The following is a 71,431-nucleotide window of genomic DNA, read 5'->3' as shown; positions in this document are numbered from 1 at the left end:
TGTTCACTATTCTACCTAATAACCCTACAGCTAGGATTCAAGGGGCTTGCTTATTTATCCTGTTTCATTAGATTTATTATGACTTTTTGCACAGTGCCTCCAGCTCCACAGAGGGAGTAAGCTGTGTTATAAATAAAAACTGCCCTGTGCAGCAATTTCAGCCTGGTTTCTTTGCAAAAAAAGACTTCCTCATGAAAACATGGCAGAGCAGCAGCAACCCATGTCAGGGAGAAACAAGGAGTCATTTCTTCTTCCCTCCTGCCCTATCAGCATCAGTTGGAAAATTTCTTAGGAAAACAGATTTGACTCTGACATGGAGGAAGAGACCCAAGTGCCTAAACAGAAGCATCCAATGCCATTTTTAAAGCTGAACCTATCTGCAGATTGTCGGTTAGAAGATAACATGTAGGAGACTGATGTCCTTTGGGAGCTGCAGGTAAAAGCTGAGGGAGATATCCCAACATATACTAGGGCATGGGGCACCCATGTGTATTTGAGTCCCACCTCAGAGTCTGCCTCTCACTTATGTGGCTGAAGTTTCCTTTGGATCAGACAAAATCAGGAAATCCTTTTGCATTTATGAGGCTTCCATCTCCTGAACATGCATGAAATGATACAAATAAGACTTCAAGGGCCTTTTTGCACATGGTACAGTAAAAATATTGCCATTTGTTTTTTCACTATGCTCCTGAGGCAGGCTTATAAAGATGTAGGGTAATTATATCAGAGTACATTTTTCAATTAGAATGTCATAATTATCTCACAGAAAATGACTAAATGATATCATTTTGTTACACAAGTCTGCAAATGCTCTTTCGGTTGCCATCAAAATAATTTTCTGCAGACAGTTCTAAGAGTGCAGAACTAATGGCTAATGAGTCTGATGCTGGTTTAGATCTGTTCCCTGACTAGAGAGAGGCCTTATGTGAATAGATGTATATGAATTTGAAAAAAAAAAAGTGTCTTTACTTGTAAAGACTATTGTTATTCTTTTCTTTTACCATCTCTTACCATCAAAAGAAATATAGCCCCAAAGAATTGTGCCATGCTGCTGGAAAACAGCATTTTTAAAACTCTAGAACAGAGACATGCAACTCTCAGAGCAGTGCAGTCCTAATGGCAGCTGAATCTCTGATACTCATTGATGACTGTGATCCATTGTTCACCTACAGAGACAGAATTCACAAAGTTTGGAGCCTTTGGTTTAAAGTCCAGTGATGCTGGGTGGAGCTGGAAGGAGTCACTGGGCTCCTGGCAGGCTATGAGCCAAAAGGAGTACTTTGCTCCAATTTCATGCTGGTTGCTTCTGATGCATAATGAAACCCATCTGTGGCTTTTATTACCCTCACTAGCTTCCCTACTTAGGAAAACTGTCTGGAAGACACAAACAGCAGACACACTGGATGTTAGACACATTCTCAGATTGTGTTGTTATAGTTGTATGACTAAATTTGGCAGCCAGGGGAAGTGCTACTGTATCCTGTGTTATTTGAACTAAAACAAGTGATGGAGCTAAAGCTGAGCATGGATACAGCCAAGATGGTTTTCAAAAGAAAACCTGTGATCCTAAAGCTACCTGAAAGCTTGCTTTAGGAGAGTAGCCTGACTTTTAAATGGGTTGGTTCCACTAAGTCATTGGGAAGGAGTCATGGATGAGTGGATTAGAAAATCAGGTCTGCCTTTAAAGTAGGTATTTTAACCTGGGTTTATGCTTCCAGTTTTTGAAATTTTGGTCATTTGAACACCTTCTCTGTGTAAATGTGCAATATTTGAATTGTGTGCATTTTAAATACATTTAGTGCAATTCAGCCCCTGATCCTGCAGGACACAAAATAAGCACATTGCTGACAGAATCAGTTGTCTCTAATTTTCTATTGAAGTTGTCTTAAAATTTAGACAAGAGTGTTTAGTTTCTGTTTGGCTGTAGAATGTTTCACTGAGTCACAGTGACCTCTTTCTGAGGTGTTGAGCCAAATTCACCACAGTAACCTGGATTCTTTGATGATAAAAATCAACCATCCAGCCAGCAAGTGAGGACAGGCAGGAAGAATGAGATGTTTCAAGACGATTGTAGGAGAAACCAAGATTAAAAGCCATCATGATTGCTAGGAGATAACCCTTGGAAACTGGTTCCAGCTTTTTCTGTTCCAGCTTTTTTCAAATGACCCAGTACTTCTGCTAGAAGCAGCTTCTACCAAAATACTTCCTTATCAGAACTTCAGAAAACAGTTTTTTACATGGGAATAGTTCAGATGGACACAATTCTGTTCTTTAAGAAAGTCTTGCTCTCTGGGACAGCCTCTTAGTCTTCTTCCCAGGTGAGATATTTTCTTCTTTGTAAATGGCTGTGGAAAGATTTTTCCTTCTTCTCTCAGTTTGCATCATCCTTTCCTCCAGAAGCTGTTCCTTCTTTCCAGAACATGTTCATGTTCCTGCTACAGCTCCCTGTTTGACGCTATAGCTGGGAAAGACTGATGATGGAAAGAATACTATTTAGTCAAACACTTTCTGAATTTTTAGCAAAACACTGTTTTTCTAGACAAGAGGTATTGGTGGTGCAAATGCAGCAAATGGTGCACCAAACCACTGTGTGCAGTGGTGACATGGTGAAACCTTTGGATATAAATTTTTGACATTTGAGCACCTGCCATTAATTTGTGGGGTTGCAGCAGCAGGATATTTTATTTATTTCTCTTCTGGTTTTCTTCTTGCCTCCCCACAAAGTAAATTCTGTTACCAAAGAGGACAAAGAGGGTCTTTCAGCTTTCAACTGCTCATCCTTTGCTATTTCAACTCACACTTCCTGGTTATATGTGGAGATGAATTTCACTCTGAAGTTCTTTCAACATCACTGCTATCAATAACATGCTTCCTGGGAACGACTAGATAGATAAAATTTTGCTCTCTGTCACATCAGAAAAAAACCCCTATGCTTTTCCTTTCAAGGATGAGGAGTGGGAAGTTCTCAACACCTTTTCTTGTGAGGAAAGAATAACTGGAACTTGGATACTTGGATGGATTCTCTGTATGGAGCATTTCTAGAACCCTTTTCCCCTCTTGAACCCTGCCACAGACCCCTCTGGCTGTACAGAGCAGCTCTCCACTGGCCTTGATGACAGCTGGGACATCCCAGCAGCAACATTCCAGCTTCTGCAATTCCTGATTCCCAGACAGAAGCCCAGTAGCTTCAGAGGACATGAGCACATGTCATACATAGACCATTAGATGCCACCCATTAGATGGCAACAGTTCCATTTGTCTCTGTTTGTTGCTGTCCCAGGAGGGCTCTGTGCATGGAGGAGCTCTTTGGTGACACTGCCACTTCCACAGTGGACCAGTGGGCAGGGACCTCAGTGTGGGTGGCTGGCTGCTCTGCCTCAGTGGTCCTTCATCCATCACTAAAATAGCAGCAGTCACTTTCTGATCAATGTATGTAGTTGTCTGGAAAGATTTTCTCTCCTGTCCAAAGGCTTTAATTCCTGCCCATGTGGAGGGAGCATCTGTGTTCCTGGAAAAGTTGCTGTGCACAGGAGGGACCATCTGTTGTTGCTGCAAGTGCTCAGGTAATTTTGGATTTGGGAAGTAGGTATTATTAGAGAGAAAATGAGATGGCAGGAGTTACAGAATCCCAAAGTATCTTCACTGACTTTAGGCAAAGCTCTGTATGTACCATTTATGCTGTCTGTTTTGTGGGAGGAACTTCAGGCACCTTCCAGTGGTGCATCAAGCCAAGTTTTGGTTACAATTCCATTCTTAAAGACTCAGCATTAGCAAAAAAAGACCTCTTGAGTTCTCAGGTTCAGGGTCCTTCTTTTACAGTTGCTCCATCACATAATCACCTCACAAGAGCAGTAATATGATGCAGAGAGGCCTTTCCATGGCAGCCTTCTGACCCCTGCACACAACTCTCTGCACACCATGTGGCCTCACAGCTCCAGAAGCAAGGAGAAATCATCTAAACAAGCTGACCCCAAACACATCAATGCCAGAAAAAAACCCCAAAAATCCAACCCACAACCAAACAACAAAAACAAACAAAAAACCAAGCTCCCAAGCAAGACCTTCAGTTAGTTAACTTAATGAATTAAAACTTAGAACAACTGCAGATGATCTGAAGTTTCAGACCAGTTTGTTTCTGATCAAATAAAGAGCTTGTGCATCTGGTAGTCCACTCAGCCTAGTAAAAGACATTTGCTATAGGCAATGAGAAGTTGTTTCCTACCCTTGCTGCTCTGATGGTTTAGAACTCAGATTCTATTTAACGGCCCATTTATACTCACTTGATCTAAATGGTTTTTTTTTAATTATTCTTTTGCATAAGTAATTCTTTATCCTTGGTATATTTACATAGTTTAAGTCTATTACCTTAGCCTTTTTTTAGTAGGCTGAACTAGATGAACACTGCAGATTTAGCTGAAAAAACAGATTCCCCATACCTCTCTTTGTTTAATGACTTTTCTTTCTCTCTCTCTTTTTCTTTCGCTTTTCCTTCCTTCCTTCCTTCCTTCCTTCCTTCCTTCCTTCCTTCCTTCCTTCCTTCCTTCCTTCCTTCCTTCCTTCCTTCCTTCCTTCCTTCCTTCCTTCCTTCCTTCCTTCATTCCTTCCTTCCTTCCTTCCTTCCTTCCTTCCTTCCTTCCTTCCTTCCTTCCTTCCTTCCTTCCTTCCTTCCTTCCTTCCTCTCTACTGTTGCTATAATTTTTAGCAAAATACAATAACATTTCTAATGAATATAAATATTGGCATTTTCCTAATGATCATTACATTAAAGTCAGCAGTGTCAATTAAAATGACTCACCATATTTTTTTTTAATTATTATTATTCATTACATTAATCCACAGGGGTCCCACCAGCCTTGGCACTCAGGCTTCATGTTGCCTGTACAAAACAGGACAGTGATTATGCTGGAGAATTTAGTCAAAACAGAAATTCAATAGAGGGAAAAAAGTGCATTATCACCTCTATTTCACAGCTCAAAACCAAAGATCAGACATCAAGCTCCTTCACAGCTACCAAATGACCAATATGAGCTCATGCAAGACTGAGCAGCAAAACCTTAGGTGCATTAAGGAAAAGCTCAATATATATTATAATTCATGTTGATCTGAGGTTCTTGAACAGTAGATTTGCCAGGTCAGGTAAAGCATGGGCAAGCTTTCCTGGAAATTAAGTATTAAATCTTGGGCTGTAAGTAACCTGAAGTAATCAGTGAACTAAGGGAAGTGATCACTAAAATTGCCAGAAGGAGCTGTCCTTGTGGAAGATCTTCCAAAGCAGTGATTTGGCTCTTAACACCTCAAAGGGGAACACACAAAATTATAAGATTGAAAAAAATAGAACCAAAACACCTAAAAAACTAACTTTTTTTTCCCCCAGTGTTTAGGCTGAGGTCACACAGAGGCAGGGTTTGAGCCAAGCAGACTCTGAGGAGGGAGCTTGCTTGTGTATCTACACAGCTTATGAACACCTCCATGGCTCCTGCTTGGACACCTTGTCCTCCCTGGTTGTGCCCTGAGCCTGTGAGCACAGTGCCATCTGGTGAAACGTCTGCAGCCCAAATAGCCTCACCTCTCACTCACAAACCCCCTTGGATGGGGAAACCTAAAACTGAACCTAAATGCCAGCACAATTCTGAGACATCATTTCATCAGAAGCAGGAATGACAGGCCTGGAATTTCACCGAATACGCACAAGTAGGTCTGCTTGCTCAGGTATCAGCCAAAGGCTGGATTTACCACAGCCCCAAAGTGAGCTGGCTCCTAACCCAGCCTTCATCCACTACAACTAGGTCTAAAATTGCATCCTTTGGAACCTGAAACCGAGGATATGAAGAGTCAAACAGACCCAAACGACCGCCAAAATATTGGCTTTGTAATGCTATGATAATACTTTATCAGCTGCCTGAAGAGCTGCTCCCACACAGCTCCCCTTTGCAGAGGAAGATCTTGGAGTCCCCAGGGAGTCTCCTTTGGCTCTTGCTCAAATAGAAACTAGCCTGTTGAATAAGGTGATGATTTATTTACAAAGTGCTTAAGGCCTGCTCTAGATGCTTTCTTGTCCAGCCATGATATGTTGTGTGGATTGGAAGATGTGGCTGTGAGAAGCCATGGGCTTGGCTGCCACTGGAAGATCCTTCTCACAGGAGCACAAACTCCCACCTTGGACCTCTCAGCTGCAGCCTGAGCCCAGGCCTTGTGGGCAGGCAGTGACAATTAGGAATCAGTGGGGTGTTTTCTAGTTTATGTGACTTGGAGGGGCTGCATAAGGCAAGATTTTATCTTTCAAGTAGAGATTTTAATGCATTACCTAAATAAGCACCTGTCCAGATGCACAGAGGGAGGGTTACTTCCCCCTTGCACAGGCACAGCACACCTCACCTCCCACCCCAATGCAGCTCTACAGAAGAAAGAAACACAAACTTAACCAACTCTTCCCGCCACATGCCAATAGTGCACTGAACTCCATCCTAGCTCATTTGTGGTCATTCATCTGTTCTGTGGTATTCCTGTTTTTCCTCATCATCATTCACCATAATTACAGTAAACACATGGTTCTGTTTCCAGTGAGTTAAGGCTACAAGTAGGGATTGTGGTCCTCCCTTTTGGAGGGTTAGAATTTTCAGTTCTGTTGAACAAATACTGTGTTAAATATTATTTACTATCCTCCAGCTGAGGAGGACAAATGCACTGAAAGGTGGCAAAAAGCATATTTCATGAGTGAGAAAATGAAATAAAAAAAAAATGAAAACTCACAATGTTATCTTGCGTTGTCAGTGGAACAGCACTTTTTATTATGTCTGTATGCAAAGGGAATATTAACTCTGATATGCAGAGGTGCAAATTAAACTGCTGATTTAGATTATCATATTTCAGGAATAGTAACTTCACAGTCTTTTCTTTTTTTTTTTCATTCCACGTAAAACCTCTGTGAGTTATAAGCCTTTTTTGTCAACTATATCTTATAAGTGAGAGGTTTATTCCTGCTGTTATATTAAAGGAGGCATTTTGCTGCTAGGAGAGTTTAGCATTTTATTCAGCTGTGGTAACTTTCCCTTATAGTCTAGCACGAAGCACAATTAAGACAGAAATGTTCAGTAGCTTTATTATGCCCTTGTGTAAGGAGCTAATCTTTTTTTCCTCCACTTCATTTTTCAGAGATTCCCAAAGGGTTTTACAAACTCTACACATTTGTCTGGCACACTCTGTAGTGGCATAAACAAAGAATACGTGGACCTCAATGGGGGCTTTGGCTTTTATATTTTTAGTATTTCCACTTTCTCTTATTACAAGTTTCAAGAGCACTGGAATTTCCCAGTTAATATTCTGGGCTTATGGGTAATTTTTGCTCACATTAATTTGGGCAATTTGTTACTTTGGTGGGTAAGCAGGGGAACAGAGGACTGGAATTTTTAAAGAAATGTATTCATTATTTAAAGGACAATATTCTTTACACAGAACAACACACAAGTTCACCTCCTGAACTACCAGTGGGAGACAATCTTTGATGAATCCCATTTAATAAAAATGAAATGAGCTTTTTGTTTGTTTCCTATAGGAAACCAGCAAATATTCCTAAGGAAGTAGTTTCATTAGTAACTTTTCAAGCACTGGAGTTTTAGTTTAGCCTGGTTTTCTATGGAGATATACCATATGCATTTGTTGCCCTGGGTTCTGCTGTCTGGTTGTTCCCTCTAATAACTTGCAAATCTGTTTGTCAATTTTGATTGAATTTGATAGAGTAATTGAAGACTCAGTGATACAAGCAAATGGGGTGAGGGCATCTGGCCTATGCCTTGGATGGACAATGGCTGTGGACCTGAGGAACATCACTTGTTTCTTCCCTGGGATTATCCCCTGGCATCTGGGGCTGGGGGTTTGCAGGTATCCCAAGCCACAGCTGCTACCTTTGTGTCTTGTAATCTTTCCTACAAAAACGAGGCAAATCTCATCCTATCCTGCTTGTGTGCTGCATATTTAAAGTAGAAAAAGAGACCCTCTGAATAAATTGAGTGAAAGCCGCAACATGAACAGTTATCCCTTACCAGACTTTATTAAAGTTACTCTCCCTGGAGGTTATCCAGCACACTTTGTCTTTTGTCTCTCTATTCCTTAGGCCTCGACTACATTGTGATAAATTACCCTGAGTAAGAGAAAGTGTGAAGCAGAAAGTCTGATACTTTCTCATTTTCTGCCTTACCTCTTGGGCATTGCCAAGTAAACTGCCACAGAGAGCAGCAGATAAACATCCCTTCCCCAAGACAGTCTTGTGGGAAGGAGCCAAGGAACTGGAACACCCACCACAGCAGGCTTCACCTGGCTCTGTAATTTATAGTGACAGCCACACGAAACATTTTCTCAGTGATGCACATGAGAAGAAAATGCCTGGTCTGATCTTGTGTGTGTCAGCAGGCTAAAGCATTTCACAGCTTCTGCCCTGCACCAAGCTCTGCAGCTTCCAGACCATCCCAGGGGATGGAGATGGTCACCTCCTGGCTCTCAGAGCCCAGGGAACTTGGGGCTGTGCACACAGTGACTCACTGCATCAATAGCACTTCTAGTCCCAGTATCTTCCTAAGGCTGCCTCCAGTTTTCCTTCAAAAACACCAGAATCAAGCAATTTAATGGTACTACAAAGTGTTGCTGTCAACACTGGCTGCACTTGCCACAGGAATTCTTGGTCCCTGTTATTTTTTTCTATGATCTTCTTGTGATGATTGAATGTTATAATTGCCAGGATTCCTACGGGCAATCATTAAAATGCTGGTAAGTTGGTATTGATGATTGGTTTCCACTGCACGAGCAGAGTATTTCTCAGCAGATAAGTACATATTTTTTGCCTTGAAGAGTGAAAGAAATGTACACTGAATTTCTTTCCCACTGGCTGTTTATATTTCAATACACAAGGATAATTTATACAAGAAAATATAACATTCCTGATTATATCCAGCATTTAAGAAAACAGTCAGACTCCTCCAATTTGAAAAGAAAAAATTATGTAGGAGATGGGGGACTATTTCTATGTTGATTTTGACTTCTGAGTCATCAAGTTACAAAAAGGCCCTGAGGGTGAAAATAAACTGAACATGAACACAAACTGGAAAGGAGACAGCATCTCTGCATGGCCCTTTCCCTCTCCATGCTAACCATTAATTACCCAGGAAAATTCATGGTGAGGTGCAACCAGTTACAGAAAGGCACCTGGTGGAAAAATCCCAAATGTGTGTTATGGAGGGATGTAAAAGTCCCTCCTGGTCTGAGAGGGTTTGAGGAGAGCATGCTCTGGCTTACAGAGTCCCTTTGCTCAGCTCAGCCCAGGACCTCAGCAGGCATAAGGAGAGCATCACACAAGCTGGAAGGCCCTGGGTTAGGATGTGTGACCCTGTGGCATCACCTCAGCAGGCACAAGCAACCCACACTCACCTCAGAGCTCCACGGAGAGTGAGAAAAAGCACCCCAAAAGAGGGCAGTGATATTGGACATAACTGAAATCCTTGTTGATGTCTCATGCCAGGCACTGGCCTGGGAATAACCACTGGAAGAGCAGCTTTCTGTGCTGGAAGAAGAAGCTTTATTACAACATAGGAAAGAAGAATTAGGAGCACAGAAAGCCAAGCTGTCCAGTTTGGCCACTTGGACGGTGTGTCTCAGTCTCTTCCTGCCGTGCTCCTTGCAGCACCAGCGCAGAGCACCAGAGTCTTCCAGGAATGTCTCCTTGCTCCCTCCATTGACTCTGCAGAGTGTCTGGGTTCCTTGTCTGAGTGCTCAAACTAAACCCTGCTTCAGAGCTGTGGATAAAGGCCACAATCTCACCTTCTGCTTCACTGCCAAACTTCCTCCACCAAAATTTTCACTCTGCAAGGCTATGGCAATCAGGCTGTCACACCACCATGAGGTCAGGGCTTTTTCCAGCATGTTGGACCTTGCTGCAGGGAAAAGCACAGAGAGTATTAGAGCCAGGTTGTGGCTGTGTTTGTGCATGTGCTGACCCAGCAGCATGCAAAGTTACCCATCAAACACCATCATTTTCCTCACCTTAGCTGACCCAGTGTGCATGCCCTTTTCTTAATGCAAAACCTGTAGCAGTGGGAGTTATATTGGTGATGAACTGTGCAAACCTGGCAGCTGAAGGCACAATTGTTCCTTCTGAGCTGGAGCAGCACTTTGTCGGCTCCCTGCTGATGACTAATGCAGCAGGTAACCTTTTCTTTCTTGTGGGGCCTTTCTGAATGGACTCAAAATACACATCAATCTTTATTAATGTTGTCACTTCTCCCACAGAGGTGCTCTCCCTCAAACCCATTTTTTCTTGTACAGAAACAAGGGCTTTCCAGAAGATTATCCATACCTATAATTGCACCAGAGATGCCAGATTGTCACCTGCTGATGGGAAGGAGACCTAGCAAGTAACCACCTAATAAACAGACCTCAGCAAGGGTGACAAAAGACATATAAACGAGCCAACAGTTCAGGTGATATATGTGGCAGTTTGCAGAGAGCTCTATCAGCTGCATTGATGGGGAGGGGGGGAATTGCACGAAGAATGAACCAAGTACTTACGATTCTCTACTGATTTCTGAATGAATAATTTCTTTTTCTCTAATATAAAAGACTTAGCAAAATTAATTTGTTGGGTTTTTTTCCCCCCTCCTGTACAGTCACAGCTGTGTGGGGTCCTTTGCTTCCCCCTGCTGTCACCCTGGAACAGCACAGGGTGGGCTGTGGCTCCAGCCAGCCGTGGGAGTGGGGAAACTAATGAGGGTGGGCTCCACCGGCAAGCGCTCCGGCATCCAACAGTGCTGCCGTCGAGAGCTGAGAGAGAGGGAGGCCAGCAGGAATAAAAGCCACTGAGCCCCCCTAAAAGCCCTGCCTCCGTGCCTCACCGCCCACGGGCAGAGTCCCAGGGAGCCGAGCTGAACTCTGGGGTCCCAGCAGAGGACTCTCCCAGCTGCCTCTCACTGATTGCTGGATTTTGCAGCTCCTCTGCCCCATCTCCCACACGTGCAGGTGAACGGATTTGGCACCCACAGCACTCGCAGGTAAGAGGGGTTTTCTGGGAAGCGGACGATGTGCATAAAAGCCAGTGTGGGGCTTTGTGGTTTGGTAGGAAGGGTCTGGAAGAGGACTTTGCTCTGAATATTTCAGAAAAATGAAGAGAAACCATTCTCTCTAGCAGTCCTTAGAGAAGAGCCCTTGCTCCAGAGGGGTTTGCTGGCCCATGTACAGCTCCTGAGTCCCAGCAGGGACCCCCTGGCAGCCAGAAGCCATCAAGTGGGAACTGGGATCTTAGGAAGCCCCAGCAACTCTGCCTGCTGTGTCCACCAGCACAGAGTGGGGCACCTGCAGCTGGGAGAGAGAAGGGCTCAGTTTGAAAAGTCTGAACACCATAGTATAAGCGTGGACATGGCTCTTGTTTGGGCTGACATATGGTGGGGCCAGCCTGAAGTTGTCTTTTGGCTTTGCTGTCATCAGGCATGCACCAGCCAGTCAGTGGTCATCTTCTTTTGACTCCTCTTACCCAAGAATTTAGGATGAGAATAATTACCAGAAAAACAGTTTAAAGCAAAAACTCTGAAATAACAAAGGAAACAGGCTGGAAAATCTGTGATACAGAGACTTATCACTGCTGCTTGTAAGGCACAAGGAACTGAGTTACAATAGGAGGCAGCAATGTGGGACACAGCATGTGTTCTGGGTGGGCAAACCTGGCCACTGACCACCAGCAGTGAGGGCACTCAGCAAGAAGGTATTGGACAGCCTGGAAGAGACACAGGGGTGCTGTGGCTCTCCTGTGGCTCGGTTGCAACTTGCCACTCTGAAAAGCAGCTGTATGGAGAGGCTCCAGCATCCTGCAAGGGGCTCAGAGGCTTGTCCCCACTGCTAACCCCCGCTTCTAACCCTTTACACTGGGGAAAACAGTGAAGGACTGATGGGAGGAGGTCCAGAAGTTGGCTTTGGTCTTTAACTTTTCTTCCTAGTTGTGGCTGAGTTGTATGCTTTGCATATGGCTTTCCTAACTCACTGGCAAACTGGGAGCAGGCACAGGGGGCAGGACACCTCCCTGCCCTTGTATGCCACCAGTCTTCATGCTGCACCACTTCCAGTTTCCTGAGAGTTTCAGTGACCACTTCCCTGTTTCAGCTGGGAAACAAAACTGTTCTGCAGCTGCCTGGCTGCTGAATTGCACTTTATCTCCCTCATGCATTGGCAAAGGAAAATAATGAATTTTTAACACCCACAGTGGCTTCTGCAGAATCACCAAAGGTCTGGGGGAAAGGGGCAACACCTCTTGATCTGGCAAATATAATGACTTCTCTGAGGGATTTGTCAGTCCTGGAGAAGTCAAAGCCAGCATCTGAGGAAAGACTGAAACCATCACCTGGTTTATGTGTTGTGTGTGCTGTGTTCTTGTGTGAACGTGCTTTGTGCGCAGAAAATGAAATTGCTTTCTTTATCTCACCTGTTAGAACTGCACACACAGAGCTCTGATTCACAGTCACTTCTGGGCTCTGTCACTAGATGGTGACAAGCTTCCAGACACTGAGTCCTTCTTCAGTTTGTCTTTTTTCCTTTTCCTGTAAGAGAGCAGTAAATAAAGACAAAACTTATGTTTTTCCCTTTGCTTATGGAAATACAGCATTCCCAGCCACACAAAATTCTGCTTAAGATAACATGATATTCAACTGATTTTTAATATGGCACTGAATTGATTAATATTGAGTAATTCTGTAAGAATTACTGCTATAAAAGTAATTTTAGTAATAAACATTTACATAAAGACTAATATCCCTAATCTCTGCATAATTTAGAGCATCTTTGTCTGCAGCCATTGCCATATGCAAAATGAATGCCTGTTTGTGCACTTTCTAGGAACAAACCTGCACTGAAAGTTTTAATGTGTCATTTGGCTGTGAAAAGTACCAGTTTCCCTTCCTGCTTTCTGTTTTTCCTGAGCATGCAACAGTGCTTATTATTTTTCCTTAAAATGCTCATCTATGGTTGTAGCCCAAAGGCACAGTATTTGCTCTGCTGAAGAAGGTTTGGTGGCTGGTATGAGACACATGCACTCACCAGAGGTCAGGCACTCACACATAATTTCTATTCCAGTCCATTGTCCAGTACTGATGGAGATGTCCTCTGGGATATGAAGATGAGGGCTGGAAAAGGAGAGCTAAATTTCATGAGACATCTGATGAGATGAGGCACACTAGAAACCTGGATGTGTGTGTAGGTGGCTGGCTGCTCCCTGCAAGGGTTACTGACCTGGTGGGATGTCTGTGAATGCCTCAGTCCCTGACTCTTGCGTGGTCACTCACCTGTAGGTAAAACCATACCTGCCTCTATTACTGCCAGGAAATAGAATCTGCAACGCCATTGTACAAGGAGCGAACCCCATTCCCTTCCCCATGGCAGCAGAGGGTCCTGTCTGGGCTTGAGACAGCTGCCTCTGCTCAGATGTGACTAGTGGGCTTGGACAGACTTTGGGAGGGGATATGGCTGTGTATCAGCTGGTTGAACAACTCTGTCTTTATCTTCAGCATACACATGGGTTCCTGTGGTCACTAGTAGGCTCTGGGCCAAGCTGGACACAGCATTACATCAGAAAGCCCTAGGGTGGGTTGCATGTCAACTGAGAACACAATGAGGCTAAGCTTAAAATACTGCTCTTTAACCATTAGGAAATCTAGAGGTTGTTTTGAGGTATGTGTGGGAATGTAGCTTCCCTTATCCAGGCCTTCTCCACACACACCTTCTTCTGTCACACAGCTGCTGCTGGTGGCAGCCTTGTGGTGATCCTGCCCAGAAGCTGAGGCTTGGAGTGTGTGTGGGTGTGGGTGTGGGTGTGTGTGTGTGGGTGGGGGTGTGTGTGTGTGTGTGAGCTTTCCACACTCCCATCCACACTGGATGCTACCTAACTGATGCTGTCTGAGGCCTGACCTTGGATGCCTGACTGCTTGCTCATCCCTCACCTCACCTTGTAAAAATTCTTCTTTACAAGGAGCTACTTTCTAATCCAGCTACTTTTCTGTGAAAGGCATCTTGTTCTATGCTCCCTGTGGTTTGCAGTTTTTATTCTATATTCTTCTTCTGAATCCTCCTCGATCTCAAAACTATTTACATCCTCTCTCTTCCTTTTTTCCTTTAATTCATTTTTGCTCACTAATTAATTTTTGCCAGGATTTGTGTAGCAAACCCCATCTGTTTCACTGGGTTTTCTCAAGACAGTTAAATCACTTTGTTCTGCCCCAACCCCAGTTGAAGTCAAGATAGAACCTTTCATAGTTTCCAGGAAAACAACATTAATACTTTTCCCTCAGCCTCCCAGTGACCCCAGAGCTCAAGCATCTTCACCAGCAGGCAGGCCTGGAGCTGCTGGAAGGCAAACCTGCCTCTGGGTATGCCACACTGCTGGCGGGGTTTGTGCATGCTTGGAGATTTTGAGGGTAATGAAAGCCTGCCAGTGTGTGTGAGTCCTCTGAGCCAAGATACTTAGTAAGGTAAAGACACTTCTCACAGCCAGATTAATTTCTCTGTCTCCACAGACACCCCAAAAGGTTCACCACAATGGCTGCCGGCCTGGAGAAAGCCTGCCACCGGTGCATATCCAAAATTGCCAGCAATGGTAAGGCAGTTCTGGTAGCAATCACCTGATGTATTTTAGCAGCCCTGTTACTAAGCCAGGTATATAAAGGAATCAAGATGGTACCAAGTCCCACCTGAATCTTCCGCTGAAGTTTCCTTTCCTAGACAATTTTGGGTGCTGATGAAGTCTGCAATATAACTACCCAAACAGCAGCTGCCTGCTGAAGTATTTGAAGTATAGCAACCAGCATGAAATTTCAAACAAATACAAACACCTCCACGTACCTAAATATGGGCTGCAACAGACAGCCTGAGCAAAATAGTGTGTTTGCCTCTTCTTTGAAGTGTTTACCTTACACATAGGGGAGCTGAAGCATCCACAGGGAAAAAAATCACCTGGTAAAGAGCAGCACAGCCACCCTGGGAACAAACTCTCCTAGGAGCAATTTCTGCACAGCAAAACTGCTGCCAGTCTGTGTGGTGGCACAGGGACACAAGTCTGGGGACAGAGTAAGGTCAGGAATATCCCCCCTTTCACCCAGGGAGATTTGGGACAGGGTACTCTTCCCTCCACTTGCCTGCTCCCTGGGCCACTGCAGGCACAGATATCCCCCATAAGCAGCCCCTTGGAGTGGGTTGGAAGCACAGTTATCTGGACAGAGATCTTTTGCATGACAGCCTGGGCTCATTCAGGCTTTAAAACAACTGGTTCTTCCCACCCAGGGTGAAGGACACAGAGGGCTGTAATGAGCTGACAGCTGGTTGAACAGGCTGGTTCTTGCTCTCCGAGGAGCAACACAGCAGAAAGCTGACCTGGGCTGAGGCTGTGCAAGCTGCACAGAGGCACAGGAGAAATACCCTTCAGGGCTGGGTTTTTGTAAGATCAGGGAAGCAGTGTCCTCAGCAGGAGGTTAAAATCCATGGGTTTTAAAGCAGCTTACTCCTGCTGACTGCATCTCCTTTTCACTCTGAGTTGCAAGTGTCTCTTGCTTTCACTCCTAGGCAGTAGGGATTTCTAATTCCACTCAAATACAAGAAACAGCAACCCCCTTGACCACTCATCATAATTGATACTTTACCCACTTGGGGTCTTCTAAATTCCTGATCATTGCTTTGCTTGAAAGGCTCTCAAAGCTCAGAATGAACTTTTATTGATGATTAAACCCCCCAACTCCTTGCTGCCTTACAAACCACCAGAAAATTCAGGCCATGGGGTCAGAAAGCTTAATCCAGGCCTCTCTGCAGAAACCTGGCACAGGTAGGGAAGGAGAGGACATTTTCTGGCCCACTTTTTCATGTTCATCATTGCCCCAGGGGAAAGGAGGGCTGGGCAGTGATGGAAAACAAGGGGTGCAGAGCATGTGGCACTCTCATTACACCCTGGCCATTGCCTGGGAATGGAATTGGGGCCCAGCTGGTCCCTGTGGGATCCCTCACATCCTGCAGAAAGGACATGCAGGGGGGATCTGGACCCATTGGTGAATATCACAATTTGAAAAGCCAGAAGTGGTATTTTCTCTGATTTTTGTTCCTAGTGGTTACAAACAAAATGTCACCATACTCTGTTATTAAATTACCACTGGAACTTCAATTTTCTCTCAGCAGAGAAAATAATTAATCCTTCTGATTTGGTTTTTTTTTTTGAAAGATTGGGATTAGTTCTGATCTCATGCTCTTCTACACCAGAAGCAACCTCTTGGGTACCTGAAAAATTACCCATGAGTAAGGCAACTCAGAAATACTATTCCAGAAAAGTATCTTCGGATTTTCGTCATGTTAAAGTTCAAAATCAGCTCAGCTTTAGCTATGGATCCAGCTAGTGCATCCAAAATTGATTTTCTGTTCATTAAATGCAAGCCCTCATGCAGTGCACTGATGCTTAATTTCACTTTTTCTCATCATCGTCTCATCGTATATTTTTCAAAGAGCTTTTCAGCACAAACCCACATTTGTACCTATGGTCTCCTGATATTTAAATAACTCCCAAAAGCCAACCCACCTGTGGAACATCTTTTTATTCTTGAAAAGATGTTCAATTCTTGAAAATGTGCAGCAATTTAAGTTCAGTCTTCAATTAACTGACCAAAATAAAAAAGGCTAATCCACTACTCTGGGTCTATTGCAAAGCAAACTGAATGGCTCTGTATGTAATGGCTAAATATTGTTTTCAAAGTACTTCTGGAAATTATTCACAAGGGGCCAAATTCGGAATCTAGACCATGGCATAACTGTAGTTTAGTGGCTGGAGGCATAATATAAAATTCAGACAAGACACTCTGCAGTATTGCTCAACCCCCAAAGCACCTGCACCTAGGACTTAAATTTTAGGTGATATGATGCTGATATCTGGGTACCAAAGTTCTATTTCACAGTAATTCAACCTTGCCTAAGCAAAGAGTGATGGAACAGAGCAAACAGCTTGTGGCCCTGAGCTTGGATTTGGTCAGTTTTCTCACACTTCCCCTGCCTCATACGGTAGCTTTGCACTGGTACTAGAGATCTCCGTGAGAATGGCTGTTCCTTACCCTGAATCCTCCAGCTTCTAAATATCCAGTTTGGTCAAGGTGTTAAATCACCCCAGGGATGGGATTCCTTCCATTCATCCCCAGAGGCTATTCCATCAATATATCTCCTTCCTATGGCATTTAGCCTCATGAACAGAGCTGTCTTTGGTTTTGCTCAAGTTCATCTCATGTCTCTACTCTTTGGATCACTCACAGGTCTGGTTTTGAGTGCTCAAATCTCGCTATTATTTTCTCTTATTTGGTAGTGGCTGGCCAAGCTGAATGGATTTAATTCCTTTCCCTCATGTTACTTCATTCAAGTCTTTTCTGCATATCCCATCTGAGGTAGTGACATTTTCCTGTGACTGGAAAGCACAGAAGGACAGCCAGTATCCACAGCTACCAAAACCATGGAGAGACATATCCCTGGTCTGTAAAACAAGGGGCTGGTTTGTCAGAAAGGTCCTTCAAGTCTGCCGCCACAACCCTCACAGGCTGCATTCTTTCCTTTCCCCAAGTGCCTGTCAGTGTGGCAGGGGATGCCTGCAGATACCATGAAGGAATAAAACATGGATGAAAATACCTGCTCCCCATCTGCACTCCAGCCTGTTACACCACCCATGCTGCAGTGCAGCACACCATGACACTGCTTGCTAAGCTACTGCACTACCATCTGCATCTGCCTCAGGGCATCAGCAGACCAGGGGCTCTGCCAACTGGATTTGACCCGAATTTCCCAACACCCAGACTGCTGAGAGTCAGCCCCTTCCAGAGCAGCATTCCCACAGAATGTCCAAAGGGTGTACTGGGAGTTTACACAGAGTTTTTCTCCTCAGCTTGTTCATGCAGATAAATACTGGGTCTACTGCAGGATTTGTTTGGAAGCTGGTAGCATCTCATTTAAAAAAAAAAATTCCTTTTTTATCCAGAACCTGACAAGTGACAGAACAAATAGCACTTGGGAGTGATGGTAATGTACCCAGCACTTCATTTATTACTGTATTTATTATCAGAGAGCTTGTCACACACTCTACTGAGCAACCTGCACTACAGCTGTATTAGCATACTACTAAGAAGAGTAGGTAGGTTGAGATTTATATTCATAAATCACTTCTGAAAATCCCTTCTGAAAAGAAAGAAACTTTTCTCTCTCTTCAAAGTAAATAGGGACAACCTGAGCTGATCTGAAACTTCCAAGTGCTTGGAAAATTCGTGGCAGTAAAATAAAGTATGAGGAGCCCACAGGTGAATTGGTGTCACATCCAATACTGCCTCCAGATCCCAAACAAATGCCAGAGGACAGCAGGCTGTGTGCCCTGAGGCCAGGCATGTAAGTGGGGACAAACCAGCAGGGAGTGGCAGACGACTGGGAGGAGAGCTGCAGTGCAGGGCAGGGCTGTGGAAGATGCAAAGGCTCAGGCATCAGACAGAAGAGAGACCACGACATATAGCCAAAATGTCAACAGTGATTTCAAGTGTGTTTACCTCTGTGGGGAGACCCTGGCAAGAGGAACTCAGCTAAACAGCAGATTTATATCAGCTGACTGTACTGCTGGGCAGGAGACATGCAACCTGCACCCACTGATCCGATTTTTGTGACCACAGATTTCAAGGAATGTGCAAGATATTCAGCCACTTGTTCTCTTCTTTCTCTGTTGTGATCCCCGACACGAGCTCTTCCCTTCATCCCTCTCCCGGCTCGTTAGAATTCCCACGGCAGGACTTCCCCAGTGTCCCAGCAGGCGCTGCCCTGCTGGTACAGAGCGGTGGGTTCTCCTGCCTGCTTCCTGAGCACCAGCTTCACAGAGCAGATCTCCTCTAGAGCCACGCCTGCAAACACTTCCCTCACTGTGTTGTGTTTTTAGAGACTACCAGCCCGTTTTTGCTACTTGTTCCAGGAATGGGTCCAGGGTCTTCTCTGACCAGCCTGTGAGGCGATTTCACGGACGTAAAAATACCACTAGCCCCACATGGGGACCTGCCTAGACAGCAGTGTCCTCTCCGCGGAGCTGTGCTACCCAGCGGCAAGTACCACTTTCTGGAGCAATTTGTCGTCGGACCAGGACGGGGCAGCACAGCCCAGACAAACCCAGGCAGAGAATGCGTGTATCCCAGCGGAGCAGCGTTTCTGTGACACCCCCGCACATTTAGGGGAAATCAGTCTTTAGTGCTGCTAGCTACACCGAGAGCGCTGCAGAGCCCTGCCAGTTGTGTAGGCAATTCTTGAAGAGTCTCACTTTGTTAAACATGGATCTGGAAGCCTTCCCAGACTATGCATCTGCCCCTCCAATTCGAGACCTAAGAGGCTGTAGCTGAATGGAGAGATAATGAGTAAATACATTCCCAGCGACTGCTTTGGGAGCGGAATTAATGAGCCATTATCTTTTTCTCTTGAGCTCTGAGTGGTCTCTACCTCCCATTTCTCCCCTCCAAAATCAGGCTATTGGGTAGATGTCAGACACAAGCAAACACGGACACCTGTGTGCTAGATGCGCAGCCTCTCATGTACATGAGACCCCTGAGCCTTTTTCAGAGCTTACTGCAGCGCCCATCCCCGGGCTCAGGCAGACCACGCGCTGCATAATTAAGAAATGACATGATGCCTCCTCCTCCTCCTCCTCCTCCCGAGCTCCTGAGCACTTCCCGTGCTACAAAACCCCAGGCAGAGGGGTGACGTCGCTCCGAGGGCTGCGCTGCAATGACAGGACTGCTGGCAACGCCAGGCACTCGGTGCAATGCCTGCAGACCTGAACTGCACCCCTTTGGGCACCAGATAAATGAGTTGCCCAGCCTGTGGGCTCTATTCACCCACAAATGATGTTGGGAGCCCAACTCAGCTACAATACCATCGCTTCTGAATATGAAAGAATAGTCTAGATAAGGTAACAGCAAGAGGAGCTAGCACAAAATGTGACGTGGTGAAAAGGGAGGCTCTGGGCTGAGTTGTTCTAATGAGAGGCTGTCAGTGGTTGAAAGAACTTAGTCAAGTGTAGGACACTATTCATGCAGAGGAAGAATTTCTGTACTGTGCAGCATTCAAGAGATAGGAGTTTGAGCACAAATGAGAGAGAGAGAGAGAGAGAAGGAGAAACTGGCTGACAGGGAAAGGAGGAGGGGGCTGCACAAAAGAACAGAAGTATTTTCTTCGCTCAGAATACCCTCAGTCTCTACCAATTCACAGAGATAACAAACATGCTACTTCTGAAAAAGATGTCTCTCAAGCGCTGAAGTGTAAGATCCTGGTTCTCTGTGGAGAAAACACGAGCAGCATGTGGGGGATGGTGTGTTCCCATGAAAAGTGTCTGCAAGTCAGAAAGCCTGGTGGATCTGCCCTGAATTTTGATGCTGCTCCTATGTTCTCTCTGTTTCTCCTTCTGTAAAACAGAGGCAGTGATGCTGCCCTTTCTCTCTAAGGCAGCCTGAGGGTGATATTTTGGCAGTGCTGCAGAATTTCCCAGAGTGGCACTGTCTGCAGGGCGCTGGCAGTGTCCCTGCTCCTGCACAGCCAGGAGGATGCCATGCACCTTGCAGAGGTTGCAGTTGTCTGGCATGGGGAACTGCGTGACACAGTTTGACTGGGGAAGTGCTGGTCCAAACCCAACCTTGAGTGCTTGCTCCAAGATTTTTTTCACAAGCCTCCAAGGAGATAGCCTACTCCTTTTCTTATCCATGCTGTTCTCAGCCCCTCTGCAATCTATGCCCACCTGCCCTTCGGCATCCTCAGGCACCCATTTGCAGCCTGAGCCATTTGTGGAAGAGCTCTGCAGGGACACTTGCCACAGAATGTCCTCATTATATTTTACTCTCATTTGGCAAGGCACCATTTCACTTTAATGTTGCCAAGTGTCCATGATTAGGCACAGAGGTTACAGCTCTTGTAAGACAGGCTGCTCACACTGTTCTTGACACTACTGTCCCTCACTTTCTGCAAAGGTAAGCATTCATCCTCTGCAGCACCAGGCTGTGCTGGGAAAATACCAGGACTCAGATACACCAGCAACTCTCTAGTGAGTAAGCAAGCACCTCAGCTCCACTCACCTGCAGGGATAGTCTATATGCACCCCTAAGAACATCCTTCTATGCAGTTTAAGCTAATCTATCCCAATGATAAATCCCAGTCCTTGTAGCAGGCTGCTGTCTTTGTGTTCATGAGCCAAGCTGGGTCAGGGAGTTAGACCATCCAGAAACTATTCAAATCTGTAATAAAGACAGTTTATTTAGCTATCAGTGAAAACTAAGTGAAATGGCATTAAAGCTGCTATTTGCTTAGCAAACAGATGCAGCCCATCAGTTGCCATGGATTAGCTGATGCAAAATTAGTTGTTACTGCACAGTCTCCTGGCACTGCCTCTGAAGAGGATGCAGGATAAGGCAGCAGTGGCTGAATGCTTGTCCTTGCAATAAGACAAGCTGCAAGTATTAGCTGCAAAAGCAGTTTGTGTCTCTCACTGCACCCTGGAAGTGACAAACCACGTGCTGGTCCCATCACTGCAAATGCTGCACCACAGAGGTGATAGTTCTGTCCCATCAAGTGTGCTGCATTTCTTGCTGCACAACTGTGTGGACACAGAGCATCTGTAAAGAGCTAGATGGAAATGCTGGTCTCTAAACTTGAGCTAGCCCAAATAACACTGTCTTTCTTTTCTCATTCACAGCCTGCTTTATATTTGGGCTCCTTGCTTTCCTTGCCTTGCCACTATCCATGACTTTTATAGGTAAGTAGGCTACTAAAGCAATTTGAAAACAGAAACTTCCTGGTGCTGTACGGCAGATTAGCATGTCTGGTGGAAGAACGAAGCTGGAAAATTCAGAGTTTTCAACTGTTAAACATCTGTGTTGGTACTTTAGTTTCAGACAGAATCCCAGCCCACTCTCCATATCAGGGAGGAAAGAGTACTTGAATTCTGACCCTGTTTAAAACACCCCACCAGTGTGTTTTACCTCAAAACTCAGCTTTGTCTGTGGGAGGAAGTTCAGAATCTGACACATGAGAAGATTTCATTAATCAGGATCCCTCTGTATTAACTACACTGCAAAAAATCACAGAAGCATAGTGCTGGAAGGGAAAAAGAAATGCTGTAGGCTGCTATTTCTCCATCTTTTTGAAAGTCAGACCTGTTTTTTGGCTGATCAGTCTCTGTATAACCCCTCAAAGGCTGGATTTGTGAGTAGCATTTCAAGATCAAATATTTAAGAAAGGAAAATCCTTTGAGCTGCAGAATTTTATACATTTTTAAACTGCATAAGGCCCCTCTTTTCTTAAGCACCACCTTTCCCTTACCAGTAACATCGATTTTTATTTTTTCTTTAACACTTCATTGCTCCCTTTGGGCCTTTCACATCCTCCATATGGGTTGTGAACCCCACTTGAGGAACATCAGTAGAGACACCAGTCCACCTTGGCTTTCAGACAGGCTCGCATGCTCATGGCATCCCTGACAGATGTCTGACTTGCCCTTGCTCAAGGAAATTCCATGGCTTCCCAAGGAGCCTATTTCAACATTTTATTGCTCAAACAGACAAAATATCCTTCCCCATATCCAACCTAAATCTTTCCTAATTAAACAGATTACAGCCTGTCCTGCCCACTGTGGTCACAAAAACAGATTGGTCACTGTCCTACTCAGGAGATCCTTTGAACTGTTTGAAGGCTGCTATTATAACCTTGCTCCATCTTCTCTTTTTTTTTCCCCAGAGGTCTTGAAAACCTATTTCTTTCATCCTGACTTCACAGGTCACTGTTTCTGTAGCTTTTTTTTTTTTCTCATCTTGGCCTCCTTCCTTTGGCCTCTGGCCAATGTAAGTATTTTTCCTAAAAAAAAAAAAAAGAAAGAAAGATGTAACACAAACCTCCAGCTGAGACCTGAGGAATGAGCAGTGCAGAGTAATTAGCTCCTCTGTTTAACATGCAGGATTTCTGTAAACACACCTCAAAATGAAACATGGTCTCTCTGCACCAATCCATTTCCTCCAATTTAGTTTATGGTGCACTGTAAGCCCAGATGGTTTTTGGCAGTGCTTCTCCCTATCAGACACATTTCATTTTTTATTTACATTGAAGTTTCCTCCCCTACATGCAGAGTTCAGTTCTATCAGTTTTCATCTCGTAGGCATTGAATGCCTTTTTTCAGTGTATCCAGATCACTTTGAATTCAAAGTCCTCAAGAGCCCTTATCTTTGAGAAGCTGTTCACCTTCTGCCTTGTTATTCATGAAAGGTGGTCCAAGTGAACTCTACATGCAGATGCTGTGGGCAAGAGGCATCCCACCTAGACTTGGGACTGTGTGCATCTGCAGCCAGGCCGGGCACTGGGCGTTGTCCTTGCAGGCTGTTAAGAGAAAAGGATGCTCCTGACACTGAAAGTCCCTTACCCTCTGTTAGGTGCCTGCCTTGAGATGAGGTAACTTTTAAGGCAGTTGGGACACCTGGCCCATTGGCTTGGATAGTTATCCAAACCCACAAAATAAGTGTTCAGCTAAAGGGTGGTGATGTTCCCTTTATCTGGGGCCTTCAAAGTACCACTGATGACTATGGTGGGATTCTGATTAGGATGTCCTAATTAGGAATTAGGGAGTTCTAATGAGGGATTAAGGAGCAATTAGGAAGCAGGGAAATGGACTGAACTGTTACATCTCAATACTTCAGCTCTTACACTTATCCATGACTTAAGATCGGTATTTATCCCTTAAGAAGATTCTAGCTTTAGCTCTTCCCCAGGCTGAATATGCCTGAGCTCTGAAATAGGGATGGGATGGTATAATTCAAAATGTGGCATGGCTTCCACACATATTGACACCCAGCCTTCTGTAAATGAATCCAGGGCTGGAATCTGACCACTTATAAATATCATTACTCAGGAATATTTCATAATATCTTTGAGATCAGTGAGAAGTGGAAAGTGTATGGTAAGATATTAGCCTGGACCTCTGAGTATCTCCTGCATCAGAAACAGAGCCCTTTTTTCCCCCTACCACTTACAGAAATTAAGAGATAATGTCACTGTAATATTGTGTTGTCAGAGGATATTGGTTTCCTGCAGCTTCATATTAGCAAAGGCATTTTTAGGAAAATGAAATGTCAAGGAAAATGCAGATATTTATTATCCAAGCAAAAGCCTATGATTTTCTGATAATAATCTGTTACCATGATCTCAGAAAAATCTTGCTGATGTGCCTCCAGTCATTTTGGCTCTTGCTTCCTACAGAGGAAAACTGTGAGATACAATACTTGTTAAAACTCAGAGATGAAAAACAGGCAGCCCTGGTAATAATTACATGGTAACATTATACACTCTTAAAATCCGATAATGCTGTAAATCACAGCATAATTCAAGATACATGAAAAGGACTCAGCATATTTTCCAAGCTGCAGACTTGTGACATCATTTAAGCCACGGATTGTTTAGCAGCTTTTTCACTTTTACTGGCAGAGAGGATCCCCTTTTTTCACTAACCTCTCCAAAGATACAGAGATTTATTTATTTATTTTTTCTTTAGTTTCCAGGACAGTGAAGGATTACTCCCAATAACACATTCTTGTATTTTGTCCAGAGTACCTTTATATACAGAATTCCCCAAGGGTAGCTAAATAATATTTGAAAGCTGATGACATAGTTTTCTCAATTAGCAGCCTGAATGTTTCCCCCGTTCAAATTTAACCCAGTACTACTCCTCACACTCATATCTACACCAAATAATTCCTCAACTCTCAAGTGCTCCTGAGAGTTGTCTGAAGCCTATTCTCATATTCTGTGCCTTTATGGGGGAACCAGTCTTGTGCTTTAGCAGCTGTTTAACACAATCTTTCCTTGCATTTCAGTCCTTCAGCCAGTCCTCTGATTTGCTAATATGCTTCCTGACAAAATGGTGCCCAAAAGCAATTACTTTGAGATAAATTCTCCATAGTACTTAGATCCAAATGTAAGGACAACAGTCAGGGCTTGACTGAGGTCTGTGCTAAGTGATAACAACTGCAGTCATCTACTGGGAACACCTGAAAATGGCCTGGCATGTTGTGTCCTCTGCCTCCCATTAGAAGAAGTTGAGAAATGGGCACCAAACACTGGATCAGCCTTGCTATATTGCAGCCCTCCTTTCCTATGGAGTGTTCTTCAGCCATTTTCAGCTGAGAAGAGCAAAGCAGCTAAAAGGAGACCAACGCTGTATTGATTTCCATTCATCCTGACCCCTCATCTCACAGATAATTGTGAGTCACAAGGACACTTGGTTGCTAGTGATCCACTGTGGGCCATGCCAGAGCACTGCCCCAAATGGTGCACTTAGAGAAGCTCATGTCCTGTTTGCTCACTACTACTACACTGTGCAGGCTGTGTCTGGTCTTGCAGAGGTCTTTGGTGTATTCATTTGGACTCATGTGCTGGTTACTGTTGTGGTCAGGTTCAATTGCTTTTCACTCTGAACCACAGGTTGCTCTGGCTTGCAGGGAACATTGCACTAGAAGCAGAACTTTCATCTTGCATGGTCCATACATTCCACCTCTAGCAGTCACAGGAGAACATATCTGTTGCTTATGGGAAAGAAGAGCTAGCAGTGAGGCTTTCCTACTAGTTTTGGTGTTCCCAGATAAATCAAACACACACTGTGTGAGAACTGATTGGCACATGCACTAATTTCACTGTGACAAATACCAGTGCCCATCTGTCAACTGTAGGTCCATATTTCCTATTCACACCTTGGGGTGTATTTTTAAAGTTACTACTGTATCACCCGCTTTGACCTACTCTTTTGCTGTCATATCTGTCTGCAGTATTCTTCCAAAACCTACAGAATCCCACTGTCTGTCATTCAAATGCTTCCCAAGACTGACTGCTGACATGTTAAATATACATGAAAGGACTCCATAATAGATTTGTCTGGGAAAGAGAATCATAGCTCCATGAGAAAAAAAAGAAAGGCATTTTTTCTTGATTTTTTTCCCCCTCAAATTGAAATCTCAGTAACACACTGGAAATAGAAATTGCCTAGGTTCCTAAACTGAAATATATTCCCAGTGATCCCTGGACAGCTGCTTTTGTGGCAGGCTATCAGATGGCCAAGGACTCTGGAAACCCTAGAAGCAGCCTTCTGATGAAAGTGATGTAATTTGTGACAATTTCCCTGCTGCCCACCCCTGTAAGGTTGGGAGTCTGAGCAGGTCTCAGTGTTACATAGTGGCACAATGGACAAATAATTACAGCTTTGAAATAGGGACAAAAGGGGAGAGAGTCCAGGTCCATCTAAGTCCAGCCTTTTTCATTTATGAAAGGGTTGGTAATAAATACTTAGTATAGAAGAATCCACTGGATGGCACAGGCCTTACACACAGGGGATCACAAAACACTGCCCTGGGTCTCATGACTGAAGTCAGACCTGTAGGCAAGCAACCACCATCCAGAACACCTGTATTATGCTATGCAAAGAGTGCAGGAGAGGTTCAGGACATCAGCAATGTTCTGGACCAGCAATGGCAGTGGATTTGGCAGGCAAATTGACAAGCTGAAGAGGATTACAGCTACAGAAAAGGGAAAACAAAACAAAACCCACCCAAAACAACAAAAAAATTCACCTAACCAAAACCCACTGGTACTTCTTTCTGATTCTTCATATTCAGTGTAGTTCTGAAAACAGAGGCAAAACATTTCACCTAAGAGATGTTTAGCACTAAGACCAGAACATTTCTTTCAGTATCCTGCAACAAGGTTACTCCAATTACTCAGAGAAAAGTTAAAATACCTTTTTGAAAACTATTTATACAGCTAGAAGAAAACAGAAAATCCTTTTTCCCTTCTTAAACTGATCAGTCAAATCCCTGAAACATGGGATCAATAACAATAAAATTACAGTGTAATGAGCTGTTTAAATTTTCTAAAGATGCCATTGGGTAAGAGACTTGTGTGGGGATTCATCCCAGCTAGCTTATATGTATCTATAGCTGGCTGTCTAGATTCCTTGTATAGCCATGGACAGACAGAGGCACTTTCAGGGTGCCTCACTTGACTTTTTCACTCACCTGACCCATTTCAAATGCCTATCTTAGGATAAATGAATTGAAATTCACCAGTGTCTATTTCTCCCTATTGACTACAGAGTCTAGAAAACTAGTTCATATATGGATGCCTGCATTGCAGACATCTATATTTGGACAGATGAGTTTCACTGCCACAGACCTGTATCACAAGCTTCAGTCTCTACTGCCAGCAACATCCTCACACAGCCATATACACTCTTCTGTAAAACTTACCCAGCTTTCCCTTTCTTGCAGTAGATTTGAGGGTTGCCAGGAGCCCCAGCTCCATAACAACCAATGCTTTTATCCTCCAGCAACCCAAACAGCTTGGAAACTTGAGTTTCTACAGTTCCCTATCAGCTGCCTGGAAAGCTAAAACGGTTCCAGGTGCTCCCACAGTAATGGCTCCCAAGCTTCCAGGCATCTGACTCAGTAGCATGCCACACTCATAGGAGCTAATGAGCAGGAAAATCCTAGGAAAAGCTTATCAGAATTCCTTTTTTTCATAGTTTTGATTTTCAGTGAATTTTCTACTGCTGATGAAAATTTCCTGTCCATCTGAGTCAATGTTTCATTTAACAAAGAGCAGTGGCTGGAGCTAATGACCTCTATAAATGGCTCCAATCAGTAATGCCAAAAAATAATAATGTTGTTGTTGCCTTTGCTCTATGTATTCCTTCTTGTGCCTTTTGCTTGTTCATGGCTCTCACTCCTGTAGTGGGAGGTGCAAACCCCTTTTAATTCAGCCACCATTTCAACACATACTGGATACAAGTCTGGGGTGCAAGCACTACATTTTGCTTACAGCATATGTAGTTTTTAATGTACAGCTTGCTGCAATATCTGATCACTTGAGATAACAAACACTCATTTTTGTCGTTCAGGAATGAAGTTTTTGGAAGATTGCCCAGTTCAGCCACTAATTCCCTTATATCTCTTGGTGGGTGGCGTGATTGGCAGCTTAAAGGTAATGTGCCTTCTGTGTGTGAAAAATATTTTGTTTGACTCGACTTTGACTTGCTGGTTAAGACATGATAGCTCCAGACAGCCACATGCAGGCAGTACTGGAGAGTTACCAGGGCTGGACTGTGCTTGTCCCAGCACCAAAAGCACCTGTCAGTCAAGCGAGTTGCTAATGAGCTCAGCATTGTCCCACACACTGTGGTGTGACTTTCGCCTACATCACAGCATCTGTGCCACCATCCCTACTCAGGGAAATGACTACTTAATGTGGATGCCTGTCATAAATGGGGTCCTTTTTCTACAAATTGATGTCCTCCAAGCACATCAAATCTCTCTCCTTCATTCTCACATGGACAGGACAAAAGTTAAGTTACTCCCCTTGCTTTGGGAATACTTGAAAAATACAGGTGTCTGTACACAGTCCTTCACCAGTTCTATTTACTCCCACTTGGACCTGGCCAGAAGTAATGACTGCAGCAGAATCACTTCCTTCCAGAGTAAATACAACCCTGCACCACTGCAGGGCTTATGAATTTAGGTGCAGCATTTTCTAAACACAGTTACCTGTAGTCTAGTGGACTGTGCTCACTTATATCTTTGCTGAGCCATAGTCTGGCAGCTTGAAAAGTAGAAACACCCTCATACTGTGATACACCCTGGTGACTATAAAGCTACAATTCAGCATTGACTCTAAAGTAAAGGATCACCCTGTTCTGACAGTCCCTTTGTAGATGGCATTAACTGCCTGCCAGGGAGTGTGAACAGCCTTGCCACAACATTTCTAACCTCTTTTCTTTGCAGAACTGAAAAAAAGGAGAAAGAATACTCCTCTGCTGGTCTCTACATCCACTTGTAACCCAACCAAACCACAGTACATCACTAGGATATGAATCATGCCCTCCAAGGACCTTTGGTCAGTAAATAAGAAAATGGAAAAAAAAAGAAAAGAAAGTGCTTAATCTTGTTACAAGGAATTTGCTATGTTGTGAGTTCTACTGGCAAGTGCTTAGTCATTTGATCACACCAGTGGACTTTTCTGTATAATCAAAGGTTCATTTAATAATAGTTTAGAAAAGATTAGAGCAGAACTAAAAGGAAATTTTGATGCTAGTGGATTGAAACTTTCATTAAAAAACATTGAGTGGTTCTTAGCTATTTCTGGTTTAAAGTCAGTTTTTCTCGCTATAAAAAAGGTGGCAAATGGATCAGTTAATATTCATGCTGATGTCAAATAATGGTTTGAATATTACTTCAGTCGACAGCAGGCCTGCTTATTTTGCAGTCTGGCAATGCATTTGGTCAGATCCTGATTAGCCACACTCACATGTCATCTCAGTGCTTGGTCTGTAGCCAAATTAAAGTCTCTCGCGCATCTCAACTCTGCCCTCTGCCATGTTCATTGGACTGCACTGACTTCATCAAGCAGTGCACTCACTTAAGCTCTGACAGTTAGAAGGTCAGAGAATGGGTGCAGGATGAAGCCTGAACAGATTCTGTCCTGTGATGGGCATCTTCTAATGGCAAGTCATTCTAGCCCAGATCTGTGCAGACTATAGGCTCCTCATCTATTTCTTTACCACCTCCAGTCTTTTAAAAACCGAGGCAGCTGAACCATTCTAGAGCACCCAGAGAGGCCTGTTGAACTCCTGTCATGCTGCTCCATAAATGCATATTCAGCAGCTAGTAACAACGTGAGCAACTGCCAGCAATTTCTTAAATCACAGCTTGGCACGGCAATATCCATAAGAATTAAATGCACTTTCCGTGAACTAGTTAGATGCAGTTGAGATCCATAAATCTACCTGGGAGATTTTTCTGACTGCCTCAAACCCAATACTGATCTGCCATTTAACCCAATTCCCACTGCTGAGCTTGATGAAACATGAGTACAGGCAGCTGCCTGTGTGTTGAGCTCAAAGCTAATGAGCTGCAGCAGGCTTCAGGTCCAGCCACAGGTACCCCCACACAGAAACCTCAGACCCCCTGGCCAGGTAGGTTTATCCCTCCTGTGTCTCATGACTCGGTAAAATAAATGTTCATATGAGAAGAAGATGTTTTGAGCAAGCCTGTCAGTTTGAGTGCTCAGCTGACTGTGAGACATCAGTGGAAACACCATTTTTTGGCCTATGTTGGTGCTAGAACTTTATTCTGTGTTTCTCAAAAACTGGTACCAACAGCTGGGCTAGAAAAACAGCTGGTTTTGTGAACAAATATTTAATCATTTATATAAAATCAAACAGTTTTAAGAGTAAGAGAAAACTCTGGATGCTTTTGCTAGGCTTTTCTATTGAAAATGGTGTACATGGACTAAAATCTGAACCAGACAGAACACATACCTAAACAGATTTTCCTTGGGCAATGTTCTGGAGAAAGAAAACTGTAAAATGAGGGTTGCTCTTCTCTGTCATTTCAAGCAGAATATAACTCCATGAAAGGGAACATGGCTGAGAACCCCAGTCCATCTTCCTGTGTTCTGTATAACGCCAAGATTAAATGAAAATGAGAAAAAGCATCACTGACAAGTCCTACTGCATTTCCTTGCATACCAGACCTTCCTTACCACCTGGCATCATGGTATTCCACCTCTTTCTCTGCTAGCTTTGACTGAAGGCAGGAATTGAGCAATCTGAGAAAATGGCACTTAATTGAAGAAAACTTGACAACAGTACATTGCAAACATCTAAAGAAATTTCCTTGAGGTTTAAGTCATAGTCTATATGTTTCATAATTTGATATAAGATGATTCAACTTTAAAACCACGGGAAAATAGAGTTAGAAGAGACAAATCTACCCACTACAAGGAAGGAACTACACTACTTAAGTCATTTAGCAGTTACTCTAATCTGTTCTTAAAAGTCTCAAGCATGGGAGCTGCTGCCATCTCCCTACACAATCTGTTCTCATGCCTTTCCATCGGCAATTTGTTTCCAATGTCTGGCCTCACTGGTGAGTAAACTATAAGGAAAAATACATTATTGCCCAGCAGTACCTGCCTCATTTGTGGCTCCTTAGCTTTCTCCTACGTGATTTTCCCACACCCAATTTCTTTTGGCCCAAAGTCTGGCAGTTCAGACTCTCTGCAGCTGCTTTATTTCTTCCCTTTTCTCCCCCAATGCCTGCAGGTGACTCTGCTGCTGTACGACTCAACCAGGATGAGGCAGCTGCTTTCCAAGTCTGTTGTGATTGATGATGATGATGATGACGAGTATCCCTGGAGGCAGAATGCTCACAAGTACTACATCCATCTAACCCTCAGCCTTTTCCTCTTTCTCTGGTTCATTCTTGGGAACTACTGGGTTTTTTCTGTGTATCTGCCAAATTTCATCCCCCCTTTTCATCAGCCTCAAGATTACTGTGACAAAACCCTGTACATTTTTGCTGTTGGTGTTCTCATTATTAGCCATACTGTTCTGTTTCTCCTTATCTTTTGTAGCTGCTGCATATACTGTTTTTCCAGGCAAAGATTCTCTTCTGAGGAAGACTAAATGCTACATAAATAAATCCCCAGATGTTTGGGAAAGTTTCTACAACAAAGAACAGGCAATAATTCACCCTTGTGTACATCTTTGTTGTACGATATATATGTGTGATAGCAGTCAACTTCAAGAGGAAATTATAAAATACAGTGCCATCTGGAAATAGCTATGCTGGCATACAGCATTGCCTATGTAAAAATGCTGCTGCAGGTGCCAAAGTGTACTCCTGCTAACTTTTACATCCCTTTTTTTTACTCTGGATGTTTTATCAGGAGCAAGCTCTTGCAGATAGCAAACTCCTCTAAAACCAGGTGCCCCTTGTGTTGTATATAGCACAGTGCAGCACAATACAACTTTGCCTATAAAAGTAGCCATGTCATTCTCTGCACTGGGATCTGAACATCTCCCCATAGTCTTGCTGAGGTTTGTTATTGTCCCTGCATTATAGATGAGAGAGCTGAGACAAAGGGTTGTATTCAGGCCACTTTGCATGGTGTGTGGACTCTGACAGTAACTTAGATGGTCACTAGAGACCTATTCAGGCCACTGTCTGACTGGCCAGTAAGTAGCTATCATAGCAATAAGAGCATGTGTAAAGGGCAGCCTGAATATGGCCCTCAGATCTCTTCTGAACTTGGAATGGGAAGCATCTGTATCTAACTTTGTGGCTAAACCAGACAGTATGAGTACATCCATATAAATCCAATAGATCCAAACTGAGCCAAGGCAGCTTTGAGAGTCTTTGGCAGAATAAGGAACTGAGATACTGAGTGTCAGATTGGTGCTTCAACCAGGGTTCAGCACTCCCCCGTCAGGGGATACACCTTTTCTACAGGGGTAATTTGTCAGTACCAAACTAACACAAAGACAGCTGTCAAACCATTGTCATCAAGTTCACAGAAAAACTGATGATGTTACCTTGGTATTTTAAATATAAAACACAACAGTAAGACATGGGCAGGGATGTGAGAATTTCAGGCAGATGTGTTCAGTGCAGAAGTTCTCTGGTTGTGGTGTGAGTGTACGTTTGATTTGTTCAACTTGGTGCTGTACATATGGAAATCTATACTTAATGGACAGATGTAATGCAAACAGCTTTTCAGCCAGCAGCAGCTTTAAAAGCACCAGCATGCACAGAGACAATTTTTTTGTGACATGTAATGGAACAAGCCCAGAAGTGGTCTTGGTAGATTGTTTTTTCATGTGTTGATGAATCTAGTGTAAAAATGCTCTTTCTGCTTTTGCTCTTATGCATTTCTGTTAATATGGTCAAAATGGAGGGGCTCCCCTCTAGATGAGCATGAGGGTGGCCCAAGGCACAGGAAAAGGGTGTGTGTTCTGTGTATTTTTTCTGTTAAAACCCATACAGCTAAAACCTGTGTTTTTGAGAAACCCAAAAGGGTTTTACAATACCTGTAAAAGGGTGAAATATGTAAAAGAGCTCAACAATATGCCACAGCTGAACAGGGTCTGCTCAACCATCCTTCCTGGGACTGAGGCTGAAAGCAGTGTAACATCTGTGGGAACCACCTGTCTTCAAACATGAACATTTACCTCACTGGCTTTTGTATAGATAACTAAGCCTCCATTTGGTTCACACAGATTTTAATTTTGACTCCAGATTTAAGAATTGTTTATTTCCAAAAAACTAATCTTAGAAAGAAGGTAGGATAAAGGTGAAATAATCTGACATGAGGGCAGCCTTGGTTAGCATCCCCTGCTCTGCAGCATCCACTCAGGAGAGGACACAATCAGGCTGCCCCTGTTCAGAAATCCATGAAATAGGTGTTACTAGCACTGCTGCCTGACTCGGGCCATGCATAGTTGTATGTAGGGAGATATGAACAATGGAAATATTTCTGTTTATTTATGGGCCTCAGATTGGATCTGGGAGAAATCACTGGCTCTGTTTCCTGAAGAGCTGCTCCACCACACACTCTCCACTGCCCCTCACTTTTCTGAAACATAACTGCTGCCAATGGTGAAATGCTAGAATTCCTCTTTTCCACCCCAAACACTTCAGTGGCTCAGCACTTGGGCTCCTGGATTTCATGGTTCCATTCTGAACTGATCTAAAGGATTTCACCTTCAGTGGAGAGCATCTGTCATTTGTTAAGAACCCAAAGTGTTTAAGAAATTGCCTATCAGAAGGCATAACTCCATCCATCACTCAAATGCAACAAAGCAGCTGTTTATCATACAGAGGAACTTTAGCCAGAAGCTTGGAACAGGCATAAAACCAGAAAATCATGCTCAGTTGATAATGCAAAAGAAATTCAATAAGAAAGTAGTTCCACTCATGGGACTCCAGTACAAACTTGCCTTTTCTTGCAAACTGCTGCTAGAATCATTCTTAATCATCAAGAATTAAGGACTAATACTCCTAATTTAATTCTGAAGTTATTCCAGTGACTTCACAGCAAGTGATGCTGTACTCCTATGGGAGCAAATAGGAGGTGATTTTAGTTCAGCCCAGAGAAAGGACATAAGCTGACACTGCCTTGTGTTTGCTGTGTGCTTTGGTGAGCATGGTTAGAGCAGCTCAGCAGATGTGCAATGATTTGCCAAACTTCAGCCACACAGCAGTAAATCTGAGGCTTATGTCTCATTCACAGGAGGCTAAGACTGACTGATGCTTTACAGTCTGACATGGAGGAATAATTCTTCAGATATGAGCACCCAGTGCATTCATTGACACCTTGGGAAAGTGCTGCCAAGTCAGTGTGCTAGTGTTCAGTAGCTGTTGGTACAAACACAAAATTTTAGAGGCGGTATTAACAAGGGAAAAGACACTTGCGAAATATTTTTGGAGTGATACAAAGTAATCAAAATACTTTGCTAGGACCAACAGAGAAAAAATCTGCATTGATAGTATTTGCATCAATACATCAATATGTGTACATCAATACGCTGTGGCACATACAAGTGAGAACATCAACACCTCCAGAACAGTTGAAGCCATCAATTCTGTGCCCAGAGGCATCTAAGCATGCCTTCTGCACTTTCACTGCTAATGCCTCCTTCAGCAGACTGGAATCTTGCAGGGGAGGAGCAGGGACGCCTGGTTTTTGGCATGTGATTAGGTAGACCTGAGTTACAGCAACTCTTCTGACCCACCAGCAGCTGCACAGTTTCTCTCAAGTTGCCCCAGTGGCTAAATGAAGCACTCAAACCTAAATGAAAGTAGTTTAATTGAAGGCACTTTATCTTGGTTTGGGGTAACCCAGGAACATACACATGGGCCACAGCACCTTAACTTGCAAGCAGCAACTTTTTGAACTGCCACAAACTGATGCTGTCCCCGACATATGCTCTGTCTCTGCAGAAGCAGGCATGGCTCTACAGCAAACAGCTGAAGGGGAATTAAGTCATTACAGCCCAAAGGTCAAGTGGCTGAAAATACAGTCTACACCTTAAAATGTTTAATTTAAATTTTGCCACTAGGCTAAAATTACAAATTGAAAATGCTAATTATTTTTTCCACAGTAATTTAAATGTCTTCTGAAAAATTGAACAAAATACACCCTTAAGCTAATTATTACGAACTCAGAATGTTGACTACAATGTAGGAAACCAGCTGTAACTGTTTCAGTTAAATCATCTCCCCTTCTTGAGAAGGAAAGGTCTATTTCCAGTACTTAAAGGAAAAAAGATACATTTTTTCAATGGATTAGATAGCCTGCCCACTGCTAATTGTGAGTACTACAGAAATCTAATAACATGAAGACCCATAGGCAATTCTGTATGCACACACTGACTCTATACACATACATATAAGGGCAATGACAGCAGCCATGAAATAAGTTACACTTATTATAATTTATTGCCCACAGTATATTTGTCCTCCCACTACTCCACCTTCTTTAGCAATGGGCACAAGATTCTAAAGCTCTAGAGAGTAGCTTTCCACAGCTATTTCAGAAGCAGCACACAGACAAGCAATGTTTTGTTCCTGCACTCCAAATGTTAAACACAGACAGCTCCTACCTGCTGGCCCAAAGAAGAGAGAAAAGAAAAGCATCAGACATATCACAGACTTCATCTTCTCAGGACTGGAAACCAGAATGCTGTGCTGTCAGAGAAGATGATCTCTCTCACAGAGCACTTGCTCTGAGCTTTATGAGGTCCCAAGACATCAGATTTGAAAACTACAGAGTAACTGTGCAGAAAAAATAACCTAGAATAGCTTTTGCTTCTTTATGCCAAGAGCTTTTTCAAATGTCCCAGATCCTGAAATACGAACAGTTGGTGTAAAAGATCCTAAATGCTTTGACTTAACAGGTAAAGGGCTACAAAGATTAAACTGGTGATAACTCATATATATATAAAATGTATATTGTACAACATTCTAAACTAGACCAGTTTCTGTAAGGTATCTTGAATGTTAGATAATTAATCTTCTCCAAATTCTAGTTGATAAGGACTTTGCATCACAATGAGGACCCTTGTATATGCTACATTTAATACAGAAAGGATTGTCACATCAGGACTGCAATTTCAAACTGTTGCTTCTTGGCAGAGGTTTCTTCAGGTTCCTGTTCACTACTGGAGTAGATGGAAGTCCCACAGGTGTTAGCCATAGGAGGAAACAGAAAATGTTTTTAGAAAGTATAATATTGAGGAAAAGTAAAAAAAGCTGGCAAGTGCCATCTGATATTGCATAGTACAAGGAAACTGCTGAAAAGAACAATGTCATTTTGCAAGGTTTCTGAAAAAATTGTATGAAATTCTGAGAAATCATGGATATGTGTTTGTAAGACTGAATTTCTACCAAATGTCTCATTTGAATAAAAATGAGTGTAAGTGCACAAGCCTATGTGACCGCAGTCTAAAAATTAAAGTACTTTACATTTACTAGTCATGCTAATTATAATCAACCCTGCTGCAATTTCACTGAGATGAATAGTTATATCAGAGACTGATTTCGCCCACAGATTTGAATCTCAGCCATACTGACTTTTCTATATGAATAGTAATACTGAAGCAAAGGAAGAATCCATTATACCCTTCCCCGTGCTGCGGTAGAGCAGCTCAAATGTGAGAGATGCAAACTGTGGGCCTGTAAATCAACATACAAGAAAGTTTTCTTTTTACAAGGTCCTCTTGACGCCCAGGTGAGGTAGGTACCTGCATGTGGAAGGGAGCCTACAAAAAAGATGGTGAGGGATTTTTACAAGAACATGTAGTGACAGGATAAGGAGGAATGGCTTCAAACTGAAAGACAGTGGGTTTAGGTTAGGTATTAGGGAAAAAATCCTTACTGTAAAGGTAGTGAGACATTGGAACAGGTTGCCCAGAGAAGTTGTGGGTGCCCCATCCCTGGAAGTGTTTAAGGACAAGTTGCATGGAGGACAGAACAACCTGGCCTGGTGAAAAGTGTCCCTGCCCACACCATGGGGGTTTGAATTTCATGATCTTTAAGGTCCCTTTCAACGATATCATGGATTTGTTTCTCAGTCCTTTAGAAGAAAAAAATTAGCCTTTCAGTGCCAGTATGAAATGAGAACACAGGATGCAAACAGTGGAGGAAAAAAAAATCCACTATGCACTCTTATTCACAAGCTGCTGTAGATAACACCTTTTTCTTATAATTTTTTACTTTTGATCTTCGTATTGCTACTCTGCTTCTTCATGGAGTCCACAATAGTAGTTAATAAATACTGTTTAGTTTCAAAATGTATCAGAAAAAAATATTTGCTTCAGTATTTTTACTGAACTTTAAAAAAAACCAAAATTTGTCCAACAGGTGAAATAAGACTTTAAGAGGTCTGGTGCTTATTTTCATGGGAAAGTTTGGCTCCATAGTTTTGCATGGATAAGTTTCACGTATCTCTGTAGGTTCTGTTACAACAGCACGGGGACTGCTTGAAAACACAAAACTTCAGACTATTCCTCTGGCATTTGAACAAAACATAGCAACCATGTAAGCAGGTGTGTCTGTTGCCCTGATTGGAGAATACATATTACTAGAGAACATCTGCAATTTGGTAACAACTGGGCTGGAATAATCAATGCTAATGAGTGGTAAGATTTGCAGAGGAATAAGAAAAATCAGACAAAAGAATGGTGTGCAGAGAACTCACCTGAGTGAAGAAGACTGTGAGCATTGCTGTCCTTACAGCTGGTAGTAAGAACAGTAAGATCCAGTAGAAGAGCAGTAAGAAGAAAAACAGGTAGGTGAAGAAAATGTTAATATAGATTACTGCATTACTGCCACAGTGTAGCAACAAACATGTATGAATTCAAGTATGTTGTCTACTGCAAGAACATAAAGAATTTTTTTGTCATGGGAATCATGAAATTATCTTTTACTGACTAAAAAAGGATGCTTATCAACTATAATTTTTTGTTTTATTATTTAAAAAATATCCTAAGACATTCTATTATTTTAAAAACAATTACATACAGTTGAGCCTGCATAAATTATTTGATATATAGGAAATTAACTAGGCTAGCAGCAGGTTTAACTGCTGTTCCCAGCAAATTCTTTTCACTTTGGGAGGATACTCAGCAGCCCCTCTCCTTGCCAAGACATGCCTGACCCTGGGAAGCCCTGCAGGTTCCCAGAAACTAGGACCCTCAGCACCTTATAAAGCAAACCTTTACTTCTGATAAGGCACAGCATGAGATTCCTTTTACTGGACCCTGAGGAATGAGTGATAGAGCTCATGCCATACTGCCACACTTGTTCCTCAATAATAAAAGGCTGTTTTGTCTGAGGAAAGCCTGACTCTTCACTGGAAACAACACTGCTGATGACAGCAGCTGGCAAACTTGGTGATGACTTGGGTACACAACAAAGAAAACACCCTACTGTTCACAAAAACACAACACAGGCCAGAACTTCAACTCCTCCCTGCATTCAGGATAAGCAGCTTTTGCTTCTCTCACCCTGCTACTAACACAAGAACTTCAGACATGTCCCTGAGACCTCAGGGACTTGATGCTCCTCTTCAACCACTCACCAAACCCTCTGCTTCATCCAGACGACAGGACAAGTGTCAACTGCCTCTCCCCAGGCTGCTGACAGCTCTTGATTGCTATTACACTGACTGGGGCAGTGCAAGTTTCTAAAGCAGAGTTTTCAAGTGCTCTGCATCCAAAGCTGAGGCCAGTATGGTAAAAACAGGGCTGGGAGCAGCTCCCACAGCAGTGGCTTGCACACAGTTGCCACTTCCTTTGGAAACCTGGCCCTAATTATAGATACTGAGCTTTCCTACAAACCTGGCCCTTAAAGCCTGTGCCTGTTCCCACTGCAATCAGTGGCGACTGAATCAGTTCTGATTGATTTAATGGGGGCAGGCACAGAGGCTTAATTAGAAAATTAGTAACTGCAAGGAAAGGAGAGAATGCACAACAGGCTGCCAGATCTCTGGAAGGAAGAAAACAAAGCAGCCAGTTGTCCTTACGACTGAGATTCTAGCCTCTCACCAAAAAAAAAGGATAATAAAAGACATGGGCAAAATGGCCCTGAAGCTGCTTTAAACATCTTGTATAATATATAATTGCTTTTCAGCTCTTGAGTTCTCTACTTTTAGATCTGTCCCCTGGGAAGAAAATATGAAACATGCTGAAACGCACAGCCCTTAACAGCAATCACCATTTTCAACTATTCTTTGTGCTGGAAGTAATTAAGACTTTGCTTAAAACTCCTTACTATTTGACAGGTACAAAGACAGATCAAGTCTAAGGTGTGTTTTTCATGTTAGTCCAGCTGAGTGTCAGAGAGGTATTTTTCACCAGCCCTTTGTTTTAAGTAAATTGAGATTCTCAACTCATTACTTCATGAAAAATCCTAATGTCTGGAAGCTCACAGCCACAACACTCCAGAATTTTTATGTGGTTGGAGGATTACCTGCATAACAGGCTTGGGGGCTATTTGCACGCTGGTAAATGCACGTACCAGAATGCAGGACCACCAGTGCCAAGCCAAGCTGTGCAGTGCTAACCCTGGTGCAGCCTCATCTGTAGTGCTTGGGAACAAATTACCCTTTGAACAAATTATTCCCTGGATGATATTTGAGCTTGTTTTGGACAGAAGTATCTGCATAATATCTACTGGGAGCCTGGGCATCAAGAATCATTTGCCTAGAATGGGCCATGAGAGGATCAGGGCCAGGGAATATGGTATGGAGTATTTGATAGCATAGATATAGGGGAAGAATTAACTCGGATATGTCTAATCAGGGATAAACACTGAGTTGTGTTTATTAGCCTGGGTGAAGCCGTTTTGTTCTGTGCTCAAATGAGGGAAATATTAGGAGCTCAAGAGACTCTAGCTCTCCTATTTTCAGTTCTATATGACACATATATACCAGCTGCTGGTTGTGATAGCTGTCTGAGATGTAGGATGCCAATTCCTGAGAAGAATTCTTTGTCTAAAAAAATTCCTCATGTTCAGAGCAGTGTCCTGTCGGAGTTAATTGCTAAGGTACTAGCAGTCAAGAAAGAAACCAGAAGCTGTAACTTTCTGAATTTCCAAAGCTCCAGCTAACAAGATGCATCAACCTAGAATTCAATACAAAACATATGCAGCCAAAACTTTTGGAGCGGGCAGAAATTTTGCCCGTGAGAATACTGAGATGTAGGCCCTTCATTAGTACCACCCAGCTCTTGGCAAAAGTATATCTTGCCTTTCTCCTGCACACAGCCCTCCATCACCATGCTGGCTGGCTTAGCAGAGAGCACTTATACAATCTCTACAGCCTCCTGCCTCTGGAACAACAGTACAAAAGTAAAACACCACAGGGGATTAAATGAGGCAACAGAAACATCTAGGTGATGTTAGGACAATGTGCAACAGCTCACTTTTGATGTGAAGGTCAGACTTGATGATCTTGGAGGTCTTTTCCAGCCTTAGTGATTGATTCTATGAAGCTGCTCAGACAGACAGAGTGCTGTGACAGTTCCTTTCTGGGTGCAAGCTTAGCCCCTCAGTACAGGAATAGCAAGTGTTTCTAAGCAGAAATCTCTCAGCTGAATGTGCTCAGAGATTGGTGCACTCTGGCAAGGGCATAATTTCTGGGCATTTACAAAATCTCCTTAAAATGACATTTGTTAGGAGGGTATGGCTAAAATCACAGCAGTGGTGTTGCAGTATTTATATCATATTCTCTGAGAAAATTGTGTGTGCACCAGGATGACACTGGTAGCCAACTCCACATTCAAACATCTTCTGCAATCTCAGTATGAGTAATATGCTGTAATTGCCCATTACTGCTTAACCCCCAAAATATTATGAGCTGCTCCCATTCTCTGGCTGCCAAAATCTCTTTTCGTGTTTGACTCATAGACAGCTTCTGCCAGGCATGCTCACATTGGTTAGCAACTCTGGGCTGCACCATCCAGTATCATGCTGATTACAGTCCAAATGGTTTAGCCTGTGAGGAGTTCTGTGTATCTGCATACACCTCATTTACTTTCAGAGGTTGGCAGACTGCAGGGATGAACTTCCCAATTTATGAGAACATAGGCTGAAACTACAAATAAAACACAGCAGAGCCATCATCCCATTCTGCTTGTGCTAACCCATAAACTCAGTGCTTAAGAAATAAATAGGGTAAAAACACAGAAATGACGAGGTAATAAAGCACAATCTGTCTTATTGCATTTACATTTTTTAATAGAGTCTTTAAACTGTTTTAAGAACAAGCATTTTTAGATTTCATGCAAAGGTACAACATGTGGCTGGCTGGTCTCTGCATGGAAGAAAATATCACTGTGAAAATGTGTCTCTTTGCCCTCTAAAAACTCTTGCTTCACATATAATATGCAGCACAAGCGGACAGTGCAGAGTTCAAAAGTTTTAACTTCACGGTGGGAAGTGCCTTTTGTATGAACCTAATACTCACACATCATGCTGAGAAAGTGGAAGACTTTAGTACAAGGCCTTTGCCAGGGCAAAGAGATTTAGAGATTTAGAAAAAGAAGCATCAGGCTATAATACAGGATCAAAAAAGACAGAATATTCCCATTTCTCCCCTCTCTGTGCTATTGGAATCAGTCAACTTTAGCTCTTGGGTATTCAATTGATTTTTATATAAAATGTTACTTCATGTGACACATGGTTGCTTATGTTATTGCGGGAGCATCCATATGACAGCTTTCCAGGGCAGAGGATGCAGGCCCAGCTCCTGTAGCACTCCTCCCTGTTCCCAAAAACAACACTCGTTTGCAGTCCCGGCTTAGCTGGCAACAGCATCTGTCCCGAGCTGGTGCCCTGGGAAATTCTCCATCCTTCCTCTGCCACCACCTTCGCCAGGCACAGCCTCTCCAGCAGTGAGGGCTCACTGCAGCCGTCCTTCACGGAGGCTGCAGTGGGATGGGGAGAAAACAGAAAGGATCAGAAGAGCCAGCCCAAGAGCTGCTGCTAAGGAGGAAGGTGGCACCACTCCCCGCACTGTCACAGCCGCTGCCTCGCACCCTCCCTTAGCGCTGCCGGTCCATGGCGCGGGCCGGGCCGAGCAGGGCTGAGCCTAGCAGAGCCGCCCCTCAGCCCTTCCCCAGCGCGGGCAGGGCTGGCCGGGCGCCTTATGTAAGGGCAGAGGCGGGGCCGGCAGCGCTGCGGGGGCGGCGGCGGCAGTAGCGCCATGTCCTGGTACCGCAACACCGTGTGGTTCGTGAAGGGGCTGCGCGAGTACACGAGGTACGGGCGGCAGCCGCCCGGGGCCCGGGAGGAGGCGTGGGGCGGGCGCAGCGCCCGGGCCGGGGCGGTCCTGTCTGCCCGCGGGCGCTTCACCGCGGCGAGGCCGTGTTTGTTTTGTGTATTTATGGACGGCTGTCCGCCCCCGTAAGGCGGGCAGATTTCAACCCCGCTCGCTGAGAGCCGCCCGGCCCGGCCCGCCCTAGGGCTGCGGCAGGGCTGCTTCCCTAGGGTCGAGGGCAGGGCAGGGTGGCCTGGGGCGGCCGAACGCAACCGTGAGTTGTTGCTTTCAGTGCAAGGCACTGGGACAGGCTGCCCAGGGAAGTGATGCAGGCACCATCCCTGGAAGTGCTCAAAAAACCATCTGGATACGGCACTTGAGGACGTGGGTGGACGTGGTGGTGGTGCTGGGTTGATGGCTGGACTTGATGATCATAAAGGTCTTTTCCGACCTTAATAATTCTATGATAAATCGCTGACTGCAGTGTCACTGCTGTTCATGGCCTGTCCCATGGGTAGAGTGTAAACAGGGCATTTAGTGTAGGCTGAGCTGTAAGAGCAAAGTGCTTTTCAACCCACACGTGTGTTTATTTTGCAAGGGCCGCCTTCTAGTTTCTCACAGGTGTCTCTTGGTTTGTTCAGAGGTGGCTACGAGACTGCTTCCAAGTACTTCAACCCAGCTGATGTGGAGGTGGATGTGGCTGGAAGATCCTTCCTGGTCACCGGTGCAAACAGTGGCATTGGCAAGGCCACAGCCAAGGAGATAGCGAGGAGAGGTGAGCTGGGCTGCCAGGGAACTCAGAGGAGTCACTGCAGAGAGCAGGGAAGGAAGTGGGGTTGGCCCTCCACAGTGTGCACACACACACAAATCCCTGGGATGCAGGAGTGTTTTACAGGGCTCTCAGTGCAGTGAAAACTGGAATAAGGAAACCAAGTTAGGAGAGAGGATCTGCAGATTGTTTTTCAAGTGTATGGTTACCAAAACTATCTGTTATAGTGGCCTCTAAGGATGTTGGTGATGGGTCAATGTCTGTTTAAGGCTAATTCAGTACAAGTAGCAGCCTGGCTGAATTTGAACTGAGGAATTTGCAAATGTATCATATGATGAAAGAAAACAATTCTTTGTGCAAAAATGAGATTGGGAGAGTATAAAAGAAGCAGTGTTGTTGTGCTTGATCTTAATGATAATACCCTGGAGTTTGTGCCCTTTGACTGATTACATGTAATTATCTTTTTATGTTGTTCTCTGTATGCAAGGACATGGTATGAACTGGACCTAGCTGCTGCTGGAGGATAAACCTAATCCCTACAGAGTTGACAAAATAATTCCTGTTGTGCAAGAGTGGCAGGAGTTTTGGCACGTAGAATGAAAGGGAGGAGCTTGTGGCTCTTTGCTCTCTTTGTGTACTTAGGTTTTGTAACTATCTTATGAAGGGAAGTGCCGACTCAATTAAAATTAAACTAATTCAAAACTATTAGCATCAAAGAGTCTTTGGGTTAAAGATCTGCATCAGTGCCAGCACATGATTGATTTCAGGTTTCCACTACTTCTATTGTACATAATAGCTTTATGTAAGTATTGCTTTGTCAGGTGACTGTTTTTCTCACAAATGGATATCTCTACCAGGTTTTGCAAGCTAGAAAGTTGGCTGGATCTGTATAGGGTTTGGTCACCATGTTTATCAGAATAACTCAGACTGTATGTCTGATATGTTGTATGGGTATTGCTGTTCATACGAAGTTAAAATGACTTTCTGATCCCATCCTCAAAAATCTCACTTTGAAACTCAATGTCAGCTGTTGGGGCTCAGGTGTCTAGTTAAATCTCTTCAAGGACACATACCATGACAAGAAAATAAGGAATTCAGACTCAGCAGAGGAATAACCAAGCTATTTTGGCTTTACCTTGAAGCACTTGGATCTTTCTAACTAATGATAATCTTGCTGACGATTTCTGTAGTCTGAGTTCAGCTTCTCTCTGAATTGGTGTTTTATGGGTATGCAGATTTGGGCTTTACTCTGTGTCTTGTCAACTTCACTTCCAACTTGATACAGTCTTCTCCCAACTGCTCTGACTATTCCCATGTGTTAAGTTCAAATAGTTTCAATCTTTACCATGGGAGATATATTTAATTTCCTTTCCTAGTTCGTTGGTCACACCAAAATTTCCCCTCTGTCCTGGTGCTCAGTGGAAAAACCTCTCTTCTTGACAAAAGGTTTCATTATCAGACCCCAGACTGGGCTGTGCAGTGTGTGACTGGATCATCCCAACGTAGACTTGGTGTTTTGCATTTGGGTTCTGGGCACTAGAAGTGTGACCTGACACGAGTTTTGTTTCTATTATGGATTAATTATATTTCTATTGGGGATTAATTCCTTGAGCTTTCTAGTGGTGAACTGCTAGCAATAGCAATCCCTGAAACACCTTTAAAAATAGCAAAAGTAAAGCCTATGACTGAAATTAACATGGGACTTGTAACAATCAGAAAATATGAGGCAAACTAGAAAAAAGTTTGCCTAGTTGTACTTTAGTCTTGTTTTTGAAGGCTTTCTTTAATGTGGCTAAGTGATGAGATTGTGTTAGGTATCCAGGTCTCTGAGAAGAGCCTTGCCTTGTATATACAATACTCCTCCTTTCACGGAAGAGTTGGTTGGAAGAGACCTTTAGAGGTCACCTTGTCCAGCACCTCACTTGAAGCAAGACTGTTGGCAACCATACATCAAACCAGTCATTGCTGTGTCTCACTGCTTGATAATCACAGGGATGCAGATTATGCATCCTCTTGGGACGGCGTGGTCTATTTAGAAGAAAACTACTGAAAAATATTTTTCTTACTAGATGACCCGAGCTACAATTTGAGGCCGTAGTCCTTGTCATATCTCCCACTGCTGAGAATTCTGATATCTGGTGCTTTTACTTTCTTTTCACAGAGCAGTTCTAGTCACTTGTATAGTTCAAGCCCTCTACTGAACTTCCTAAGGCATGTATGAGAAAAGGCGTCTATGGTACAGATGCCTTAGCTTCAATTTCCAGTGTAGCTCTGGTATTTCACCCGCTAAACAAGATGTACAGACTTGACAGAAATGGTTTGAGCACGGTACTTAGAGTGCAGTGGCCTTTTCCATACATGCAGCCTTGCGTGATGAGCCTGCCTGCCTTCACGGGGACCAGAGCCAAGCAGAAATATTCCAGCTTTTTTCTTATATCCAGTATCTCCCCTAATTAAAATGCTGATGTCTCCCCAAATGTAGTTAGTAGTTAATTATCAAATGCCTTTCTTGTTGCAATCCACCAGGTGGCACGGTTCATCTGGTTTGCCGAAATAAGGAACGGGCTGAAGTTGCCAAAGAGGAAATAGTGACAGAAACAGGCAATCAGGTGAGTTGTTTTTCAGTCTTTTGTTTACTTTTAGGAAGGTTGTTAATATAAAAGACCCAAGAGGCCTTGAGATACTCTTTCAACCTCTTGCTGTTGTGTTGTTAATAGTATTTTCATACAGACATGAAAACATCTAGTAGTTTATAATTCAAATAGTTTGAAGTGATTTAACTTCATTAGGTGATGTATTCTGTGATTAGTAACATCATCATCAGCATGCTGTTTTATTTAATGTTTGTTGTTGATTTGCTTTTTGATGTCCTACTTACTATTCCTAACTACGTGACTGAGGCTTTTAAAAGTTAATGCATTGCAACACTCTTGTAACAACATTTATGAGTCTACAGCATTGGAGCTGAAGGTTTTATGTGTCTGAATAACATGCTCTTGATTTGCTAAGGTTGGCTGCTCTGTGAATTCCTGTGTGTGGTCCTAATTCTGTGCTCTACATGCCTTTTCATCTCCTTTTCTTATAATACCTCTTCCTTCCCTCCTTCCCTCTGTTACACGTTCTTTTTCTTCCGTATATATCATTCTACATTACACCCCTGTATCTGTCACTGTTGCTTTTGCTAATTATTCAGGAGGGTGTGCTTGTGGAGTCATTATCTTTCTATCTTGGTGGCCCTTGTTTTGGCTGGGATAGAGTTAATTTTCTTTATAGCAGCTCCTCTGGTGCTATGCTTTGGATTTGTGACCAAACCAGTGTTGACAACCCACGTGTTAGTTGCTGCTGAACAGTGCTTGCACAGCATCAAAGCCTTTTCTGGTTCTCACACCACCCCACCAGTGAGCAGGCCAGGGTGCACAGGAAGATGGGAGGGGACACACTGGGACAGCTGACTTCAGCTGACCAAAGGGATACCCCAGACCGTATGACATGGTGCTCAGCAGTAAAAGCTGGAAGGAAGAAGGAGTAAAGGGGGGCATTCACAGTTGTGGTGTTTGGCTTTCCAAATCACTGTTGCATGGGATGAAGTCCTGCTTTCCTGGGGATTGCTAGATGCCTGCCTGACAATGGGAAGTAGCGAATTAATTCAGTGTTTTACTTTGTTTGCACACACAGTTCTGCTTCACTTATTAATGTCTTCATCTCAGCCTGCAAGCTTTGCTTGTTTTGTCCTTGTGATTGTCTCCCCATTCCCACTGGGAGCGGAGGGAGTGAGTGAATAGGATCATATGGGGCTGAACTTACCTTCCAGCACTTGGATGGAGACCTATCTTCATTTTAAGTAATGATTTGGCTCTTGTACACAGTAGTTTGATTTCAGTGATAGTTTTTCATGTGGATCAAAAATTCTGAAGACTTTTTTAATGTTAGAGATGTCACATTGACTAAATTTCTACTCTTTGATTTCAGCTCCCTAGTGTGACACAACCAGCATTACACTTCAGTTCTTTAATGGAGGTGAATTAGATCAGTCCTTATGTAGAAATAAATACTTTCCAGCTGTCTATAGCTGTGTAATCCCATGGCTATAGTAAGACTGGTGATTAGCTGTGTTACCTCCTTCTCTCACTGCAGTCAGCCTGGGAAGAGAGGTGAGTTTGACCTCTGAAAGTTCCTTCATGTTCTATTTTCTGTCACGTGGTGAAAAAAACTTGAGGCAAATAATATTCTTCCTCTAAAGGCAGTATAATTACTGCATTCCCACTTTTCAGTCAGCTGCAAACCTGCAGTTTCCATAGTCATGAGAGAGTGCAAGGGCACTGCAGAACTTGTTTGTGACCCGGGGACAGGGCACTTGTGTAGAGAGCAGCTCTCAGTGAAGTGTTAGATGAGCTGTACAAGAGGCCCTGTGGGACACGTGACTGCACTGGGAAGAGCATTTTAATGAGGAGTCCACAAGAACATCCTTCTTTATAAGTGCTCATTCAGAAGCAATCCAGAGAGATAATAAAATGCTTTATCTGCAGCTTGACAAGCTGTATCCAGACTGAACTTGCTCTTCCTGATAATTTGCTTGGATATCCTGTTACAGTATACACTAAAGATTTTTTCCATCTTCCACAATACATGCTGGAGTGCAGTGCTGAAATGGAGTTACTTGGCAGTCACCTGCCCCTAGATCTGGGAACTGGAAAGTTCTCCTAATCTGTTAAAACAGATCTAGTCACGGAGATTAGGTTTCACTTTGAAAATTACTTTGCTACCATCGAAGACTTTTATAAGGAACAGACCTGAGTATCCTTTTCCTGAGTCATTGTGACAGTCTTCAGCAGATAAGCATTGATTTAGATCTTTTTCAGTCTCTGAAATCCCTTGTAATGTTGAACATGTGCCAAAAAAACTTTTCCTCTTCTGTACCAGTAGATAATGGTATTAGCTTTAAAAGTAGAAAACTTTTGAAGAGGTATCCAGCTCAAACCAGTAGAGCAGTGTCAAGTTTTTGGTCAGAAATGATTCACAGAATGGGTGTGATTGGAAGGGACCACAGTGGGTCATCTGGTCCAATTTCCTTGATCAAGCAGGGTAATAATCCTAGAGCACATCATTACAATGAGAAAATTCTGATCCAAACTCAGCTAGGGAGCTGAAATTAAATGGCTAGAGAGAAAGTTATGTGCTTTTTATCTTCAGGGAAGCAGAATTACAGGCAGGGAATAATGCCATATCATTTCTTCAGCTTCTTTGCTTATCTTATTTGCTTGTATAATGAGTATTTAAAGAAACAACTTGGAAGGAGAGGAGGCCCTTTAATGATTATTTGTTGTTTTGCAAAGAACACATCCTCTGCATATTTATTTTAAAACTGCCTTTTCCTGGCATACGTCATAAGACTATCTGTGGTGTGTCTTTGAGACTAAGTGCTATCTAGGAGAAGAGTAGGAGTTGACATGCCTTTGTATGCTGATAAATGCCACTGTGCTTGTAGTATGTAGAACACAAATCTGCAAAAAGCAAAAGAATTGTCTGTAGCAAACAGCAAAAGGTTTTTGATGTTTTGGAGAGAGGAATTATTTCTAGCTTTAGTGGTTTAGAAAATTATAACTTTGCTCTATGTCAAGCCTTTTGTTTTTCTTTTTTTTTTTTTTAATTCTACTGCATCCATGTTGCTGTCCATAGTATTGCAAAACATTGCAAGAGTGGTGTGACATGGAATGACTGACAAGGATTTAGCATTTAATGCAGCAGCTAGCATGCAAGGAGATGCAGAAGGCACTCAACACTCTGAGACAGCTGGAGTGGGTGCGGTGATGCTCCTGAAAGCATTCTCTCCCACCCTGGTTGGAGCAACTGTGCCTGGCACATGGGAAACTAGCCCAGACAGAGCTCTGGAGGGATAATGTGGCAGATGTTGGGCTGCAGGGAGTGACTGGTACTTCTCCCTGAGCCTGGGGCAGCACATGATGGTGGCTTCATCTGTTGGGTTCTGCTGTCCTCAGGATGCTGAGCTGCCAGGTGAGGTAACAGCAGGAGATGAGCAGGCTGCAGAACCATAGGGAACAGAAACAGGAGATTGACAGGGTCTCTGTGGAGAGTAGAAGAGCTCATTGCATGGAAGGAGGGATGGCTGGAAGCTGCATTTGAATAAGTGGTGGATAGAGACTTCTAAGATGGGGAGGGAATGGAAGCTTGTGAATGCTGGCAACAGAAGGCAGGCTCATTCTTTGCCTGCAGATGTGCATTTATGGATAGGTGTAGTGCCATGGTAACAGATGAGGAAGAGCAAGCTCTATCAGGGGAGGTGTTGGAGACAGATGATCCTGAACAGTTGTTGACAGTGGGAGGAAGTCGTGGGTGATGATGGCTGAAGGCTCCTTCCTGTGGGGGATGGAGACACCCATCTGCAGTCTTGGCTTGATGACTTGAGAGGGTGTCACTTGCTGGGAACTCAGATGTAAGGTATTGTGGGGAGTCTGCTGGGGCTGGTCTGGACCTTGTATGAATACCTCTTGTTGCCCAACCACATGGACACCTGTGACATTGTGAGGGGGTGATCTGGAGTTCATCAAGAGCATTTACAGAGAGTCAAGGGCATGGGAGCTCAAGCAGTAGTCTCCTAAATCTGTACAGAGAAAGGGAAGGCCTTGGGTAGGAACATATACACCCTGCAGGTCAACACCTGAATGTTCAGCTGGTGTAACTTTGGCCTTTGTCACTTTGTCTTTGGCCTTTATGGCCTCTTGGACCTTCTCTGTAAAATGAGCATTGCTGAGCAGCAATGACAAATTGGAGCAGGAATGTCTTTGCCAACAGGTTTGCTAAGCCTTGTGAGAAAGCCTTTAAACTGGTTTCATTGGTTTGTAGTGACCAAACCCAGAAGAGTAGTAGAGTCGTGGGGACAGTGAGTACTTATCTAGGGGACAGCAAAATGGAGGAAGCTCTCACAGTTTTCATGAGAAAGCAGTGTGTCTGGGAGCCTATTTAAGATGTCTGTTCGTGAATACACATAGCATAGGAAACACGGGAATCCATGCATGACTGCGGAGCTGTGATCTCACTGGGATTAGAGAGAAATGGTTGGCATGACTAGAATGCTGGAGTGGATGTATACCCTTCCCATTCGTGCTGGTCTTGGCTAGGGTAGAGTTAATTTTCTTCACAGTGGCTAGTATGGGGCTGTATTTTGGGTTTGTGCTGAGCACAGCACAAATGAGATGCTTTTGCAATTGCTGAAAAGGGCTTACATAGAGCCAAGGCCTTTTCTGTTTTTTTACTGCCACACTGGAGAAGAATTTGGGGCTGCATGGGAGACTGGGAAGAAACAGCTGGGACAGGATGACAAACTCACCAAAGGGATATCCAGACCATATGGCATCATGTTCAGTATATGAAGAGGGGGAAAGAAAAAGGAACAGAGAGATGTTTGGAGTAGTGGCTTCCAAAGTAACCATTATGGGTGATGGGGCCCTGCTCTCCTGGAGATGGCTGAACACCTGCCTGCCCATGAGAAGCAGTCAATTAATTCCTTGGAAAAAGCCTAAACCACCTGATATTCCCAGACAGTTTCCCATCCGAGTACTAACCAGGCGCAATCCTGATTAGCTTCTGAGATCAGACAAGATTGGGTGTTCTCAGGGCAGTATGACCATGGGCTTGGGGTTTTTTGTTTGTGTATGTGGCATTTGCTTTCCCTGTTAAACTGTCTTTATCTCAACCCATGAGTTGAGATATCCCTTCTGATTCTCTCCCCAATCCCTTTGGTGAGATGACTCTGCTTATGAGCAAGAGGGGAGCAGTGCTCTCCGTAACTTTGATAAGGCTTTTTGCATGGATCTGCCCAGGTGACTGGGGAGATGAGACATGTGATGTGCAAGGTGAGTCTCAGAAGGCTGATTTTGCTCAGTGTTAAGCAGAGAAGGTGGAGATGGGTCTTGCTGTATTCTACAGCCGTGTGATGGGAGTGTGTAGGGAAGGCACTACCATGCTTCTCTTGGAGGGCTGCAGGGGGAGGAAAAGAGGCAGTTAGCACAGATTGGAACAGGGACAAAATTCTGAGTAGATGGTAGGAAAAATGTTTTCATCATGAGGGTGATCAAACACTGTAGGCTCAGAGCAAGGGGCTTAGACAGGCTGGTGAATTTCCATGTTTGCCAAGCAGCCTCCAGGGGTCTCTTCCAACCTAGATTATTCTCTAATGCTGTGACCTTGAACATTTCCTTGGAAAGTTCAGCCAAAGAGAAAGCTGCTGTCTAAATTGTTTAAACTGAAATTTTGCAAGCTTTGCAATATTTTTCAAGTTCTCTGCTATGCCTGTCTGTCACATGTATTCATCTAGTAGACTCTCTCTTAACTTTGGCATTAAAAAGCTGTGTCTCAGAAGCAGCAGAAGTGACTAAGCATGTTTTAAGGACTAGAGTTAAATTTCACAGATATGCATGTTAACCTGTATTAGTTGTGTTCTGGAGACAATATTTTTTTCATACTGCTTAAACACCTTTTCACCTCAACAGCCCTAAACAGGATCTCTCTCCACTTTTCCTGTTTATTGTGACTTAGTTTCTTTTCCTTTAGAATATCTTCTTGCATATTGTGGATATATCTAATCCCAAGGAAATATGGAAGTTTGCTGAAAAGTTCCAGAATGAGCATAAATTAAATGTGTTGGTAAGTTCATGTATTAAATCATGTGTGTCTGTATCGGGAGTGTGTAGCCTATGAATTTGTCTGACAGGTCATGTAGATTTCCCACTTTGGCCCACAGTTCTCTCCTTAATTTTCTCTAAATGTTTTTTTTCAGGAGTCTCCATGGTTTGCTTGCTCTTTTCCCTTCTCGTTTCACACAGATGTGCTACAACAAAAAAGAAATCATTGATTTTTATGCTGCATCTTTTGAGACATTACACATTTTCTCTTTGATTGTTATTACTAATACCATTGTCCCTCTTAAAGCTAGACCTTCTGAAAGATTAAGCTTTTACAAAAAATCCAAAGACTAAAACAGAGCCAGGGAGAGAGCAAACAGCTAATCATCATGGTTGGCAAGGGGCTCAGTACAGTTTCCCGTTTTTTTAGCAGTGAAAATTTGCTTGAAAGAGCTATACTACAGCTATGGCACCTGGAACAGTTCCTGTGGTGCTTACTAGATGATGATAAAAGGGGATAATAACTGATAAAAAGGGGAAAATAACTTTTGAGGAGTATGGCACTAAACATGCAGGAAGCTGTGTAGAGGCAGATCTTTTTTTTGAGGCGGGAAGGAAAAGCCTGAGCTCCTTCTGGAAGGTAAGGCAGGGAAAGAAGTGTATCTGAGACTATGATAGCTGCACACAGCTTGCAAGCATGTTGTATTGAAACAGCATGTAGTTTTGTGTTGCAGTGTCAGAAAATAGTAAATTAATGTGGACAGCTCATATATGTGGATTTCCTTGGAGATATTTGTGTACACTGTTTTTGTTTAAAGGACTTGTTTTACAGATCAACAATGCAGGATGTATGGTGAATAACAGAGAATTGACTGAAGATGGACTTGAAAAAAACTTTGCAACAAACACTTTGGGTGAGTATTGAAGATTTAGTTCTGGAGCAGGCTTTGCTTACAGAAGTGTGTTTTTATAGCTGGATTAGTGAGGTGCGTATTCTTGCTCAAAGAGGGATCATAGCATTCCTGTCCTTCCTGCCAGGGAAGGACAAGAAGAAATATTACAGCTTGTTTGGAGTGTCATTTTTTAAATTTCTTCGTTTTTCAGTTGTTCTGATGTCAGCATCTTTATTTATCATAGCAGAAGTGGACAATTTCAGGTCAATTCTGAAATTTGCTCGGGGACTCTGTTCCAAGCTTTGCTGCTAGTGCTACTCATTGTAATAATTGTGTTTCTGGGGCTTGGATGGAGCCCGGAGCATGTTCAGATGTTTAAAGAGACATTTAAATGTTTGAGTGGGCTTGCACAGCCCTGTTTGATGTGACAGAAGCACTGTGTAGGAAGCCCGTGCCATATACAGTGCCCTGGACACGCTGAAACAGATGCAATCTCTAGTCAAGGGATTGAGCAGAAGTGGGCAAATCTTGGGCACTCAATGAAAAAGGGGCATTATGAGTGACCTGTGTGGCAGTGGTATAAGAGGGACAAATAATAGGAAGCAAATCAAGAGGGAAAGATGAGATGTGGAAGAGCAGGGAAAATAGCAAGCAAAGTGGAAGGTTCTCCCACAGAAGCCATGGGAAAGATGGGAGTAAACAGCCAGGCAGCAGAGAGGAGAGCTGTCTGACACTGCTGATGTCTGTAAGGCTGAAAGCTGCACCTCTTGCAAAAAGACATGCGGTGCTTGCATCAACCCAACAGTTCTGACACTCTTCCCCCTCTGCCTCCATGCAGGGTAGGTGGATCTCTCAAGAGACTGTCTTTAATATATTCAAAAGTGACACGTGAAGGAGGAACTCTGATGCTTTGTTCCTGTATCTTCCTCCTGTTCATCAGTATTTGTAATGAGGAAGGGGAAAACCTAGTCTATAAAGATAAGGCATTTATAGAACTAGTATAACGTGGAAAACAATGTTGTTTTTTATTCTTAGCCTTTTTCCTGTGTTGATTCCTTAATACCTATTTATGTTTGAAAACTAACATTTTAGTATAAATGTCTTGCGCTTCACTGTTACTGTGCATACAGCTCTGTTTTTCTGCAAGTCTGAATACGTTAAACTGACAGTTAAATCAAGTATAAAGGCACAGATTCATTTTCTTTAAACTAATATTCTGCTAACAATCTTCTGTTTGTCATGGTCAAAAAATTCAAAATTAGTTTTATTTTGCCATCAAATTCCCCTTGGCTGCACAAGTACAAGAACTTCTACCTTGAGGAGTCTATTTGCCTTAAATGAGTTTAACCCTCTTGTGGTCTTTCAGACAAAACCCCAGCAATGTGCAAAGGTACGGTTTATCCAGAGAAAAGCAGAGTGAAACAAACACGACAGTCTGAATGCAAAAGCATGTTTTGGTTTAGTTTTAGACATTGAGAATATTAAGTGCTGAGGAACTGTACTAGTGCATCACTTGAATTATATTTTATCACACAAGTAGTAGCAGCAAATTCTGCTTCTTCAGCTGTAAATCAGCCTTACTAGAGGTATACAGCTGCACAGAGGAAGCTGAATTATGGTTGTAGCAAACTAGGAAAATGCCCATATTATCTTTTGTGGATGTTACTTATAGATCTCCTTTATTCGTTCATATATAACTTGCTGCATGATTGTATAAGAAGTTTAAGGAGGTAAATCATGCTCTGTTGTCCAACTTCTTCAGAGTTCAGACAAGGACTGAGTTGTTTGCTTAGACTGCTTCTCTCTAGACAAAAATAAGGATTAAATGTTGAATCTTTTAGAACAGAGTGGGACTTGGTTAAGCTTGAAGAGGCTGCCAGTGCAATAGGAAGCTTCTGTGCTTGCAGGCTGGACACACATGAAGGATCAAGGCTACAAACCACAGGCTTTTTTCTTCAAAGTCAGGGATAGGGTAATAAATCATAACATCTGGAGTCAAAGTAGGAGAAAGCAGTGTGGAGAAACACCTGTCAGAGTAGATGCTGTGTTATTTCCCTAAGTGCTAGGTGCCTTTGGGTGTGTTTTACTTGGGAGAAGTTATTTCTGTTTCAGTAACTCTCTGTGGTTATACGTTCTCAGAGGAAAACCTGCCTAAATTAGATATGGCTGGTATATAGGTTGGCTATAAAGAATGTGATCTGAAAGAAGAAACTAAATTCCCCTCTTTCCTCCATTAAAGCTAAAGCCTGAAGGGTGACATGGACTCAAGGCCCTTCTTTGGAAAATGTGCAGTTGTCTCTCGCTTGACTGATGAGATAGAATAATATCAATATCTTTTGCAGATCTTTACATGTAGGGTGTTCCTTCCATGTTTCTTTCACTATTTTTTTCCTACCCTGGATCTAAGCTCTGGTCTAGTAAAGGAGTGTGTAGGTTGTAACTATCTAAGAATGCAAGACTGAAATATAACATGCTTTAAATGCACAACACAGTTTTTGAATTCTGTATCTGATATCTGATTAACATTTATATAAGCTGTAAAGTTGCTCATTTAGGTGTCTGAAATGCTGTGGAACTTTTACATCTAGTCTAGGAATATTTTCCTCTTGACTGATCTGTTAGTCCATTTTTGAGCATAATGGATGTGAGTGTTCAGTTCTAATTGATCGTATGACTTGTGCAACATACTTTATATCATGATCTTTTCTTGGACATACATGGGACAAAAATGACTGCATAAGTCCTCTCATATGAATATGTATAAAAATAACAGCAGTTAGAATACAAAGTAAAATTCCCTTAATGTAAAACACAGCTGACTGGCTAATTGAGGATAGCAACTGAAATAAGAGGTGTATAGTCCTCTCTGGTGCTGTCAGAATATGCAGGTGGATGAAGGTAATGAAAATGTAAAATGCAGGTTGATAGCTAAGGTTTTGTATGGTTTGTTTAGTATTCAAGTTCAAGCTGTAAAGTGCTTTGAGCAGGTGGTGGCAGCTGCTGGTGCCTGTAGCATCCTTAAAATGAGTCTGAGGCACAAACGCTGTATGGCTTGTTGTGGTTCTCTTGTTGCTCTCAAATGAAACACATTTTTAAACCAGGACACCTTTTTTCCCTGCTAGAGCCTCAAGAATTGTCTGATTGCTGGAGCTCAGTGAATGTAGAGAGCAGAATGGCTGTGGAACACTTAGATTGTAATGTGGGAGCAGTGGCCAGGCACGAGTCTGAAATAGCACTTTGCTGATTGAAACGCACTTTCAGTATGAAATTGAGTGACTTGCTTGGGGTAATGTGGGCAGATTTCTTGGGGAGCTGCCAATCCTGATGGGCAGATTTTTTGTTCTGTCCTCTAATTTGTGTGATGTTGTCATTGTATTTCTTCCTGTGGGCTGACCATGTACTCAGGATTGCATCCAGGAGCTGGGCAGCAACAAGCAATCATTTCTTCTGATGAGATTTGCAGACTTCTGAGTCAAAAACTTCTCTTAATTTAATTTTATTTTACTTGTTTTAGTATAACTCCCAGAAAGACTATTAAAGCTGGTGGTATTCAGTCATTTTGGAAAAAATGTCAGCATTGATAAGCAAGTGGAGGCAAAAGCAGCATGTTCTTATTGAAGCACCGGACATTTAGCTGAAACAATCCTTGTTCCTCTATCTTATTGCCCACCTCATGTTACTTTTACTCAACGTATCTTCCTGCTTGACATGGAAAAATGGCATACATGTTTCTTTTTTATTGCTACTTGCCAGCCAAGGGGATGCTAAAACACACTGAGATAAATAAATGATGTTCCCAGTATGCATCTTTTCTTCAATCTAATGTGCCCTCATGTTTTAATAATATATAGATATATTCTTCTGCTCTCTGCGCAAGAAGAGTTAGAGCCAGAGGAAATAAAATGTTTGTCTGTCATAGTAACACTATAGCCCATCTATGGCAAACTGCCTAACTTGGATGGATATTTGTCAGTCACTTCCCTACACATGAATTGTATCTAACTGCAGTTTCACAGAAGCCAGTGCAGCCTGGTGTGTTCTGAATTACTTGGAAGTCAAACAACTTGGATACTAGTTGTCAGTCTGCTGTAAGTTCAGTGCCTGATCTTTGGCAAGACAACCTTACCTGTGAAAAGGAGGATGTGGTACCAGTTTTCTTTCAAAAGAGCTTTGAGACTTGTGGATGAGAGGTAGTATGTGAAAGGATAAGGCTGAATATAATTGCACATCCACTAGCTATACTGAAGCCTAGTTCCCAGGAGACAGAGAAACCCTTGTTGAGATGAGCTTTATCATTTGAGGGAAATGTAAACCTTTGCTTTGTGTTTCATGTTCATTAACTGTTCCCGTACATTCTCAGTTATTGCTAGTGCAGTGGAATTGGCCCCCAGAGGCAGCACACTAAAATCTTCATTCCTAATCTCTTACTCAGGAAAAGAAACTCAGGGATGTCTCTGACTGGGAACTGGATAAACTGTAGGTTTGAAAAGATAATCAGGTCAAGGAGGAATGTCAATTTGTTGGGTGATTTTGTTTGTTTGTTTCTGTGGTTTATTTTCACTTGGACTCAAGAAAAGCAAGCCATTTTATCTGATTTTAACCAGATAAATGAGCCATTGAAATCTGTACAATAAAAGTTTTTTGGTGGGGTTTTTCTTCTGGGTTTTTTTTTTTTTTGTTCCCACTTTTTTTACAGTTGAAATAACACTGTCCTAATAATGCTGCAAAGCTCAGGCAGATGAAAAACTTCAATGAGTGTGGTGCTGGCTGCCTGCCCTTATCTGCATGGTAGCAGGGTAAAAACCTCGCCAGCAATGTGCCACTAATTGCCAGATAGAACATCAAGCAAAAAATATTCTGAACTCCACCAAGACACTTGGGTCCACAATAATTGTATCATCAATTAATTTGATGTTATCAACAGGTAGTGGCTTTACAATGTTACTTCCACTGAAACAATAATTTTCTTCAAAATTGATTTGCGAAGTGCAGGGTTTAGTATCACATTAAATCTTAAAGCAGATTGGAGTATGTGTTTATGTACTCTTATTGTATGTGATATCCTGTTGAATTTCAGTCTGAAATATGTGAATCCTAAGGAGTCTTCCAGGTTTTGGCAGGCTGATCTACACACTAGCAGTTTGGAAATCTGCATGCACAGTATTTGTTTATATTTTCTGTTTGGGCTGTTCTGTTTTTTACTTAGTTTCATGTTCTTTCATACAGAAAGACTGGCAGTTTTGTGTGGGGAAAGAATGGTGTCTAATACACTCTAGACTGCTGTCCCTTGCACTAGGATAGCTTTCAGTTTGTTCATGTCGTGAGATCCAGTGGAATAACTGTTGCAAGAACCTTTCCACAAGACCTAAGAATAGTGTCTTCCATGGAGTCCCCTCAGCTTCTACATCATATCATGGGAAAGGTAGCATAGCTTTATTTAGGAGTTTACGAGGCTGATTTTTGTAGTTTTGGGACTTTTTTTAAAAAACAACTTACTGTATGCATCAAATGTTTATCTCCATAACAATGCCTCACTTTCTGCACTTACATCATTAATGTTTAACTCTGTGATTGTCAAACCACTGAATTAGTGCTTATCCAGGTTGACAGAGAAGTTCACTACCTGGAATCAAAAGTGGGAGTTGTTAGTTAGAGCACAGTATCAGGTTACTTAACTAAATTGAGAAGATCTCAGAGCAAGGGGAGCAATTACAAAACAGGCCACAAGGGAATGCATGGTGATTCAGTATTTTTGGTGGGTTTTGTTTTTGTGTTTAACAAGTAGACATGAAACTTTAAATAATGTGATTCACACTTGGGAGGGAGTGTGCTTGAACAATGTGTGATCTCATGAAATGCCATGCTCATTACTTTTACTGGAATGACCATGTTTAGTGCATAGATTGGCAACCCACCCTGTCTACTTTAGCATATGACACAGTTGGTTTAATGGTGTGTGATTGTGGAGTTGCTCTATAGAAAAGTATTAATTACTCTGCATTATACGTGATTTCCTATTATGTGAGATCAGCTTCAAGACATAAAGCCTACGGAAGTTTTTCCAAAGTAAGCTAATGTTAAGAGACAGTTTATCTTTAAAATAAATTGTACATCTATCCCAGGAGCCTTTTTAACTGGGGAAAACATGTCCAGCCAGTACTGTGTCAAACCTCATCACACAGAACAGGGCTGTAGCTTGTCCAGTAGGTTTTGCAAGTCAACTCTTCACCTTGGCAGAGTTCAGTGAGGGCAAGATGAAATGCTGTATACGCGTGTGATAGACTGGACTCACCTTCTTCTGCATTCCTGCTGCTTCTGAGCAAACTCCCAAATCCATCTTGCTGGACTCCTTTTGTGTCACAGCAAATACTTCTCTTCAAAGGGAAATGTTGTATACCATTTATTTCACTGATATCTTTTTCCCCGTTACACCGGTGGGAGACAAGCTTTTGGGCCATGTGGACAGTATACCTTCCAGTGACAGGAAATGGTGATGCACAAATCTGGCCCCTGTCACACAGTCCTAAGTGCAGGAAGTACCAGCTGTATGTCTAGCAGATACCCTGTACTTACTGCTTTCAGGGCAAGGCACAACACTGTTGAACGTTGCATTTCCTTTCATGTACTTTTGTGTTAAACCATTAAATAAAAAAAGAAACTTCAAAAATCTGTACAGTTTGAACACAGTGATAATTAAGCATTCATCACATTTGATATGCTTTACCTTTGTTAACTAAGACGTGTGGGAGGAAGCTTTTCCTTTAGCAGACAAAAGTGTTTTTTGCATCAAGTAAATGTGTTAGAATGCTCAAGTGCTCATTTTGGAAAGGCTGATATCCAGTACATTGGTGTTAATTATCAAGTGTTGGCAAAAGGATAGACAATTTAGATGTTGCCTTGATTTCCTTAAGTAGGGGCAGAGATGAATGCAGTTTTTTCTACCAAATCAGTCTTGGTTTTCCTTGCAAAGTTTTTTTTTATCAAGAAGGATCTCCTTTTTTATAATATGGCTGTGGCAGGCAACACCTTCATTTGCCACTTTGCCTTTTACTCAGAAATTAATTTCTGTGTTAGTGCCTGCTGTGATACAGCTGTGCAGGACAAAGAACCTGCCATGAGGTACATGGCTGTGCCAGGCCCTGCATGACCATACTGAGAATTCTCCCAAGCCCTTTGAGTGTCACTGTCAAACTATGGGCCAGCTTTTGCAGGGATAAGAATGAGGAGGTTTCAGTTGATGGTGATGTATTCCAACCAGCAATAAACCTTGTTAATAAAATATATCTGTTCTACTCTTCCTGTTCTAAATTTCTTTTCCAGGCTGTTTTGCCTGACAGACCAGCCCAGGCAAATAAGAATGTATAAAATCCAAGTATTTTTGTTAAAGGAATGAGGAGTTTGTGTTCAAACACTTAAAATGGGGACAGTAGTTGGTGAAGTATTTAGCAGTGGGAGAAATTAAATGCTTCAGCCTTAATGCCTGCTGCATCGTGTCTGTGTGTGTTTTCAAATACTGTTGCTTACCAAAGGAAGAAGCTGTGATCAAAACTGCTCTGTTTATGCTCTGTCTCAAAGCAAATGAACAAGTGGTTTTGTGGGGCAAAAAGACTGAATGCTCTGGCTTTGTGGGATTTACTGAATTCTTAATAAACTTGAGGAAGAGAGGACATGTGGGCTTTGCAGTTAGTTTGTGGTTTTAAATAAGCACATAAACTTCTGACAAGCTGTAGTTGCTTTAAGCAGGATTTTTGGCATTGAGCATTTCTCTTATCCAGCTGGAAAACAAAACAAAACTCAGTTGTTAATGAGGCAACATTAGTGCATTCATCTTAGCAGTTCTTTAGAATTAACAAGTCAACATGAAGCGTTGTATTAAAAGTGTAAATTAATCTGCAGGACAGTAAAATGGAGCATCATCAGAGCTGGTGCATTGCAGCTCTGCCTTTAGGAGATGCAGCTTATTTAACCAAGATATGATATTACTTTGCATTTTGAAGAATCCACAGCCAAACAACATTTAATCCGGGCTCTCAGCTTGTACTGAAGTGATTTTTTTCGGGTTATTTTTTCCCACATGGCGGCAGTCTCCCCTGACAGTCAGCAGCAGTTCTTGTACCGATGATGTCATCTCTCAGTCTCCCCGCCGCTGCCAGGGGACACAGCCCGGCTCTCATTATTCACTCGCAACTGCCTCTGCTCGCATTTTCTGCTGAAGACAGGCTGCAGTTACTCATCTGCTGTGCATTTGCTTGGTTTGATTTGCCAGGGTTTTAAATATATTGTGTGTTTATGGACATACCTCTGATTATACAGAGAAAGTGAAGACTGCTGTGACTGACAGGGGAACTGAACAGTTTGTTCATCAAGCATGTAACGTGTTTATTTTTTGTATCATATTTATAAACGTGCTGTATTTTAACTGGGTGATCTCATTGCCTATGTGGAAGAGAGGTTATAAAGACATGCTGAAGTCTTCATGCCTAGTGAAAAACATGGCTTAGGTAGCTCATAGAAAAAATACATTTATTGCTGAAAAGAATTGTTGAACTAGAACATTTGTGAAGACATGAGAGCGAAGTAAATGCAGAAACACTAGACTAAATGGGGCTAGATTAATTTTGAATTAAATAGAATTTTTTAAAATACATTTTAAACAGAAAAAAAATCTCTGAAGAGATAAAACCAAAAAAATCTTTGTGTTGCACTCAGTTGGGTGCAACATCACTAGGTGTGTCTGTGTGTCTGAATCAAATACGCTAACAGTTGAACAGTGTTTGGAATAACAAACTTTGCTGGTCATGGTAACAGCTGTAATGGAATATATTTGTGTGGTGTGCACAATCTTTGCTAAATGAACACGAAGCAGGGAAGGACACAATTAAGTTTCCTCAAGTAATCTTAGCTCAGCCTTGGGCAGGCAACAACATTTTTTCCCCCAAGGATCCTTTATCTTTCATAATGGTCATGCAGAGGATTGAAGGGCTGGGTTTTGTGTGCAACACAAATCAAAAGTGTCAGTGTACTCTGAGTGATTTCATAGCGAGAAGGCAAATACGGACAAGTCTTAAGTGCACATGCAGTGCATTAAGAACTGCAAGTATGAACTACATTTTCCTTCTCTTGTTCATGACCCAGCTTAGATCTGTGTATGCCACATTTGGAGGGGAAATGCATTCCCCTTTCTTCACTGGCATCACCTTCCCCCACCCAAGGAATTTCATACCTGAGCCATTTTGCCTTCAGATTCATGGCTGAATGTAGTGAGCCATTTTCTCTATAGGTACAACAAATGTAAAAGTCTATAAAATAACATATGCCTTCTGCTCAGTATATGGTAATTTGAACCACTACAAATTGAGTTGGCACATTGCAGGTGAAGCAGCCACAAAAAAAATCATTGTCAAATTCAGATCAGGTTTCAGGTATAAAGAGACTTTGGGTTTTGGGTTGTTGTAGAGGGTGGAAAGAGAAGAAAGCTTTTTTTAAAAAGAGAAGTTAATGTTGGTGCCTGTCTGTCTTTTAGGTACATACATCATGACAAGTGCCCTGCTGCCCCTCCTGGAAAAAGAAGTTGATGCCAGAGTGGTGAGTCTGTGATGCTGTTTAAAAGAGGTGTTTTACTATTCTTACCTTCTGGTTTGTGGCAGCAGTTCTCTGACTGTGTTAGCAATGCAGGATTAGTTATAATGCTGTAAGGATCTCTAGAATCCTCTTGGATTTTGCTAACAACAACCTCGTCCTCTAAGGCAAAGCTCCTACCTGCTGCTCTCAATCCTTCATTGGAAATCAGAGAAAAACACTTCATTTGGGAACTTACCCTCTTAGTTTCCCTAGGGCAAGCTACCTCCTGCAGCAGAGTGCCGAATACCTACAACAGGAGGCTTAAAAGAACTTTACAGATCTTGGTGTAAAATAAGACAGCAGGTGCATTTTTTAAAATTAAATTTCCCAAGTTTTGCATGGCTTCTAATTAATTTCTGTAAATGCTAAACATACAAACTGCAAAACAGTGCTATTCTGCTATTTTCATTCTCCCCATTACTTTTCAAAAGGAAGAAGCACAAAATTCCTGAAATTAATCAACATTCCTTCGAATGAAAATCACTTCCTAAAAAAACTTACATATCTTCCACTTCATCTCCAGGTATGCTCCACTCCTGAGCATAAGCATAATGCAAAGAGTATGCAGAGGAATCCTGCTCCATAGGGACTTCCAAATATGGCCTGAAGACCACATTGCATGCATGAGTGCATCTGTGGGGAGTTCCTGCTTTTGCTTTTCATCTATTTGCTTTTCATTCGTTTTTTCATTCATTTCATTACAGATCACTGTCTCTTCTGGGGGCATGCTAGTTCAAAAACTAAACGTATCCGACTTGCAGTCGGAAAGTGGGCCATTTGATGGAACTATGGTGTATGCACAGAACAAGGTACAGTCCGGGGGATTGAAAACAAAGCCCAGCACTTCTTTGCTAGGCAGCTCATATCATCTGCTTTGCAAAAAGCCTGTTGTTCACTGCTGCTTTCCCGTTGCATCCAACCCGTACGGAGATGCACAGGCAATAATCTTCATGGCTATGATGGCATGCCCTTAGGAGTGCATACATCTTGCATGGAGAGCATAGCTAGACTGTCATTTGATATGGTAGAAGTCCCAAGGGGGAACACTGTCTTTAGCTGATGAACCCTGTCTGCCTGTTTAGTTCTTGCCCACAGTCTGCAGCAAGCAGACGTGGTCAGTAAAAGCAGTGAAGCCTCTTTAAAAATAAACTTGTGGCCAGAGTATGGATGGCAATGACTGTGGTGGAAGTCTCTGATGAAATTATCCAATAAATCCAGTCAGGATGAGCAAGGGTATATTTCTGCTGGACATAAATGCTCTGGTATTTATGGCACATTTGATGTAGTTTATTTCCCTGGGAGCTAATTTGGTGGACAGGCTGTTGGACTCAGTGCTAGTGTGGCTCTTATTGCTCTATCCTAGAGACAGCAAGTTGTCCTGACAGAACAGTGGGCAAAGGCTCACAGAAACATCCATTTCTCCGTAATGCACCCCGGCTGGGCAGACACTCCAGGTAACATCTACTTCTCACTCTGACAATACCTTTTTCTTTTCAGGATTAGTCTAAAAGCAAAGAGAAATGAAACCTCCTAGTATATTTTCCCAACAGGTGCAGTAATTTCTTTTCTCCAAACTGGTGCTTGAAGTAGTTTTATATCCCCTTGGTGGCTCTATTCTGCACAGTATCTGCTAGCTGTGTATATCTAGAGAATAATAATGGGCAGTGAATGCTTCCAGCCCTGCACAAATGCACGGCAGAGACATAGTTCTTTAAGGTAACCTCTAAGTTACATTTGTAGTGGAACTGTTAAATACACAGATGGAGCTTCTGCCTCTGTAAGTACCAACATGCAGACACTGGGAATTTGTGAGGGCATGTAGGAGAATGGAGAATGCACCACTGTGCAAGCCCTGTTCCTCTACTCTTCCTCTAAACATTTATTGCTGTGGAGAAGCAGTTTGGCCAGACAGCTCTTTGTCTGAGCTGCAGCTGTTCTTCAGTGACTCTGCCTCAGCACATGGGCCAGCATCAGTCATGCAGTATACATGGTACATCCCCCAGTGTTACCAGCCCCCAGTGCCCAAGCTTGGGATGCAGAATAGCAGTTCCATCTCCAGGTCTTTTGTAGGGATGCAGTTTCCAAAATTTCCTTCTGATGACAGAAGCATTTACCCTGTCTACTTTATGCTTGAAAATAGCCCTTTCCAACTAAATATCCTGGTGTTCCTTTTTCTTTAAAATACATTTAATTTTGCACTTCCTTTGTGGATTTCAAACCTTTGTAGATTCCAAGCCATAAAGTTATCCCACCTTAAAGTTCCAAGGCTATCCAACCCCAAAAATAAACACCTATAGTGGAAGGGCCTTGAGTCATGCAGTTTTTAAATACAATGCTGCAACTGGTTTCCTAAAACTGGTGAGCAAATAAGAGCTAAAAATCCCATTAGAATACCTGCTTTTGGAATTTCTGTTTTCCCTGTGTTTGTCATCTTTACAGTTTAGAGTGGAGTTGGCTCAGGAACCTGTCACTGATCGTGTTGTCAGTTTTGTCGCTGCAGTTTGACCCAAACAAACAATTGGTGGATCATCTGGCAGCTTAGTGAGCTTAGTGCTATTCTCCCACAAGCCATCCTACTCCCATAGGGGGAAATACTCATTTTCTTCCATAAGCTCCAGAGATGCCTCCTCTTCTTCCTACACACAAAATGGCAATTTGAAGCTGTTCTTTTTTTTTTCTTTCTTTTTCATCAAAAAGCCTTGCATGGTCACCATTCCATTATTATCTTTTGCAGCTGTGAGATCAGCCATGCCCGATTTCTACGAGAGGATGAAGAACTCGCTGCGCACAGACGCCCAGGGAGCTGACACTGTCCTGTGGTTGGCAGTGTCAGCTGAAGCAACAAAGCTACCCAGTGGCTTGTTCTTCCAAGGTAAGGAGGCACTGTCTCACACTGGATAGACTGGAGAACCCTAGGCTGCCTGAGCTTAGGATCCCTGCCTGGCCTGGAAGGGGATGAAGGCTGGACCAGGCAGCTTGTTCAAAGGCTAAGGCATTTCTCCAAGTCATTTCAAGACTGAAGGGTGGAGTGAACATCATGTTAAGTCATTATATTCCTGCTTTTGTCCTCTAAAGTAGCTGTTAGAGGCTTCAAAGCATTTCTTTAGGGAGGATTGGGGATTTTTGTAATGAAAATGGCTGCATGGAGGACTGTGCCAAGGGAAGGTGAATCACAGCAGTCAAACAGCATCTTTTATGGTGCTAGGAAACAAGCATCTTTCTCACAGAGCACTGGGAGCTGGCTTTGCTTTGACAGGTTCTTCTTCCTACTGTTCCATGCTAGCTAAAACTGCCAATTCTCCCTTTCTCTAACACTGGGCAGAGACTTGAGCACAGTGGCATTTTTGACCCTGAGCTTAGGGAATGGAAAAGGAGGGCAGAGCCTATCTTTACTCCCAGGCAGATGACGGGCGTCTTTGTAGGAGCAGCTGGAAGCAGGGATGCCTCAATGGTGATGCAGGTCAGTCCAGAAAGAGAAAGCTCAGGGTAATTGCTTGCAGAAGCTACTGTTGGATGTGGCACTCAAATCCTGATTCACAGAATTTCTATATGGAGAATGCAGGAAGCTCAGACTTTTACAGATTTGGGTTGACCTTGTCCCTTCTGTCCCACAGACAGTCACACAGAGTTGGCTGACAGATACTTAAATGGACATTTTTCATGTCAGCATGTGGTGCATGTGGAAACCCTCCCATCCCAACTGGTCAGCCTTCTTTGTAGAACCAGGCTTTGCCTTCCTCCTACTCTGATCACCTTCTTCTGTCCTAATGCTTCTGCTCAATTTTCTTTCTGTTTCTCTCATAATTCCACCAGGATCTTGCCTTTGGCCTTTGTCTACCCTCACCTTTGGTAAATAGGGAACATGCCCTGGCTCTTTAGCTAAAGCTATTCACTTTTGAGAGCTTTGGTCCTGGCATGACTGTTCTTAAAGCTGCCACAGAAGTCGTGTGTCTGTGTCCTGTGCTTATCAAATAGTGGTGCAGTCAGTGATTTCTCACTCCTACTGCCTTCTGGAAGCCACAGCTTAGTATGGGCATTCCTCAGGTCCTTTCAGTAAAGGGTTTGGGGTGCAGGAGCACTTTACCACAGACCTCATGCTTTTGGTGCTAGGCAGCCATTTTCCAAATCAGTCACATTTTCCCTCCATTTTCTGCATTCTCTTTTACTCTTCCCTCAGAGAGCAAACCAAAGCCAGGTTTTTTGGGGTTTTTTTTCTGAGAAAAAAATAAAGGGAAGTGAGAACATGACTACTGCTACCAGAATTCTCTGCATCTGCCAAAATATGTAAAAAATGTTTGACACAGACCTGCTTTCCAAAGACTAGAAACATCTTCTCTACAATGCTCAACTTGGCTTTCACGCCTAGTTCCCAAACTTTAGCACAGGCTACTGGAAGCACTGTGGCTATGTAGGAAGCAGTTCATAATCAGTGATGGAGAAAGGAACGTTTCTCTGCATGTTTCTCTCTCCTCAGTTTTCCATTAGCAGAAGTTATGTGCTGTGTGCAGTCAATTAAACATTTGCTCTTACGAGAGCAAACACCTCTGCTCTCCTGGGAAGCCCAGTGGCAGCCTGATAGGTTTTCAGGGAAATCTGGTGCCTGGGGTTGCAGCAGTTTGTTCTTTTCATCTCAGCAGGCTGCTGTGGAAGTTGGGCTCACTAAATAGACTTAACAGTGCTGCACCAGTGCTCTCAGTGTTGTTCCACAGGCACCTGACAGCATTGTCACAAGGCTCCTGGGCTCTACATACCGTGGTTTTGGAGGGGAAAATCCCTTGGAGTGGATGGTGATAACAGCTGTATTTACAGAGCGAATCACAAGTGTGAGATTTGGAAAACCAAGCAAAGCACCAAACTGAGCAAACTTGGTTGGATACATGTCACTTATGGAGACTGAGCAATAAGCCCAAGTTTCTTTGCATTTAGCCATTGTTTCTAAGGATGAAAGTAAGCATGTTAAGATTGAAAATATTCCTAACAACAAAGCCCCAGCTGGGAATTTATGTAGTACTAGAAACATTACCCAGGAGGCTAGGAAAAATGTCATTTCAAGTGCAAAAGCATCCTCTGTCTGCAGCAACAAACTCCAGCTATTGCTCTTAGCTGCAGGTGTTGCACTAGTGACAGACATAACTCCACAGAGTTATGCCATAGTCCTTTTCCTGTACTGTCCCTAGCTGTAAATGGGGGCTTGCTCCACAGTCCAAGTCATATTGTGCTGCAGGAAAATCATTCCAGTTCCAAAATACAAATTGAATTAATTTAATTTTTGGTTTAGAAGACATGCCTAACTAGCATTATTTACGGGTACCTAAAAGGTAAGTTTCCTGCTTCAATGTTTCTGCTGGGCAGCATAGAGCCCAGCAGAAAAGCCTCATTTCTGCTAGAAGAGAGAGTTAAATATACCCATAAGTTGTTTGTTTTTTTTTTTCTTTTTTTCCAGACAGGCAACCAGTCCCTACACACTTACCCCTGGCATGGACCCACAGTTCACAAGAGGATGAGGAGAAACTAATGGAGGTGCTGGAAGAGTTCTCCCAGAAGTTTAAATCTGTTTCTCGAGGAACTTAGTGTCTCTACTGATACACTGTCACCACAAAGCTTCTAATTATAGAGTAACCTGCTGTTCAGGGGAAGTAGGATGTAACAGACCTGTTAAAAATCAATTGGGTTCAGGTGCTCTCATAATGAAGTGGTAGAGTGGCACCTGTGTAATTTTTTTTTTTGCTGCCAAGTCTCTCCCATTGTCAATATGCACCTGCTACCTCAAGACACACTAAGGTTGTGTTCTTTGGATTGGAAGGAAAATTGAGAGGCATTAAAATAACCCCCAAATTTTTTAAAGTTACCTAGAATAATTTAAAACACTCGGCATAGAGAAATGCAGAGGAGTGTACCTTCAGTAGCCTTTGTGAAGGACTTCAGGAAAGAAGTGAGAATGTTTTAAACGACTTTTAACTACTGTATTTGACAGGTTGGTGGCTTCCTTCACTGCATGAGGGTGATTGGGCTCAAACATATAACTGGGAATGTGGAAATCCTCTTGCACAGCCTGCTTCGTTTAAAGGGAAGGGTTCTTCACAGCCTTCACTTTCTATAAGTCAGTGCTGGTATGCAGAAATGATTTGCTTCCTCGTGTTTAAACAGCAAGAATTTAGGAACACTGCCAAATGCCTTCCACATTATTTTATGGAGCCAGGGCTAAATATTATCCCATTTATGTAAAAATATAATGAAGTAGGAGGTTTCAACACACAACACACCCAGACACATGGCTGGATCCAGCAGAGAAATGCCTACATGTCTGTAGGCATGAAGAGAAACAACATGCTAAGCTGTAACTATTTGCCATTTCTGTGAGAAGTTAAAGGGAATTGCTTTATCATTATAAATGGATTATCAGGGGAAGGGAATGCTGGCAGGATACAGGTTTTAGATGAGAATCCACCTCCTGATGAGAGGATTGTATTTTGTCTGGATCTGTTTACTTCCAGACACAGAAGACAGGATTCATCTTACCTGATCTGTGGACATTTGAATTACTCACTGAATTTCTCACTGTACATTGGTAGAGGAAAAACCAGGTTTTTTCACAGGGATTTACTGGATCTAGTTTAAGAAACACCACCTACAGTGCTGCATCTTTCTAACGGTGCTGAAGACAATCAGCTCAGACTAAGACATTCAGGTGGGTTTTATTTTGTCTTAATTATTTCAGATTTACTGCAAAGCCAAGACGATTATTAACAAGACTGGTAACACCTTTTCTCCTGAACTGAGTGTGTTTAACCAACAGGCCAAGTTGCCGCACTGTTTCACATGTGGCTCACACCAGTGTGGTAGGACAAAGGACCTAAACACAAATATAACACAGGTGTTCTTGAGCTCTCTGCAGTGACTGGGATCGAAAGGCTGCTGATGGACAGAGGAGAGCTCCTTATGTCTGTTTTACATAATTTAGTTTCCTCCTGACTGATGGTATTTCCTCATTATTCAAAGACCTCCTATTAAATATCAGTTTAGGAAAAAAACTGCTTTTTTCAGCTTACTGTCAATCTCCTTGGAAATAAAGACTTTACTGTCAGAGAGGCCCTGAGATACATTTTCCCATGATAAGCAGTACTGAGACAAGTCAGGCTGTCACAGCTCTTCCTGAAGAGCCTGGGTCAGCATTCAAACTATTGCCTCATTTATAAACTTAACTCCTTCTTGCACTGCAGTGAAAGAAAACAACAGCAAGGCTTGTACAGAGGTTTATTTCCTGCAAGTCTGGTATTAACATTTTCTATGGTTCCAACTGTTAAATACAGTTACCCAAAACAAGAGCATGGCTGGAAGCATATATAGTAACTACATTTCTTAACTCAGTAGCTGCAAGGCTAATGAAAACATTTGCAGTGCTTAGTATTTAAGTCAATTTGCTTCTCAGCTCTGCAGTACAGAAGAAAAGTTTAATGACTGGTATTTAAATAGTTCATAAAAGTAAAAAAGTGCACTATATACATATATTTAACACATTTTAGTCCACATTCTGCGCTAGTGTATTTGAATAGCCTATATTTTTCATTTTCAGTCACAGCTTAAAAATGAAGCCAAAGTTAAGAGAACTGCTTTAATCAAAGTTTGGTCACAGTGTAAAAGAGCAACATGCCATGGTTTAAGAGCACTTGTGATTTAAAAAGAAGTAAACCACAGGAAGAGCAATTAGAAACAAAGTCCAGAGTCTCACACACTTTGGTATTATGGTCCTGCTGATGCTTTATTTCAGCCTGATTACACAAGAGCAAACATGGCATGTGGCTGCAAGCCAGCAAGAGGATTTGTGTTAATGCAATTCAGAATGACTTGTACCTTCATGTAAGTGAACACATTTACAGAATCACAGGTTATGCTGAGTTGGAAGGGACGTGCAAAGATCAAGTCCAACTCCTGGCCCTGCACAGGACACCCCAAGAGTCACACCATGGGCCTGACATTATTGTTCAAATACTTCTTGAACTCTGTCAAGCTGGTGCTATGACCACTTCACTTGGGGAGCCTGTGCCAGTGCCCAGCCACCCTTTGGGTGACCCTTGGGTTCTGTCACTGGTCACCACAGAGAAGAGATCAGTGTCTGCCTCTCCCCCTCAAGAGGAAGTTGTAGACTGTACTGAGGTTTCTCCTCAGTCTTCTCTTCCACTTGTAAAACTTCATGGGCAAAATAAAAATGGCATCCAGTGACAAATTGCCAGAAAATGAAGGTGGCACAGGTCCTTGCTAAGCAGTGCACACTGGGCACTTGAGAGCACGCCTGGTTTGTAGGAATGAAATGACAAGCACAGCAGCTGCTCTTGCTGCCCTTTCCTGTTCATGCACCACCCAACACTTTTTGTGGCAGCTTTGAGGCTTCTATGACTGATCTTATTCTGATGGCTTCACTTTTTTCTTCATTTCATGAAGTCACCCAGTTGGGAATTTTTTGCTCTCAGGGATTTTGCACAGGAATGTAACACCAGAGAGTGCATGTAGAGTCAGTAATTTCCCTGTGTCCTAATGGAAAGACATAGCCCATTGTCAGTGCGGTGGGACTGACTGCAGTGATGCAGGGACCAATGCAACTTCTCTTTTTGTCTTGGATGAAAATTTTAGGAGGTCAATGTAACAGGTATCAAACAATTTTGTAAACTGCAGTTCCTCTTAAGTTTCATTTCTGGGTCGTCGTTATTTGTTGTTAAAAAAACCCTCAACAAACTAAATCAACCTGTTACTGATTAAAGGTGTAAAAAATTGTTTGCCTTTGAATACCTTTCCCATACATACGTCACTGTTTTGGATTAAACTGCAAATACCAGCTGTTGGTATTTGCAATATCATGCACCCCAGCTTCTGTGTTCCACTCACTGGGAACAAGGTGTGAGCAGGGCCACCCCTTCCTGTTAAACAAGGTGCAGGTGGGATTTGAACATTCACTGCCTGGGCTCAAAGAAGGGAGTTCTGCTATATCCTTCACTGTAGCCTGACAAGTCAGTCCTGCAAACCTCAATGGAAATAAATTTGTTTGGTGGGGCACAGTCCCAGCCATTTCAACTGTCAGTACAAGCACTAATTTGTATTTTTGTAATGACAGAGCCTTTCTAAAAGCCATGGCACTAGGAGCAGTACTAGTTTTCATTAAGCAGGTGTGAACTTGGTGAGTGAGAGTGAACACAGAGTTACTCTTTCAGGCAGTAATCTCATGGAACAGTGGAGGAGAGCAGCTATGAAGCAGTTTAATGCGTAAATTCTGGTGTATACTCTCTTACCCTCCCTGCAAAAATAACGTGTCCCATCTCATGACACCAGATCATACTTATGTAAAATTA

The 71,431-nt window shown here is 42.8% G+C and overlaps 2 protein-coding genes across 3 annotated transcripts; both read left to right on the top strand.

The window, feature by feature from the left end:
- Window positions 1–10,758: 10,758 nt before the first annotated feature.
- TMEM272 (transmembrane protein 272) lies at window positions 10,759–36,353 on the top strand. The gene is made up of 5 exons (XM_085060619.1): window positions 10,759–11,033; window positions 14,538–14,617; window positions 21,737–21,796; window positions 27,971–28,053; window positions 31,172–36,353. The coding sequence occupies exons 2-5, from the start codon at window positions 14,560–14,562 to the stop codon at window positions 31,532–31,534; spliced, it is 564 nt and encodes a 187-aa protein (XP_084916745.1). The 5' UTR covers window positions 10,759–11,033; window positions 14,538–14,559; the 3' UTR covers window positions 31,535–36,353.
- Window positions 36,354–41,640: 5,287 nt separating this feature from the next.
- Window positions 41,641–70,858, top strand: DHRS12 (dehydrogenase/reductase 12). Of its 2 annotated transcripts, XM_085060599.1 has the most exons (10): window positions 41,642–42,170; window positions 42,810–42,943; window positions 45,464–45,546; window positions 51,506–51,598; window positions 52,409–52,490; window positions 61,993–62,054; window positions 62,795–62,899; window positions 63,454–63,544; window positions 64,825–64,962; window positions 67,534–70,858. In XM_085060599.1, the coding sequence occupies exons 1-10, from the start codon at window positions 42,115–42,117 to the stop codon at window positions 67,659–67,661; spliced, it is 972 nt and encodes a 323-aa protein (XP_084916725.1). In that variant the 5' UTR covers window positions 41,642–42,114; the 3' UTR covers window positions 67,662–70,858. The 2 variants fall into 2 exon arrangements, with proteins under 2 accessions (XP_084916733.1, XP_084916725.1); XM_085060607.1 differs by lacking the exon at window positions 62,795–62,899 and having other exon boundaries at window positions 41,641–42,170.
- Window positions 70,859–71,431: the final 573 nt, after the last annotated feature.

Source organism: Lichenostomus cassidix, chromosome 1, assembly GCF_008360975.1.
Source record: "Lichenostomus cassidix isolate B80296 chromosome 1, HeHo_3.0, whole genome shotgun sequence".
NCBI lineage: Eukaryota > Metazoa > Chordata > Aves > Passeriformes > Meliphagidae > Lichenostomus > Lichenostomus cassidix.
The sequence above is the reverse complement of the archived record's forward strand: the minus strand, read 5'-3'. Positions and strand labels throughout refer to the sequence as shown.

What these genes read in the sequence shown, in the direction of transcription:
- TMEM272 (XM_085060619.1), top strand. Translation starts at nt 14,560, where the DNA reads ATGGCTGCCGGCCTGGAGAAAGCCTGCCACCGGTGCATATCCAAAATT. An exon ending in ATCCAAAATTGCCAGCAATG is followed by an intron (nt 14,618 to 21,736) that starts GTAAGGCAGTTC and finishes TCTCATTCACAG; the next exon opens with CCTGCTTTATATTTGGGCTC. An exon ending in ACTATCCATGACTTTTATAG is followed by an intron (nt 21,797 to 27,970) that starts GTAAGTAGGCTA and finishes TTTGTCGTTCAG; the next exon opens with GAATGAAGTTTTTGGAAGAT.
- DHRS12 (XM_085060599.1), top strand. Translation starts at nt 42,115, where the DNA reads ATGTCCTGGTACCGCAACACCGTGTGGTTCGTGAAGGGGCTGCGCGAG. An exon ending in CTTTGCAACAAACACTTTGG is followed by an intron (nt 52,491 to 61,992) that starts GTGAGTATTGAA and finishes TCTGTCTTTTAG; the next exon opens with GTACATACATCATGACAAGT. An exon ending in CGGCTGGGCAGACACTCCAG is followed by an intron (nt 63,545 to 64,824) that starts GTAACATCTACT and finishes TATCTTTTGCAG; the next exon opens with CTGTGAGATCAGCCATGCCC.